Here is a 72,089-nt window from a genome sequence, read left to right as displayed (position 1 = left end):
AGACACCCGAGAGTTCGAATCTTAGGGTTGGCAAGGAATGTGTCAACTAAGTTCAAACTATTGGGATTTGGTACCATAGTTTGCATAATCATGATCCTATGCAATCGATTTAGGATCAAGATCGGATCGGTTGGAATCAGATCATAAAATAATATAATCCTACCTAAAACCCTAGAAATTTTATAGTACATGATTAATAATAAGAAAAGATATTTAAATAAGTCATTTGTACATAAAAAAATTAATAATTTTGTATATACATTGTGGCAAAAGGCGAAACGCTCGCCCAAAAACTAATAATTTTGTATATACATGCAATTGTTGACACTTGATACAAATATTATTCCCTGTATAAATTTAAATTAACTAATAATTGAATTACCTTTCTAGCACAATTGCACTCAATAATATTTATATTTTCATATCACAAAATGAAAGAGTATAAAATTTTACTAACACAATAACAATAATGACATTCAAACTCAAGAATGTTCTCTTAGTTCACAAGATGACACAGTTTAAAAGCCAACAAAGCAGCTAACGCAATGGAAGCTATTGAATCCGTTAATTCGAACACAAACGCTAGAAATAATCTTCTAAAGATCTATTGATTTTGTAGAATGCCAGATAATAGATATTTAAAAACTCATTGTTTTGGGAAAAAGAAATGATAAAATATTATTGATCAAAAAACTGACTCAGAAACAAACAAATGTTTAAATAGTCTCAAAACTCTAACCCTAATTTTACAAAAGACAAAAATAAGCTAAATTATAAAATAGTTTGGAAAGATAATTTAAAAAAAAGATTAAAACTCTTCTGAGCCTTTGAAAAAACTTTAACGATATTTTTTTATCTAAAAATTGAGTGATTACCATTAAATCTGGTAATCAAGTGTAGATCTCTAAACGAGTTTTGATTTGAAATATTATAGGTCTCATGGCTAAACCTAAGTCAAAAGTTATAACCTCTTAAAACTTTTATATTAGCAACCCCTAACAAAAAAAAATACGTAGAATCGTTTGTAATGTAGGATCGTACTGATCCTACGAATTCTATTCTGATTCTACCAATCTCTTTGATCATGCTCCTATTCCACTACAAAAAATGATCCTATACAATCTCGGAGTGATTTGGTGCTTCCGGATAATAGGATCGTGCGATCCTACGATCCATATTATGATTTTACAAACTATGATTGGGGTAGCTAAGCTTCTGGGTCGTCGGGTCGCTTGCACTTTTGGATTTACCCGATGGATGGACTAGGGAGAAGGTCAGCCACCTACAGGATTAATCGGGATGTTAAACGTGGATATCTGAATTACAAAAAAAAAAAGATTGTGAACTCATTGGTTATTTTTTATAGTTGACACTAGGTGTCCAGTTTACACTAACTAATCCTAGAGGTGTTTAACATAGTCTCATGAAAATTTTCAACTTGCCACCAAGGTAAATTGAGAAGTGCTCGCAGTGAATGATCAATCAGTTAAGCGTTCTTAAGTCAACGACCCATTGAAAAAAATCATCCATTAATTCATCAAAACTGGGACTCGATTCTTAGATGTTTGAGAAACTAAAAAAATATCTATCATTGCACAATTGTCCGAGGGGCATGTGAACTCATTGTTTATGAATAATATTCATGAAAAAATTATAAATTAATTTTATCAATAAACTTCTTATTAACTTTGTAAATAGAACTAGAAGCTCTAAAAGAACAAGTTTGTAATATTGAGTTCACTAACCAAGATTAAAAAATTAAAATCTAATTTTTAAATCATAGATCAACATTTTATTTTGTAGCTCAAAAATAAATCTAATTTGTTTCTCCTTAATTCGTTAACACGTAAATGGAACGAAGAGGATAATTAATAAATAAATAAATTTTGAAAAAACATGTTGAAAATCCTTCTCAAGAATTAGTTTGTGAGGCCAAGGTGAATGATTCTTAGATGATATTTTGATTGAGTATCCAAGTAAACTCACATATAAAAATAGAAATGATAAGGTAATAGGAGGGAAATTTGAAATATAAGAATGTAATTGAATAAAAAAAACAAAACATTGATTTAATTTTCATCAGAGACGAAAATTTAAGATGTATTTTTGATAAATTAAACGGCTAAAAGTTTGGTCTTGATATATTTTCTGTAATAATTTTAGTTAAAATAAAAAGTAAAATATTTTTATTTATTAAAATTACTATCCATTGAGTACTATTATATTAAATTATTATCCATTGAGTACTATTATATTAAATTATTATTATTATTATTAGTTAAGATAGTTGTAATTTGAATTCCATTTAATATTGTAACATTAGTTTTGAAAAAAGTGCATTTTTAGAATGAAAAATAAATAAATGAGACGTTTTGATAATTTTTTTAAAACGGTAGTATTCTTTGAATGGAAATAATAATAAGAGGATTTCGAATTTTTTTTGCTATTTAATAATTTTTTAAAAAAAAATGACATTTACTTTAATATATTTAAAAATCTACAACGATTAACAGACACTACCGTCGCTTTGGCCGAGTGGTTAAGGCGTGTGCCTGCTAAGTACATGGGGTTTCCCCGCGAGAGTTCGAATCTCTCAGGCGACGAAACTTTTTTGTATAATTTTCTTCCACACAATTTCACAGATGTTGATTGCATGGGCTTTCGGATCATTTGGGCTTGTAACACTCTGTGAATTAAATGTCCCTCACTTTTTGGAGGCCCAAAAGCATCTGTTCAAAACTGGAATATTCTCTAATATATGACCTTTCTTATACAAAAAATTTGATACATGTTCGCGGGACTGATAGGCTGCTACGACAATTTTCCGATTTATCTTAATAAAATTTAAAAATATTATATTTTCTGATGGTGTTAACTAAAAAAATAAAAACAAAAACAAGCCTGCATTTCCTATATTTTTCCTAAACCAGCAAGGAACTCAACTCATGACCCTTTTTTTTTTTGTTGAAAGAAAACTTTAGCATAATAGTAAAATTATTCCACCTTATAATCACAGATTCAAATCCCAAAAATAACCTCTTATAATTTAAAATAAACATACAATAAACCAGATACCCTACACTGACTTTCGTGGGTATAACATTTTTTTACATCTTTCCTTAGAATGTCTGAAAATGATTTTGAGAAACAATTTAAAACTTTATTTGCCAAACAAAAAATTAAAAAAAATTAAATAAACTCAAATCAAATCCTATCTTATTTTTCCTCTGACTCGTTTACTCAAAGAAACAAAAAAAAACGAACTTAATAGCAAAAATCGCCTTGGCCAAGTGACTAAGACTGGCAAAACGAATATCGGAAGTATATTCGATTAACAATTCAGAATGCATGTTCAATGACTAGCACATATTGTAGTCTAATATTTATGAACTCTATAGAGAACTTACGAAAATAAATACTGCATTCATAAGAATTATTTCATAAAAAGTCATGTTCTACCAAGCTTCTGGCGACCAGTTACCCAAAATCCTTCGAGTTGGTGGTAGCTTTTCTGCCTAGTTGTAGTTTCATGCCATCCTAATAGTCACTGGCATGAGCAGCATAAAGAGCACGAACACGATACGAGGAGGTGGAGAAATTTACACAGAAAAAGGTTCGATCCATTGCCTTATCATACTTATTGTTCAAATCGTGGAAACAAACGAGCTTTATAGTTTTCCTGAACCGAACAGCAGCACTTAACCTGAGAGGGGAAATTGTTCGCCAATTGACATTTTCAGGCAGCAACCAAAACTGCTGCCTCTTCAAAAGACTTGTGTTCTTGAACCTCATCCTGATCTGCCCCTCTTCGAGATCACACAGTAGGCTGCAAGAGAAGAGAAATGTTACCCAATTCTGTAATATATCTTAGAAAGATGTTGCAATTTGAACGATGACCGAACAAAGGGGAAAAGCGAATTGCACAGAAAAATACCAGATGCTTCATCAGAGTATAGTGTGACACGAGTGTCTCTTTTGGTCTCTTTAGTTTTTGTTAACGACGAAAAGTTGAAAATTATGAGACCGATAAGTGATCCTGATGTAAGAAAACAGAAACTAGGATCCAACTAAGCAAACAAAATTTTGAGATACCTTTACGATCAATGTGTGAATTTATTTAAGTGATTTGTAGGAACAATTCAGAACTTTAAAGCACATTATAGCTATAACACATCTGAATTCTATGCAGACTGGTAAGCAAAAACAGCATTTAGAAGTACCACCACCAGAAAGAATAATAAACACATGCTCGAATTAACTACAAAAACAACATATGACCCTAATAATGTATTGCATGACAATGGTCTCGTATGCAGGTGAATCGATATATGATCAGTTAAGTGGACAGAAGACAAAACAATGACGTTGTGAGGAATAAAGTCGTCAAACAGCTACCATATCAAAGTAAGAACTCAGCCAAAAAAAGATAAATAAATGATAGACCAAGTGCCTAAGATAAAACTTCATTTCCATATGATAATGCATATGCCACAAAACAGTATGCATATTAGTATTTCCATGGTCCTATTACATGGAAGAAGCTGAGTTTCTTTTCTCACTAAAATTCTCAAACAAGTGGCTAATTGACCGTTCGCAGCACTCCCTTCATAATACCTCCACCAAACACATACGTAAAATTTGGAAGAGATTAGTATCTACGTCAACGCAATGATTGACCATTGTGCCAGAATGTAAGTGACAGCAAATTTTGAAGCATATGCACAATTGTAAAAGAATAGAAAATATAACAAATGGTAATTTAATTATATTTTAATTTAAGAATTGGCATGACTTACACAATTAATTATCATATTTGAAAACTGTAAGAAGCATGATACACACTGCTACAAATGAAAAATAGTCACAAGAATATTAAACAAAGTTTAAAAGATTAAGATTAAGCAACAATTCAAATAACAAATTATATAATTCCTCATAACATTTGTTAAATTCTCGAACCTTGTCTAGCAGCATATTTATTTCAGGCATGAGGCGCCTAAAAGCGCTAAGTGCTATGGGGCTTGAGGCCCAATGCACAAGGTGAGGCGCACAACTTATCAAAGTAAGGCGCTCCGAATATAATTTTTTACAATTCAAACATATATAGAGAATTTCTACTAAAATATTTCATTAACAAAACTATAGTGGATAAAATATTAAAAAATAATATAAATATAAAATTCACTAGTAAATAAATATATTATACACATAATTCAAATTAAAAAAAAACCCAAATATCTAAATCATCAAAATCTTCATCATCTTTCTCAATCATATTATCATCATCATCACCAGATGTTTTAGATTTGTATAGTTGAATCTTCATCGATTTCGTAAGACCCAGCGCCTTAAGCGTGCCTGGTGCCTCTAACAAGGTGCATGCTTAAGGCGACGAGGCACAAGAGGCTCGTCGGGTTGCGCCTTGCGCCTAAGCGCAGTGAGACAAGCACTTTTAATAACTATGGTCTAGCAATAAGCATGCCTAGATGTATAACATTTGTTGAAAATCCCATCATAACATTCTTTGCAAACTTGTGGGACTAAAATAGTGGATAGATACAAATCCATCCTTAGATGAATACTACCTATTATCCATGAATAAAGTATTTTTTTTAAAACAAAAGTAATTGCCTGTATTCACACTATGCTTGGCCCAACCAATCAATAACGATCAGTATGTTTTTATCTGGCCACCAATTTAATTATGATCTGCGCAATGCAAATCAATTTCATCAACTTTAAATGCTCCAGATTATAGGTCAATCTAGTGTTCTTGATACTACTAGATCTACTAAACTAATGAGAATAATCAAATATCATTCGTTTTGTTCACAACTTCTATGGTTTGATTAGGGCATGATCCACTGAGAAGTGTAGATAATCATACTATTGGATTTCACAGTGACTCCTAGCTGTTGCAAAATGATTTACACTGAAAAAGAATTTCATCAAAGTCTATTACCATACGGTAGCCTTTTCAACAAGCTAATAACATTAACAGATTTGAAGCTGCTGGCCTTGCTTGGAGCCAAAAGCAATAACAAAGAAGAATGGGCATATTATAGTTACCTTTTTATGAGTACTAAAAGCTTGGGATATGTAAACAAATTTATCAGAATAGAGCTTTGGAAATGCCTTTATTATGAGTACTAAAACTTTGGACATGCAAACAATTAATCAGAACATAAATTGCAGTGGAGTGCTTATTCAGGAAAAAATGACTTTATCATGATACCCTCAGAAACAATGCAAACCTATTTAACATTATCACATATTTCAAGCAAGAGCAATCAAGTTCAAACCTTAAACACACACAAAAAAGGAGAGTAAGTCCCGATCCACACCTCTATCGCATTGGATCGATTCAGTTAGTCTTGGGATCTGGCATAGGGAACAGCCCCGCTCCAGCCGCCCCTCTCGGGGGTGCGAACCCGAGGAGCTTCTGCAGATTGGTCCGGATGCTGATGGAGCAGAGGAAGTACATGAAGACCATGGAGCAATCAGTAGGATCGGTTCCGGACAGACCACGATGACTCATCTTGAGGACCAGAGGGACGGGCCTGAACGGGAGTTTGGCCACCACGCGACCCTCGAAGAGGGAGTTGAGAAGACCGAACGCGATGAAAAGGACGGCAGCGACCACCGCGCCAGACTTGAACTTGGACAGCGAGAGGTCGCGGGTAGCGTCCTTGAGGCTGGTCTCCACACGGTCCATCTTCTTAGCTCGGGACGAGGACGAGGACGCAGAGGGCGCGGAGGAGGACGCCGGCTTCTTAGAGGAAGAAGAGGAAGAGGAGGACTTCATGGAGTCGAGCTTCTTCGAGGCCTTGTCGATCGAGGAGCGGAGAGCCTTGTAGTTGGAGGTGCGATAGATAAGGACCCAGGAGATTAGCTCGCAGATGAAGGCTGTGGCGATGGAGATGCCCACCACCGCGAGGCTGTCGCCGTATCTGAAGGCCGGAAAGAACGACATGATCCGGAGCCACCCACCGCCACCACCACGAAAAGGGTTGCGGCGGGGGAAGAGAGGTGGAGATCTGAACCGCCGTAGGCCGCAAGCAAAGAAGAACGAGTCACTTCAGGTTCGATTTACCTAAATACCCTCGCCCGTTTTATATATACAGAACAAAATATATAAAACTAGACATGAGTATTTAAAGCATCCGCAATTACTCATCGTCAATCAAAGATAGCGGTGATGGAAATCAGATCATCTCTTCCAGATTTTCGTATCCTCGTATTTCCATATCGATGGGACGGATTTAACATCCCATAATATGGGATTCATTCCCCAGTCTTATTTATAAAAAAAAATTTTCAAATGGAAAATATAATCAAAACAATATTGAGTGTCTCGATTGGCTATCGTATGTACTTCTCAATTTATCCTGGTGGTCGATGAAAAATTTCTATTAGACCGGATCGATCACCCCAAAAATAATCAACAAGGTTAACTAGGATTATCATTTCATTTTTTTTTATATCCTTAAAATGTAGACACTGTCCATTATTTTTATTTTATATATCCTTAAAATGTGATCTAATTTATCCAGAGAAAATATAAAGACACACATGAGAAAATATAAGAATATAAAAATCTTGAGACAAAATTTGATCATGATGATGAATCTGGACCAAAATAGTATATCACTGATGGCAAAAGGTGAATACGTTCACTCCAACACCTCCGTCAATCCGTCCTAAGGCTAACACGAGGAGGTAAATCATGGGCGGCTACTTGCCTTTGGAATAGTGACTAGCACATAAGGGAGACATTTACCTCGATTTTATCGAAATTCGAACCCCAGACCTTATTGATGGCAACACTTCATGTGCTAGCAACTATACTCATCCGAGGGGAGCCAAAATAGTATCTCACGATACTAGCATTTGTGGATATCTCATTGCGTATGTGGAACCCTCTTGGATCCGTCTCCACGACTCAGCTACAGGGATAGCCAAAGAAGATGGGTTCCTAAATCTCCTCTTGAGATCCATATAAAGTACCACTCTTGTTTGGCCCTCGTGGGCAATCTATGTTATGTGCCTCCGTCTAATATATCACCGTGTGATTTAGCTGTAGATAGCTCTTTTGTCTCCTCATGATGGCACAATAGTCAAGATATAGGGTATAATTATATAAGATCTTGGGATTAAAATTTTACGTATTCGAGCATGCCTTATCATTTATACTAATGATTAATAGTTATTTAAAATTAACCTCCTTAATTTAAAGATGAATTGACAAGACACTAAAAATAAACGAATCATCTTTTATTACATATAGATAGTTCTTTCTAAGTGTATTGACCCAAAACTTATTTGGACTCAACAATAAAAAAATCTCATAGGCCTTACCAACCCGGTCAATCTCTCCATCAAATCAAGCAGTCATCATCTAAGTAGCAGCCAACGATGTCCCAACAACAGCCAATAATTGAGTGTGTATTTACAGTAGCCTCTTTGATCAGAGGCGAATTTCTGTGTCTCGACTAACATATCCATAAGTCACCTCCGCGGAGGTACAAGTGATGAATCGACTTAATCCAAACTACTACTTCTCTTATGATATAGTCTGTAATAAACAGACTCAGAAAATAATTTGACAATTAAAATTAGGGTGACATGACAACTAAAATCAAAGTGACATGATAATCAAAGTTAAGATAGGAGTATACTTTCCAGCAAACTTTGTGGTTTAACCGGTAGTAAGGCTCTTGGGTCTAGCCCGATCGACTTACAAGTCATGCGGGAGAGGGATGATCAGCTAAAACAAAAATCGGTTGGGCCTAAAGCACTTAACTCCATTACTCTTTATGTGTGCTCAACCAAATGAAAGACTGGCTCACCCTAAAACACTTAATCCCATAACTCTCTATGTGAGCGCAACCAGATGAAAGACCAGCTTGTCCTAAAGTACTTAACCCCATAACTCTCAATGTGCGCTCGGACGGATGAAAGATTAGCAGGACTTAAAGCACTTAGCCCCATAACTATCTATGCATGCTCCGCCGGATGAAAGACTAGCCGAGCCTAAAGCACTTAGCCCCATAACTCTCTATGCGCGTCCAAGCAGATGAAAAACCAACGGGCCTAAAGCACTTAGCCCCATAGCTCTCTATGCACGTCCGGCCGGATGACAAACCGATCAGGCCTAAAGCACTCAACCTCATAAATCTCTATGTGCACCCAGCCAGATGACAGACCAGTCGAGCCAAAAGCACTTAACCTCATAAATCTTTATGTGCGCCCGGCCGGATGAATGACTAGCAGGGCTTGAGGCACTTGACCTTATAAATCTTTTTATATATGCCTGGCCAGATGAAAGGTCAGCTAGATCCGAGATAATTAGCTTCATAAAGCTCTTCATGCACAGTCGGTTATGAAGTCGAACAGAATTAAGAAACTTAGTTGCATACTTACTTCCAAATGGATATCTAGTACACACAATTTATTAGAGGGTTGCTTAAACGGATTTCTAGCATGCTCAATGTATCATATGAATCTCTGACAGAGTTTATAATAGCATTCAATACGTAACAAAGCAGCTTAATGCAAGAACAGGTATAAGGGTGATCGACCTTGTTAGCTAGCCGAAATATATTCAGTAGACAAGCAACATACAATATTTTAATAATCTGTCAGAATTATCGGGGAATATTCCTTTGGGACCTCCTTCGGAGGTTATCTTATTTTCTATTGGGTAACCATTTATGACAGCATATTCCTGTAATGGCTTCATCAAAAAGGCCTAAGTCATACATGACAAAAGAGGTACATCTGTAGGTATATAAAAGATTTCTCAGATACTCATTACACAGCAAACTAACAAACTCCAACACACGATGTCACCTCATGATCATGGAGATTATAAGAGATGGTATATAAAAGGAGGGTACTCTCTATTGGCAAGGTACGTAATTTATATCATTTAAGCATTATTCTCACGCGAAGACCTTTTTTCGTTATTCCCCATTCCTTCATCCAGGATCGTACTAACTTGAGCATTAGAGGGCCTTACCAGGGATCCCCTTCCCTAGTTTTCGGTCACTAGCCCTCTGTTGGATCATTGACGTGTGCGCAGGATCACAAGGAGGCCTTTCCAAGAAGGGAAAAGTCTTGCTCCAATCAACCATTTGTCCATCGTCACCAGCGCGCCATCTCTCCATCTTTCAGACATAATCAAATTTGGTGTCGTATGTGAGAATCTTCACCTGAATCTAAGACTTAGAGATGGAGGAGGTTGAAAAACTCACTACAATTACTTTAATGCAAGAGGAGCTAGAGATGATTGCCCATGCTCGAGTGAAAAAGGCACTGCAACAACAACAAATGGTTACTGCTAGTACGCTACCACCACCAAATCCTGTAACATCAACAACAACCCACCAGAGGGAGAGAAGAGCTCAGGAGGAAGTCCCTCATTTTCTCCGTGCACCTCCCTCACTAATCCGACGTCCGTGAACACTTTTTCATACACCGCTCGACCTACGCTAAGAATCCTTTAGAGAAGCACCTGTTCGAAAAGGGTGCAAAGGAAAAGCTCCACTAACTGATAGTTCTCCCGAGCGAATTAGTACCCCATTTTCTTAACGGGTGTTAGAGGATAAATTGTCAAAACATTATTAGACCCTAAACATAGGAGAATACTTGGGATCAACTGATCATGTTGGTCCCTTGGTGGCCGGCAAGAGGGGAGGGGTGAATTGCCCTGCAAAAATAAACTCAACCCTTTCTCGACTTATAGCTTAATTAAGAACATTTGTAATTAAGAATTAAGAGACTAATTAAAAAGACAGAAACACAAGAAGAATTACTTGGTTTGCAATCAGAAGATTGCTAATCCAAGGAAAATGAAGCGCACTTTATGAAGATCTCCTTTGGGCGGAGTAACCTCTTACAACGTTAACAACTCACAACTAATAATATAACAGAAAGAAAGGAATTACAAATTGTTATCTGATCTACTGAAATCATAGTTATATTTATAGCACTGTTCCGAGCACTTGGAAGGGTTCCAGGCGCCTAGAGTGGGATAAAATTCTATCCCCGACGTGTCAGTCAACATACACGTCAAACATGATAAAAGTTGAGTTTCAGGGGCCCGAAAGGGTTCCGAGCGCCTGAACCACCAAAGTCAACAATGTTGACTTTTTTTGTCCGGACCCTCTGCTCTGGTTTTTCTCGCCTCTGTCCGAGTCTTATGCTCCGGCTCTGCTCGCTTGGGTGATTTTGTTCATCTGAAATAGGGTTCACCTGAACCCAACTTCCGGCCTTCTCCTTAAGCAACCTTCCTTCTCGTCTTCTCGTCCCTCAAACGTTTCTTACGTTCTTCTCGTCCACTAGTATACTCTTCCGCAGCACCTCGTCCCTCGAATGCACTGTGCCCGTCGGCTCTCTCCCGTGCCGTCCTTCTCGCTAATCGCGTCTTCCGCTTGACTTTCTGTGCTCCTAAACCCCTACACACTTAGACACAGGGATTAAACCAAACAAGACCTAACCTAATTTAGTTGATCATATCAAAATAACCATGGGGTCCAACAATCTTCTCCTTTTTGATGTGAATCAACTCAAGTTAAGTTAGGGCAAAAAAAAAATGAAATTAGAGACATGAAATATTATGTAATAGATTGAAGATTGACAAATATACCTCCCCCTTAAACTTAACTTCTAATTCTTCCCCTTTGATCACATAAAAAAGAGGGGTACTAAATAAAATCTTTAAGGGAAAAAAAGATTTTAACAGAAATAATTTAAATGAAGCATGCAATTAAAAAAATTTCTAAGTGAGATTTGGAAAAAAATTCCAAGTGAAGTTTGCAAGTAAAGAAAATATTTTAACAAATGTTAAACAATTGACAAATATTGAAAGTATTTAATTTAATTAACTTTTTCATACTTATAAATTTGTCAATTAAATATTCAATTCAGAAATTGGTTTCCAGGTTATGGCGAGGCACTAGGCCTTCTTGGTTATTGGATCATCAACCACTTCTAAACAAAGCTTTTTAATAAATTCAAATATTTAATCTTCTATCTGAAAGCCCTAAGTCTAATTTCACTTTTAATTTAAACAAGTTTTTGGAATCCAATATAGGTTCCTTCCTACAGGGTTAATCAGGTATTTTCTAGGGATATAAGATTTTGTTACTTTTCTGATCTGCTTTTGTAAAATCTATAGTACCAGTTTAATCCTCTATAATTTCTAATCTTTAAATCAGAGACATTTGAACATGAAGAATTTTTTAAGTTTTCTATTTCTTCCTTTAATTTAGTATTTTCAAGTTTTACTTTTTCAAAATCTTCTATTAGGCATGATTTTTCTAAAATTCTTTCTATTTCTAAGTTTTCAATTTTTAATTTATCATTTTTACTTTCTAAGTTGCACATTAATTTTGCCATAGATTTAATTTCAAAATAAAGTTGATCAGGAGGTAAAAGGCATACCCCACTTACCATATCAGACTTGAAGCCTAACTCTCTCCCTGCTTCACTGCATTCATCTGAAGTTTCTCCCCCTTCATCGATGCTGGCTTCTGAGGTGCTTTGCTCTTTATGGCTCGCCATCAGTACTAGTCAAACATATTCTTCTATTTCTAACTCGGATGATGAGCTATCGTCCCAAGTAGCCTTTTGAGCCTTGTACTTGTTTTGCTTAGGGATCTTTCCTTTTTTTCTTTTTGAGTTCTGGGCAGTCATCTTTTATGTGTCCTTCCTTTTGACAATGGTAGCAACAAACCCTTCTTCTATTTCTTGGATTTTTCCTATTCTATATTTCTTTAAATTTGTTAGATCTAAAGAATTTTCTAAATTTCCTTACCATGTAAGCTTTTTGTTCTTCTTCTAAGTCTGACTCGGGTTCATCCTTCTTGGTTGCATTTAGTGTCATAATTTGGCTTGACTCTTTTGTTGTACCTGCACATCTAGTTTCATGTAATTCTAAAGTAGAAAAGAGTTCCTCTAGGGTACTTACCTCCAGGTCCTTTGAGATGTAGTAGGCGTCGACTATCGAGGTCCATTCTGGAGTCCTGGGAAAGGCATTGAGTGCGTAGCGTATTGAGTCCTGGTTAGTTACCATTTCACCGAGGTTTTTGAGTCTGGTGATTAGTTCTTTTACCTTTGTGTGTAGGTCAACTACCTTCTCACCTCTTTCCAGACGGATATTTATTAACTTGTTCCAAAGTATGTCTCATCTTGTGAGCTTGGCTTCGGATGTGCCTTTGTGGAGTTCCAGGAATTTTTCCCATAATGCTTTGGCTGACGAGTAGCTCCCAATACGGCTGACTTCTTGAGGCGGCAGCACACTCAGCAAGTGATATTCTGCTTTGTTATTTTCTATGGAATCATTTTGTTCTTTCTTCATCCAAAGACTCTCCTCCTTCTCCTCTCCGTTTTGATTCATAGGAACTACAATACCATACTTGATTATTAAATGAATCTCAAAGTCAGTTTTTAGAAATACCTCCATTCGACGTTTCTAGTGTGTGAATTCTCCCTCGAATTTTAGTGGAACGATGCTTAGTACGGCCATTGGTTTCTTCGCTTCAGTCGGCGGTTAGTCCTTCTGAAGTGTCCTCGCTCTGATACCACTTGTTAGTCCCTTGATGGGTGGCAAAAGGGGAGGGGTGAATTGCCCTGCAAAAATAAACTCAACCCTTTCTCGACTTATAGCTTAATTAAGAACACTTGTAATTAACAATTAAGAGACTAATTAAAAAGACAGAAACACAAGGAGAATTACTTGGTCTGCAATCAGAAGATTGATAATCTAAGGAAAATGAAGCGCACTTTATGAAGATCTCCTTCGGGCGGAGTAGCCTCTTACAACGTTAACAACTCACAACTAATAGTAGAACAGAAAGAAAGGAATTATAAGTTGTTATCTGATCTACTGAAATCAGAACTATATTTGTAGCACTGTTTTGGGTACCTGGAAGGGTTCCGAGCGCCTGGAGTGGAATAGAATTTTATCCCCGACGTGTCGGTCAACGTACACGTCGAACTTGATAAAAGTTGAGTTCCGAGCGCCCTGACCACCAAAGTCAACAATGTTGACTTTTTCGATCTGGGCCCTCTACTCCGGTTCTGCTTGCTTCGGTCTGGGTCTTCTGTTCTGGCTCCGTTTGCTTGGGTGATTTTGGCCATCCGGAATAGGGCTCACCCGAACCCAATTTTCGACCTTCTCCTCGAGAAGCCTTCCTCCCCTACTTCTCGCCCCTCGAACGTCGCGTATGTTCTTCTCGTCCACCGGTGTACTTTCCGCGGCACCTCGTCCCTCGGACGCAGTGAGTCTGTCGACTCTCTCCCGTGTCGTCCTTCTCGCTAGCCGCGTCTTCCGCTCGACTTTTTTTTCTCCTAAGCTTCTATACACTTAAACACAGAGATTAAACTAAACAGGGTCTAACCTAACTTAGTTGATCACATCAAAATAATCACGGGGTCCAACAGATCATCTCTTTAAATTTAAAAATGTTGCCCTCCTTCAACAATTTACAGACTATGTAAAGTGTCGAATGTTCCTCACTACATTTGACGGTTCACCCCAACGATGGTTCAAGCGACTGTCGGACAACTCCATTCACCATTTCAAGGATTTTAAGACCCCCTGGAGCCTCTTTTCTCTCAAGTAGGGGCCCAAGGAGACCCTTAGAGCTTATATTAAAAGATTCAATCAGGTGGCTATGGAAGTCCCCACAGCCACCATGAAAATTTTGGTGAGTGTCGTTTCTCAAGAGCTTGCTGATAACGACTTCTTTCACAATTTGGTTAGAAGACCTCCAAAGAACTTTGATCTACTGGTCGACTAAGCGTCTAAATTCATCAATGTGGAATAAGCACAAACTACTTGGAAAAATAAGGTCGCCACACCTGCCTCAACTCCAACCTCCAAGCGCCCGACACCGCTTGCTCCTCCACCTAAAGGACCTTGGGTGGGTCCTCAGTTTCGCCATCAAGAATCACGGTCTCAAGCCATGCAACATGTAGAGGCCCCTTGAGAAGTACCGCGCCTGTGGTGTAGATATCATTGGCCAACTTCTCATGACACGCAAGAGTATTAATCTCTGATAAATTGCTAGAACACCAATTAGAGATTTTGTAAGCGCACTCCATCACCTAACAGCCGCCCTTATCAACAACCAAATGGTTCACCTAAAAGAAATCAATGAGAGATCGAGTGGTGCCAAAGAACACGTCCACCGCCAACTGACTGGGCGTAAGTTCCAGCACAGGCTCAACCAAAGCTAACATCCCGGCAGGAGGAAAACTACAACAATGTCGCCCGAGGCAACATCAATATGATAGTTGGGGGTCCGACTGATAGAGATTCCAACCGAGAAAGAAAGTCACACGTTCAGCGTTTGAAGACTCATGCGGTCGGATGCAGCATATAGCAAGCGACCAAGCTTGAAATTAGCTTCAGACCCAAAGATTTGGAAGGGGTGGAAACACCCCATTACGATGCTTTAATAATTAAGGATATTATAGTCAATTATAATATTTCTCATACTTTTGTTGACATAGGGAGCTCAGTTAATATCATTTCAAGTAGGCATTTGAGCAGTTACAGATAGACTCGAGCGAGCTACTGTTGGTGCGGTTAACACTAACGGTCTAACTCAAATTTTGATGAATGACAAAATAGGTTAAGTTAGTTTCATTGTTATCTAACACTCTGACCGAGTGTCCAAAAAAAGCCTAGACAGGTCGACGGGCTGACCTGATGTCTAGCACGAAGCCCAGCTAGGTCGACGGGCCGACCGGATAGCTGGCACGAAGTCTAAACGGGTCGATGGGTTGACCGAACGTTTGGCACAAAGTCCAGCTAGGTTGGCGGGCTGACCGGATAGCTGGCACGAAGCCCAGACAGGTCGAAGAGCTAACCAGATGTCTGGCAGGTAAGTGAAAGTAAGTCACTGGAGGGGAGTGACTTTGAGGATGTGTTCCCGAGAAGGGAACATTAGGCGTCGATCCAACTTAGATTTATTTCGGATACCTAAGTCGAGATCATGACTAGATTCCGGTCTCGAGGAGACCGAATCTTAATTACTATTCTTTTTCATCATAAACTGTTCTAACACTTTATTTTGAAGGATATTTTGCATTTATGCTTCGGACTAACATTTTCTTGCAGGGAAATGAAGTTGTTGGAAAATGGAGTTCGGGCGCCCGGAAGGGATCCGGGCGCCCGGAAAGTAAGTTTTATCCACAACGTCACTTCGCCACGTGGAGCTCCTTGGTTGACTCAGCTACGTCATATTCAGGGCGCTCGAAGGGATCCAGACGCCCCAAACCTCCTATATAAGGAGGGTAAAAGCTGGAGTCAAAAACAAGAACTTACGATCTGCTCTCCTGTGCTCCTGCGACGCTGCGAAGGCTCTCCGACAAAGTGCTAATTTGTTTGTTCTTTTTCATATTGTCAGTTTTTTTTTGTAATTCATGTACTTCTTTTGTAATCAATATTTTGAATTATTAGTGATTGCACTACAAGAAAAACGTCATTCAACAACAGTTAAACGACAACAGTTTTATACCAAACCGTTGTCTTTTTGCCTTTTAACAACGGTTTTAACAAAAACTGTTGTCTTTTAGTAATTTTTTTGGCCTATGACAACGGTTTTTAAAAACCGTTGTCTATTTATGTTTTTTTGGGGATACGACAATATTTTTTAAAGGGTACGACAACAGTTTTTAAAAACTGTTGTCTATGTGCGCTTTTTTGGGATTACGACAATGGTTTTTAAAAACCGTTGTCTATTAAGTGTTGTTGAATGCGATTAATTTTTCTTTTACCACTTTTTCTCCTTCGTCATTTTTCTGTCTATTAAGTGTTGTTTACGCCTTGTTTTTTTCTGTCTCTTTCCCAAAACCCTACTCTTCGCCGCCTCCTCCTCACCGCCCTCTTCGTCGCCTCCATCCTCACCACTCTCTTCGCCGCCTCCCTCCTCACCACCCTCTTCACCGCCTTCTTCGCCGCCTCCCTCCTCACCACCCTCATCGCTGCCTCCTTTCTCGCCGCCCTCTTCGTCGCCTCAACTTTCAGCCTCGCCACCTCCTCCTCGCGACCTCTACTTTTAGCCATCTTCACCGCCTCCTCCTCGTCGCCTCGACTTTTAGCCATCTTTGTTGCCTCCTTCTCACCAGCGCCTCCTCCTCGCCACCTCGACTTTCATCCATCTTCGCTGCCTCCTCACTAGTGTCGCCTTGACTTTCTCTGCTAGTATTTCTTTAATGCCTCCTCCTCACCATTTACTAAAGAAGATGCCTTCATCAATTTTCACATTCTTGAATCTTGACTTTATATTACACGTTTATAAGTTTTATCAGTTGCCTAACTCTTATGAATAGTTCTCCTGATGTTTTCTGATTTGAACCACCAACTTTGTTATTCATCTCTTTGCATTTCTAGTGGATGCAGTAGTTGCAAAGTGGTATTGTCTAACTCATCCTTATTTCTAGGCTGATCTCCTTCTGTCATATCGTTATGAAGATGACCTGAAATCACTCATTTCTAACGTCCCATGACGTTGTCAGTGCCTTCTGATGTCTGCCACTTCAAGGTGTAATCTCTTCCTTATTTATCTTTTTTTTCCTCTAGTATTTTAAAATTTTGTACTACTGCCCTTGTGCTGACTAAATCCATTTCAGTGCTGATGTTGATAAATTGAAGAAACTAGTGCTGCACAATCCTGTAATCTTGACCCTATCAGATATTACCCACTCAAAGGATGAAACTATCCCAAAGAATGTCCAACATTTTTTGGTAAGGATTTTTTTTATATGATTGTTGTGTGAAGAGTGTTATGGTTTGGCCTTACCATTTAAGCTTGTTCCAGAGTGAAATCTATCTGTTCCTTGAGGGTACTTATTCCTCTTTATCTATTTTGGCTTCATTCTAATATTGGGTTCTGGCCCAACAAGGATGCTCTATTTTCTTTTATAATACTTGTTTAATATTTCATTACCACTTAACTAGATGCTAATTTACCTGGTTTCATAGTTGCAATTAACATTAGAATGCCTTTCTGACATTTTTCAGATTTCATGTAGTCCTCAAGAAGCACTCAATCTTCTGGCATTATTAAAACTGGCGCTTGTACAGAAAAAAAGTGCTAATTTTTGTCAACTCAATCGACATGGGCTTGAGAATTAGATTATTTCTTGAGTAGGTATATATTCATGAACATGTAGCTGCTTCTATGCCAGATTGTAATTCTAATGGCCGTCTATTGATAGTATTTCATGCTATTAATGTCAGATGCAATGTCAACGGTTTCAGTTAACAGTGGAAATAACATTCATCATTTCTCCTAATTGATAGTTCTGGTTTTGTTTTTCTTTTGTTTTAAGATTTTGCCACATGGTTTCGTTTTTCTTTTTATAAAAATACTTGATAGTTCTGGTTTTGTTTTCTTTTGTTTTTAAGATTTTGCCACATGGTTTCGTTTTTCTCCTAATTGATAGTTCTGGTTTTATAGTTGCAATTGACATTAACTATTCGATATTTGGTGGTATGATTTGGTTAAATGGATACCGTATTCACAGCTAAGCTATTCCAAATGCATACTTGTCATTTCAGTTATTTTCTCCAAGATTAGCATGTGTTACCACATATTCCAAATGCATACTCAAGAAATTAGTTGAACTCTCAAGTTGAGGCAAATTAAGAACTAATGAGACTGCACCATGTAAACCTGTTCCTTTGGCATTATGTTTTATATTACCTCTTCAAATGTGCTCTTCAAGCTAATGTTTTGGGACACTAGAGAAGATATTAATGTTTGAACCCTCTAATACATGCTTAGTGAAGCATACATGCAGTTCGAATTTTGCTTCTACATCTTTGTTTTAAACTGCATTTCCTACATCTTTGTTTTAAACTGCATTCCCTATATATCTTCTAGAGCCTTGAAACATCTTTATTTCTTACGTCTTTTTTGCATGCCTGCATGTCTATAATTATGATATAGGTCTTTCCTTAGTGTATGTGTATTTTCTACTGTTTATTGCTGCAGGATGGAGTAACTTCTCTAGGAGTCCTTTTGAGGATGTGTGCTCCACAAATATACAGAGGTTCAGATCTAGCAGAATCATAAACCAAAGCTCTCTTGCTCAACTTTTGTTGTCCTTTTTCGACAAGGTGCGATCTTTTAGATTCATGGCTAATTACCTAATTGTACAACATTTAGCGTTTTAGACTGAGTAAGTCTCGATTTTCATGAATAGGTTGGGTGGAGCTAATTAGAGTTTTCTAATTAGATTAAGATTAGGTTTTGTTAGGTCTCTAAATCATTTTATGCATTTTTTAACTTACTTTTGGACAGCGAGTTAGTTCTTTTGATGGAATTATACATCTATGATGCTTAATTTGGGATTGTAGCATACTTTTTGACCAAAGAAGTCTAGATCAATGATAGATTGTTCTTCAATCTACTGCTCTTTTTAGCATCTTTATCCTGCTATAATGTTATTCTTTAAGATTATGTTGCATTGATTTTTGTTACTCTTTCTGGATTCATTTTTATTTAAGGCATTATTTCCTTTAATGATCCCTTTTAGAATTTAATGTATGACTTACTCCTTAGCATCATATGGAGTGTGTGGGAACGTTTGCATTAGATTGTACCTTTTAGAATTAATGCTGCTTGATCACTGGGAAAAATAATGTTTGCATGATTTATAATAGAAGCTTTGTATGCAGTGACATAGAATGAAAATTCTGCTTAATAAGAAATTTAAGAGCTACCATATTGTTTCAAGAGGTTACCATTTATGTTACGTAGATAACGCTTTTTGCACTTCTATTAGATGACTATATCAAATGGTTTTTATGGTTATGTAACATTATGCAGTGCAATTAGAATCACACGTACAGTTTAGTTGCTAATTTGTAATATATATCTTTATTCAAATAGGTGTCCTCAAGAGTATTGGGAAGAATGCCGACAAGCTAAAAAAATGAAGAGACTTTAACAAATTAAGGAGTACTAGGAGTTGCAATCCCTCCTCTTCATCGACATCTAAGTAGAAAATCTTGTGTTATATTGTTCTACCTTTGTTTTAATAGTGTTATCATTTTGTTGATTGCTTATGAAATTTTGTTGGTTGCTTATGAAATTTCTTCAGAATGTTATAGATATTATTTTTGAATGTTAGAAAATTGTATATTAAATTTTATTTTGAAATTTAGTATTTTGAATGATTTATAATATTAGAAAATTGTGTATTATTTTTTTTTATATATTTTTTCTAAAAAAGACAACGGTTTTTCACCGTTGTCGTAGATAGTTTAAAACTGTTGTTAAAGACCCTGTTATTAAAGGTAGACGCTCAAAGACAACGGTGAAAAACTGTTGTCTTTGAAGGAAAAGACAACAGTTTTTCACTATTGTAAAAATGTTGTCTTTGCCTTCAAAGACAACGGTTAAAAACTGTTGTCTTTGGGCACCCCTTTTAACAACACGGCCTTTAACAACAGTTCAAAAGGGGCTACGACAACGGTGAAAAACCGTTGTTTTTAGGCTTTTTTCTTGTAGTGTTGCCCAACGAAAGCACTCAACGAGTGCGGGCCTTGGAGTAGGAGTCGACACAGGCTCCAAACCAAGTAAAAACTACTTGTGTCATTCTTTCTGCTTTCGATTTTTCCGCTGCGTACTTTTGTTATAATTTTTAATTGATATTCACCCCCCTCTTTCGAATTCATGATCCAACAAGTGGTATCAGAGCAGGTACCGCTCTGATTTAGTGCAACCACCAATCAGACAAGAGTGTGAAACCTTTTTCATTTTTTTTCGATTTTCAATTTTTTCGTATATTCCAAACTGGTATTGTTACCTTTTTGGAAATATTTTTCATTGCAAGTTATCTGAATTGGTGTAACACCAATTCAACTTTTATATTATTTTTATTTCTTCCCGCACTACTAATCCAAGACCAAGTCTTGGGATTTTCCTTGTCTATTTCTTTACTTGTGTGCAGGTTAAAAAATGTCTCAAATTGAAGGTTTCAGCATAGTACGTCCTCCCCTATTTAATGGGGATGATTTTTCATACTGGAAGAAGTGGATGGAAGTCTACCTGAAGACAGACTTCGACCAATGGTTTAGCATCACCAGAGGCTACAAGGTGTCGGTCGACAACTCCGGAATTCCACTGGACCTGGAACAGTGGACTCCGGACATGAAGAAAAAGTCGTCAATGGACTTCAAAGCCCTCAACTCCCTACAATGCGGACTGACAAAGGAAGAGTTGAATCGGGTAGGACCGCATCAAAACGCGAAAGAGCTATGGGACAAATTGATCAAGCTACGTGAAGGAACTAGCGACGCTAAGGTAACAAAATGTGACCTCCTCTTAAATAAGTTATTTAATATTAAAATGCAGGAAGGAGAAACGGCGAGTCAGCTTCACGTAAGGATTAAGGACATCCTCAACGGACTCCACGCGATAGACCATCAAATGGAGAACCGCGATCTAATAAGGTATGCATTAAATGTCTTTCCACGTAACACCTTGTGGGCATCCATCGTGGATGCCTACAAGATTTCAAAAAATTTATCTAAATTAAAATTAGATGAACTGTTTTGCGAATTAGAATTGCACGAGCAAACTAACATCGGGACCGAGAAAGGTGTAGTCTTGTTTGTAGGTTCATCCAAGGAAAGAACAAAGACCAAGCCTGAGGTTGAAGATGAGTCTGACCAAGATTCTGAAGACAAAGAGTACCTGGTGAACCTAGTAAGGAAGATGTTCACCAGGAGAAAGAAAAGCTTCAGCAAGAAGGACCTGCAAAAGATCAACTCCCCAAATGAACTGAGAAACGTGACCTATTTCGGATGCAACAAGAAGGGGCACTACAAGAACGAGTGTCCGAGGTTGAAGAGCGATAAGACGAAGACAACCAAAAAGAAGTCTCTCAAAGAAATGTGGGACGACTTGTCCTCAGAAGAATCGGAGGCCGAAGATCAGAAGCACCAGAGTCACCTCGCATTGATGGCCCTCGAAGCGGAGTCGGAGGACGAATTAGAAGACGAGTCCGAACCTGAATCAAGTCATGAGTCCGTACTCGTTTCCGAAGGTCCCGAAGAGGTACACTTTAATTTGAATAGAAAATTCTTTAAAATTATTGCATATTTAAATAGGAAATTAATTACAATAGAAAATAAAAACAAATTGCTCCTTGAGGAAAATCAAAATCTCAAGGAACAAATCACAAATTCAAATCCAACTCAAGACCTAACTTTTGAGGAGGAAAATCTATCACTAAAAATAGAAATTAATAAATTAAAAGACCTCTTAGAAAAATTTACAACAAGATCTAAGAATTTAGATCTAATTTTAAATAATCAAAAAGTAATTTACAACAAAACCGGACTTGGCTACAAGCCAAGTTCAAATAAAACATTTAAATCGTTAATAACCCAACATAAACAATCAAGTAAGGCTTGGGTTCCGAAAGTGTGCTTAACCACGCAAGTAGGACTCAACCAATACTACATACCCAAAGAAAAAATATATTATGTAAAATCAAATAAATCAAATCAAAAAGCAAAATACAAACCTAGACTAACAAATTCAAAATCTAAATATTTTGAAACCCACCAAAACTTAGAATATCATCAAGTCAATTACAATTATAAAATGAACAGACATAAACCAAGAACTAAAACTCAAAAATAAAGGCCAATAATTCAGGGGAAGGCCCCACAATAGCTGGCACCTTCAAAAATAATCTACCCTACAGGGTAACCAAAACTAACCTACCCGGCAGGGTAATTATGACTAGTTAGAAAGGGACCAAGTTTAACTTGACGTATGGTACTGGTGAAGTTTTGGATAATAGTACGTTAGGAAAGCTTAGTCTATGCATGTCTAGGAAGATATGACTTCTACCTGGTGCATTTGGCTAAGTGAAACTAACCGAAGCTACCCTTTATGGATCCTAACATTTAGACCAAGGTTTTGTATTAAGTTCAGTGGATAGGACTATTTGGAAAACCTCAAAGGCATGGTTACTCTAATGATATCCAAATGACTCACCATAGCCTAGAAGTTTATCCAGAAAATGTCTATTTGTTGAGCGCAAAGCTAAATCTGAATCTAACACATAGTTAAACCAAACCCTAAAACTGAACCTAACTCATCTCACAAAATTATAGGATTCCCTAATTGAAAATTTAGACCGGGTGAGATGACTAAGGACTAAACATAAAATTAAGTAAAAATTAAATTAAATTAAATTAAAATTAAATTTAATTAAATTTAATTAAAATTAAATTAAAATAAATTTAAATTAAATTTAAATTAAATAAATTAGATTAAATTAAATTAAATTAAATCAAAATTAAATTAAATTAAATTAAATTAAATTAAAATTAAATTAAATTAAATTAAATAAAAAATTCTTTTAAAAAATTTCTTTTAAAATTATTTTAAAAAAAAATATTTTAAAAACTTTAAAAATTATTTTTAAAACTTTAAAAAATTATTTTAAAAATTCTTTTAAAAACTTTAAAAATTCTTTTAAAAACTTTAAAAATTATTTTAAAAATTCTTTTAAAAACTTTAAAAATTCTTTTAAAAAATTCTTTTAAAAACTTTAAAAATTTATTTTAAAAATTCTTTTGAAAAAACTTTTAAAATTGTTTTAAAAATTCTTTTTAAAAAAAACTTTAAAAATTGTTTTTTTATAATAATAATATTAATAATAATGATGATTATTCTTACCTAAACAAAATTGGAATAAAAACATAGTCTAACCTTCAACCCCTACTTATTGTAGGAGACCAAATGGATCTTAGACAGTGGTTGCTCCAAATATATGACTGGGGATCAAACCAAATTCACCCAACTTACCTACAAAAATTTAGGAATAGTTGCCTTTGGTAATAATGACAAACTCAAGATAATTGGTATAGGTAATATTGAGCTTAAAATTGACTTTATTATTACAAATGTTTTACTTGTTGAAAATTTCAAGTATAATCTCCTTAGTAGAAGATCTAGTGAATGGTCGGTTGTTTATCGAATGCTCGATCATAGAAATGTCGAACACTATCACTGCTCAAAATCATGATGCATTTCATAATGACAAAGTGGAGAGACATTCAGTTGATTCACAACTTCAATACATATCCCAATTATTTGTAGATGTTAATATTACTTATGAGAAGATAGAGATGTCAAGTAGTGAGGATCTTATTGAACTAATAGAGTCTAGCAAAGATGACTTAGAAATTATTAATGTGTTGGATATATGTGAATGAAGAAGAGGTGGAAGAGGCATGAAGCTCCATTGTGAATAGAACTTTAGTCCCACATTGGAAGTTTCAAGATATGGTTGTTGATTTACATTGATTCACATGCATTGATGATGTGAACAAATATATGGGGAGAGACTCTCTCTCATGCGTGGGTGCGTAAGGCGAGGTGCAAATCTAGGGCCCGGATTGCACTATACCAAGTTGACTCGTGTGCGAGCACGACCTGCTTGTGCTGACGGGCCGGTTGGGGCAAAATTTGCCCAATTGGAACAACCAACATTTTACCATAAACTTTTTGCCCCTTATTTAAGGGTGTAATAGATGCATTAAATTAATGATTAATGTAGCTGAGCAAAATGTTGGTGTTTCACAGCTGACGAATAATGATCATCAACGTTGCCCATTAGTCTGAGCTCCTATATAAGGAGGTGGTGATCACAGGCAAAAAGTTACACACTCAAAAAGTTGAAGCTCTCTACATACGTTCCCCTTCTCGTCTATCATCATCTCTTGCTCGGTGGAGTGCAATGCCCGTGATAGCAATCGGGTATCTCTTAATTATTTCACCGTGACCATCAATGCTTGGTGGGAATAATGGTTCACTATTATATCTTGGGAAACAGACAACCCGAAGAAACCTCGAAGCACAGCCGGAGGTGGGGCAAATCTGTTTCAAGGAAATTACGACACTCGCAGGCCTCGGTCCATTTGCCGGCTCAAATTCTGCGTTCGCTCAACGGCTAACTCGGTCGACCTCTACGTCCGCTCGGCCACTAATTCGGTCGACCTTTTCGTCCGGTCAACTGCACACTCGTCCGGTCGCTCACTTAGCTCGCTTGGCCGCTCACTCAGCTGCTCGACCGCTCACTCAGCTCGCTCGGCCTCTCAATTTGCTCAGCTACTTGCTTAGTTTGCTCAGTCGGTCACCCAGTTCGCCTGGCCGCTCGGTCGCCCACCCAGTTCACCCGACCGCTCGCTCAGTCCGCTCGGCGACACTCATTTGATTGACCGTTCGCTCGGTCGGCCTCTTTGTCCACTCGGCCACAAACCTATCCGGTCGCACGCTTGCTCGACCGCTCATTTGCTCGGCTGCTCGCTCGGTTTGCTCGGTCGGTCACTCGCCTGATTGCTCACTCGATCTGCTCGGTCGGTCACTCACTCGGTCCACTCGACTGCTCAACCCTTTGCCTAGTTGAATATTTGGCCAATCTGGTTGCTCGGTCGCTCTGCCCGCTCGGCACTGTGCAGTCTAACTTCAGCACTTGGCAGAAAACCAGCCCCTACTGGCATCCTAAGATTATCTGCTCAGGTCATCTCGACAGATAAGTTGAATTTAATTTGGTGTATTTAAATTTGGCTAATTTTCCAATATCTCCAACAAGAGATTGTTTTGTCTAATATAATCTTCATGATTCAGATTGTAATGATGATGATTGTAATGATGATTAAATATTAACATTATTATTCATCGAGTAAGTTATAATTTCATCTTACTTTTTGCATATCATCATGATAGTAATACTATATTATGATATGTTGTAATGTTATTTTATAGATATTATCATGTCAGATAAGGCAGTCATACCTCGTAGTTAGATTGTGCTGAGGGTTGTTGGAGACTCGTAAGTATTTATGTCATTAGTAGTTCAAATTCATATATGACTTTATTTATAATTTATTTCTATCTAAACTTTTTCCACGTAGTTTTACTCTAGATGGTTATCGGGTAGTGACGCACATTATCATTAAATTTAAAGAACGAGTTTTTGTACTACATGGAGACATGTAGACTAGGTGATGAAGGATTTCTATTATTTGGAATTTTTGGTAAGTAAATTGAATATGTTTGATATTACATCATATATCTATATTTTTTTATACTAATTTGTTAACTTATTATTATAGAAAAATATACCTAAGAGTTAGGACAGGAGGCTTCATTTAACAACACTTGAAACACTTATTGTGCAAGACTATGCAAATACCTTCTATACAATTTGAGAAGAAAGGGCACGAGGCCAGCACATATATCAAAATAGATCTGGACTGCATGGATTGTCACCTGAGCTACAAATAGGTGGAAGTCAAATTATATAGCTGCTCGATCTAATAGAAATAAGAGCTCGCTAGCCATACTTTCAGACCCCGATTTATTATAGAGCATGTCATTGATTTGGTGAGTTTAATTTAAAGTTATATAAGTAAATTTTAATTTATTATCGAACTTGTATAAATTTGATGTTACTTTTTGCTATATGTAAGAATGTACTCTACAAAGACAACCCACTTATTGAAAGATATTTAACAAGACTCACAAGAAAAATAATTGTACATTTATCGATACTCAATCCTAGACTATAGACATAAGAATATTAAGTTTATTATATATAATTGTTAACATTAGTTTTAATAATTTTATACCAGATATTAATTATATACTTTTCTTCGTACAGGAGCAAATGACTAATAGATTAACCTAGAGATCTCAACCACTAGTAGAGGGAGAGGAGTCACAGACTATATCCACCGAGGCAATAAATGACATTTATTATGATGTTGTCAGTGGAAAAATAAAAAACTCCTCCTTCTACGACCTTGGCAACAAAGCCAAATTGTCATTTGATCGTTAGGGGTCGTCTTAGTTCTTCTTTTCTTGAGATGTAGTTGTTAAGACAAGAAAATTAAGAAATAAGGGATTGACTGATGATAGTAGAGTAGAGAATTGTCAACCGGGATGCAAGAGATAATGTTGCTTTGGTAGAGATTCGAGCAGTCATTGACGCCAAAAATTCTACTTGGGAAAATCCAACTACTCGAGTGGCGAGCCTTCTTTAATGGCACTGCATTCTCTTTTTGGGCAAACTCTATTCTTGAGTCTTAGAAAACATAACTCACTTAATGAAGTCTTAGGAACTCTAAAGGTCATTTAAAATAGTTTGACTCATCTTGGCAAGTGTTCCAAGTTTCCCCTATAAAATGTTATCATTTGTATTTTTGAGGGGAGTTTTTGGATGATAAAAATATTGTGAGCTTTTTGTTGGTTGGTACTCGAAATATTGTACCGGTTCCCCTGTACAAAAATTTTGTACAAGTCATGAACCATTCCTAACAACCTATTGTGTTCTTTAGAAATTAAATTAGGAATCCCAAGCGGAACTTAACATTATTAATTCCAAATTTAATTTATCTGTTCTTAGAGGTTTAGACTTGGATCGCAAACGATGCTTAACATTATTAATCCAAGTCCACCCATGTTACAAAGTTGATTAAATATTTATTTCTAAAATTGACTTTCAGGTTAAACATGGCGAGGCACTAGGCCTTCTTGGTTATGGGATCATCCACCACTTCCTTGACAAAACCTTTTAAAGAAATTCAATATTCAATCTCCTTATAGTAACCCTAGGTTTGACCAATAAAAATAATTGAATCACAAGATTGAAAAAGAAAAGAAAATAACACAAACTCGAATCACAAATTTGAAACCTAGAATCATATGCCTCTTATGTTTGGTATTTCAAAATCTATGCAAAGAAAACTAGTATGATGCGGAATAGAATTACTAGTTATACCTTTCTTTGTAAGCAACGACCTCTTGATCTTCTATCGTATTCCTCTTCTTATGTCGAACGTCGTGTGAGTGATGATCTACCGAGACAAGAACCACCCCAGCTTCCTTCTTCTCCAACAAGTTTCGGCCACCACAAGATCTCCAAGAAAAGATGAGGTTCGGCCACCACCACCAAGCTCCAAGGGATGCTAGAAACAAAGCCTCCTATCTCTCCTTCTTCCTCTAACAATATCCGGCCACCAATAAAAACTCCTTGAGATGAAGATGTCGCCGGCCAAGGAAGAAGAATAGGAGATGGAGAGGAAGAGAGGGATCGGCCAACAACCAAGGAAGAGAGGAACCAATAGAAGAGATATTGTTATAAGGTGAGGCACCTCTACCCTCTCTTTTATATTCCTTGGTCTTGGCAAATAAGGAAAGTTTTATTAAAACTTCCTTATTCTTTTTGCCAATGAAAGGAAAGTTTAATAAAATTTCCCTTTCAAACTTTATATGGTCGGCCACCTTAATCCCTCCAAATAAGGAAAGTTTTAAACACAAAATTAAAACTTCCTAATTTGTTTCCAGAAATTTTTAAATAAAAATTTCTCTTTAAAAAATTCCCTTCATGGTTGGTCATAAAAGGAAACTTTTATAAATTAAAATCTCTCTATTAAAACATATGGATGATTTACAAAAGGAAAGTTTTCTCTAAAATTAAAACCCTCCTTTCAATCTATAAATAAGGAAAGATATCAAATCTTTTCTTAATCTTTTGTAGAAACTATAAAAGGAAAGATTTAATTTTAAAACTCTCTTTTAAATCACGAGGATGGTTACAAAAAAGGAAAGTTTTATAAAAAATTAAAATCTTCCTTTTAACTATAAATAAGGAAAGATATCAAACCTTTCACTTAATCTTTTGTAGAAAGCTATAAAAGAAAAGTTTTAAATTTTAAACTCTCTTTTAAAACTATGGCTTCCACATAAGAAAGATTTTAAAAAATAAAATCCTTTTTAATTTAATGTGGCCGACCACACCAAGCTTGGGTTCAAGCGGCCACCTAATGAAACCAATTTACCTTGGTTTGGCCGGCCCTAGCTTGGGCTCCAAGCTTGGCTTGGCCGGCCACCTTAAGGTGGGTATGGGTGAGTATAATACTTTATAAATAAGATACTACGATAGGGACCGAGAGGAGGAATTGGTTTTGGTCTCCCGATGAAATTAATCTTCCCATGTTCGCCCCGAACACCCAACTTAATTTCATTAATAATAATTCATACCACTAAAGAATTATTATTGAACTACTGCATCAATCCCAAATTACATTTTGGGCTATTTCTTATCATGAGTGTGTTAATCTCCCTGTGTTTAAGATATCAAATGTCCACTAATTAAATGAGTTACTGACAATTCACTTAATTAATATCTAGCTCCAAGAGTAGTACCACTCAACCTTATTGTCATGTCGGACTGAGTCCACCTGCAGGGTTTACATGACAACCCTTATGAGCTCCTCTTGGGGACATTATCAACCTAGATTACTAGGACACAGTTTCCTTCTATAATCAACAACACACACTATAAATAATATCATTTCCCAACTTATCGGGCCTATTGATTTATCGAACTAAATCACACCCTTTGATAAGTCAAAGAAATAAATATTAGATATATGTGCTTGTTATTATATCAGGATTAAGAGCACACACTTCCATAATAACAAAGGTTTTGTTCTTTTATGCAGTCAGTATAAAAAAGAACTTACCTTAAATGGTCCAGCTCAATACACTCTAAGTGTATTAGTGTAATTTTATAGTTAAGATAAACTAATACCAAATTACACTACGACTATTCCAATGGTTTGTTCCTTTTCATCTTAGTCGTGAGCTACTATTTATAATTTATAAATAATTGATAACATGATCTTCTGTGTGTGACACCACACATCATGTTATCTACAATATAAATTAATTGAATAACTACACTTAGCATGTAGACATTTGACCAATGTGATTCTTTATTTCAAAAATAAATGTTTACAAAAAGCTAGGCTTTTAGTATACACTTTAATACTTTTAAGCTTTTGAAGAGTGATCTTTTGATTACCCTCTAAACTCTTTGGTGGATTCCGTCGAGTGTGAGTTGAGAGTTCGGCTTGTGTCCCCTCCTATTTCTCCAATACTTTTCGGTGTCAAGTGGTATCAGAGCGAGGTTCACCATAGCTAGTCGGAGAAGACAAAGGCCAAATGGTGATGATCCTGCAGCTCGTCAAAGAGACCTTCATGACATCAAGTTGGATGACCTACGAAGACAAGTATAACAACTCGAGCAGCACCTTGCCCAAGGCGAACCTGTGGATCATGATGTTGAGGGGGCATGGTTCGGAGGCTAATTCTACAACGCATGAGATGAGTTATAATCCATTTCATGGTAATTGAGGCGGTGATTCCAGTGATGATGCAGCACGAGGTCAAAGATATCGAAGGAACAATGATCGTAAGAAATCTTTTAACTTTAAAGTTGGCATTCTATATTTTGATGGACGAAATGATCCGAATGAGTTCATAGATTGGCTTAACTCTGTTGAAAGGATCTTTGAATTTCAAGAAATTTCAGAAGATCGTAAGGTGAAATTTGTTGCTATCAAGTTGAAGAAATATGCATCTATTTGGTGGGAGCATTTAAAGAAGTAGTGAGCTTGTAATGGCAAACAAAAGATTACAACATGGGACAAGATGAAAAAGGTATTGCGCAGAAAATTCTTACCAGATAATTATCGTCAAGATATGTTTCTCAAATACCATAATTTCAAACAAAAAGATTTGTCCGTAGAAGAGTACATCGCCGAATTTGAGAATCTCTTGATGAGATGTGATATTCTAGAACCGGATGAACCAACTATCGCTCGATTTCTTGGAGGGCTTCGATATGAGATCAGGAATATTGTGCAACTACAATCTTACTAGAGTTATAATGATGTATGCAAACTGGCTCTTAAGGTGGAAAAACAACAAAAGGATACTCGTCGATTTGGTGGGCGTTTCTCTTCAAGTAGTGGTGCTTCTAATCGAGGGAGTGCCTCTCCGTCTAAAAATACATCAACATCAAAAGATATAAAACAAAAAGCTACTGCAAGCTAAGTAAGGAAACCCATACTGATTTTGTAAAACCAAGTGGTCCTAACAACCAAAAGATATGTTTCAAATGCAAGGGTTTTGGGCATTTCGCTATCGATTGTCCAAATCGAAGGGTTGTTACTTTTGTTGAGGAAAAAGAAGAGGAGGAATCTTATGGCACATCCCCTATCTACGATGATTCTGGTGATAACGGAGAAATCACTTATGCAAATCATGGAGAATCCTTGGTGATACGTCGCAGCCTCAATACTACCTATGGAGAAGATCAATCATGGCTTCGCAATAATATCTTCCACACTAGATGCACTTCTCATGGTAAAGTGTGTAATGTCATTATTGATGGAGAAAGTTGCGAAAATGTTGTGGCTACTACAATGGTCGACAAGCTGAAGTTAAAGACCGAAGACCATCCTCAGCCTTATAAGTTATCATGGCTTCGTAAAGGTAACGAGTTGAAGGTAACTCAAAGATGTCTTATTCAATTTTCTATTTGCAATAAGTATCAAGATGAAGTTTGGTGTGATGTTATTCCAATAGATGCTTGTCATTTGCTTCTTGGTCGACCGTGGCAATTTGATAGGAAAACTCATCATGATGGCTTCAAAAATACTTATAGTTTTGTCAAAGATGGCGAGAAGATTATTCTGGGACCGGCCAAAACAAACACTAGTCCTAACCCTTTAAAAAGGGATGGAAATAATTTAGTCTCCAAGTCCCAAGTGAAAAATGATATGTGTGAATCCGATGGGGCCTTTGCATTGGTAGTCTTGGAAGAGAATGAAAATGGGCATGTTGTCCCTTCCCAAGTGCAATCTCTTCTCCAAGAATTTCAAGAGGTAGTATCACCTGAAATTCCATCAGGACTTCCTCCCATACGAAATATTCAACATTACATTGATTTAGTCCCCGACGCTTTAATTCCAAACAAGGCAACTTATAGAATGAGCCCTAACGAGTATAAAGAGTTACAAAGACAAGTTGAGGACCTTTTGGTTAAAGGTCTTATCCGAGAAAGCAAGAGCCCCTGCGTTGTCCCAAGTGAAAAATGCTATGTGTGAATCCGATGGGGCCTTTGCATTGGTAGTCTTGGAAGAGAATGAAAATGGGCATGCTGTCCCTTCCCAAGTGCAATCTCTTCTCCAAGAATTTCAAGAGGTAGTATCACCTGAAATTCCATCAGGACTTCCTCCCATACGAAATATTCAACATTACATTGATTTAGTCCCCGACGCTTTAATTCCAAACAAGGCAACTTATAGAATGAGCCCTAACGAGTATAAAGAGTTACAAAGACAAGTTGAGGACCTTTTGGTTAAAGGTCTTATCCGAGAAAGCAAGAGCCCCTGCGTTGTCCCAGCCCTTCTTGTACCAAAGAAAGATGGTTCATGGAAAATGTGCATTGATAGTAGAGCGGTCAATAAGATCACTATCAAATATCGTTTTCCTATTCCTCGCCTTGATGATCTTCTCAACCAGCTTCATAGGTTTATGGTCGGCTCTAAAATTGATCTTCAAAGTGGTTATCATCAAATTTGTATGAGACGAGGTGATGAATGGAAATCGACATTCAAAACATGGGGCGGTCTTTATGAATGGTTGGTATTGTCATTCGGTCTTTCTAATGCTCCCTCTACTTTTATGCGGCTTATGAATCATATCTTTAAACCATTCATTGGGAAGTTTGTTGTTGCCTACTTTGATGATATTCTTGTATACAGCTCTAGCCCGAAAGAACATTTGGAACATCTTCGACAGGTTTTTGAATTACTACGGGAGCAAAAGTTATATGCCAACTTGAAGAAATGTCATTTTTTTACTAATAGCCTGGTTTTCTTAGGCCATATTATTTCCTCTGATGGCATCAAAATGGACAAGAATAAGATTGAAGCTATTATGAGTTGGCCAACGCCTAAATCCCTGCATGATATTCGAAGTTTCCATGGTTTGACATTTTTTTATCGTAGGTTTATTAAGAATTTTAGCACCATCATTGCGCCTATAACTGAATGTTTGAAGGGTGGCAATTTCAAGTGGACGAACAAGGTGTTGTAAATCAGAGAGCACTAACATAGTAATAAATTGCACCAAAACAGCAAACATATATATAGTAAACAGGTATATAAAAGAGAGGTCGAGAAAATGTATCTCCGGTTGAAGCGTCAGCGTGCCGACTGTCTTTAGAGAATTTATTGCCGCCCACGGTGCAAGGCTCTCCGGCAAAATCCTCCCAAGATCCGACAACCACTCGCGTCGTCTGTAGGTGCACTCCAAGACGAACGACACACTCGAACTCAACCTCAAATCGCTAAAAACCAAGCCTCAGGACAAACTCTCGGTAAGGAAGAAGATAGAGAGAGAGAATGAGAGAAAGCAGATTGCTTCGGTGTGTTGAACCAGGAACAAAGGCAGTGTATTTATACACTCTGAAGTAGTGCACGCACCCCAGAAAGCAAAGCGTGCGTCGGTTCGAAGTGCATCGCTTCCACTTCCTCACGCGCGGGATACTGCTTCGCCAGCGAAGAAGTGCGTCGCTTCCTCACGCGCCTCGCCAGGTGCGTCGGTGGTTCACAAGGGACAGAACCAAACCAAACCAAGAACTACCAAGGACTGGCAAAAACAAACTAGGCCGCCTGCAAGCGGGAGGCCCACGAGCTGGGGATTTGCCCCCCCCCCCCCCCCCCTTGCGTGAGATGATCGCGTGCGTCACGCCCGGATTATGGATTTCCGGCTTGAACCCCCCAAAATCACCTGATTTGGGCTCGGCCCGCGCATGCGTGTAGGTCCCCTTAACATTGCTAAGCAAGGATGGAAGGGCTCCATATATAAGGCCTTCCAACCTTTCTTTGCTTAGCAATGCGGGACTAAATGCATACATCTATGCATTACAATAAGCAAAGAAATAGTTTGAATTAAACTCAAAACTCAACAATCCCCTACTAATTCAAATTATTTTGGTCAAAAAACAGAGACTTGTCCTGAGGCTTTGGTTGCAATGAGCTTTTAGTGAAAATACCTTCTGGTTTGAATTTTCACCTAAGTACACCAATCTTATTCACATAGGTTTGATGTGAACTCAGTCTTGAACTTAAACCTTTTATATGTGAAAATCAATTGGTAACAACTCATCACGGGCGACGGTTGAATCCTTCTGGGTTGGTGCATTACGACCATGCCACCGAATCTTGTTTCATAAGTGCTAAGGAGAGTTGCCTAAACCCCCCACACTGCGGCCACATAGTTACACTTACATAGGTGAGTTCTCCAAGGATGTACTGCGAGCATCCTGTCATTAAGACCTTGAACTCATTAAGAGCTCCTAAGCTCATCCTTACTAGCAGTCAAACATCTATCCAGAGAAGAGACTATAAGATTACATCTCAATCAATTTGATGCTTACGATTCACCCTTATAACTTGTTTATACCACATTGAACCTACTTCTTGGGATCTCCAATCAAATAGGTTGGGTTGCCGCTATAGGTGAATCCAGGATAGACCTCAGTCCTATTCTCTTATTGGATCTCTTGATTTTCTCAGAATCAAGTCCTTTCGTGAGTGGATCAGCAATATTATCTTTTGAACTTACAAAATGACACCACTCCAAGAGACACTAACTCACGAATAGACTTTAATCTTATTCGTACATGTCTCTTCTATTTCTGGTTATACTTAGAGCTTCTAATCTGAGTTACTGTTGTTTGATTATCACAGTGTACTGAAATAGAAGGTATTGGCTTTATCATCAAGGGAATTTCAGAAAGAAGACCCTTAAGCCAATCAGCTTCAGTTATTGTGGTATCCAAAGCACACAATTCTGCCTCAGATGTAGAACGGGTTATAATCGTCTGTTTAACAGACCTCCAAGCAACTGCACCGCCTCCAAGTGTAAAGACATAACCAGTAACGCCTTTACACTCAGCAGTCTCAGCTATCCAACTAGCATCACTATATCCCTCCAAGACTATAGGGAATCTCCCATACCACAAGCCCAAGGATATAGTGCCTTTTAGGTATCTGAGTACTTTGTCTAATGCATCCCAATGCGTTCTGTCCGGACAGCTGGTAAACCTGCTCAATTTCGTTATAGCAAAAGAAATATCAAGTCTAGAACAATTTGTTAAATACATTAGACTACCTATGATTTGTGAGTATCTTAATTGAGACACTGTCACACCACTCTTATTCTTGTGGAGAGTTTTTGAAGGATCATAGGGTGTGATGACAGATTTAACTTGGCTATAGCCATATTTCTCTAATACTCTCTCAACATAGAGTGACTGAGAAATTACTATTCCATTAGTTGAACGAGTCAACTTCAGCCCTAAAATCATGTCAGCACAACCTATATCCTTCATATCAAACTTACCACTTAAGAGGGTCTTAGTCTCATTAATAATAGAAAGGTTAGAACAAAAAAGTAAAATATCATCTACATATAAACATAAGATAATACAATTATCACCTTTTATTTTAGCATACACACATTTATCAGAGTCATTCATTTCAAAGCCAAACGATAGCATAGCACTATCAAATTTTTCGTACCACTGGTTTGGGGCTTGCTTCAAACCATAAAGATATTTGACTAACCTACAGACTTAAATTACATGTCCCTCAGGCTGATCCATATATATCTCTTCTTCAAGATCTCCATTTAGGAATGCTGTTTTGACATCCATTTGATGGACCTCAAGATGATATATGGATGTCAATGCTATTAACACTCGGATTGTAGTAATTCTGGTAACAGGAGAATAAGTGTCAAAATAGTCAATCCCTTCTTTCTGTTTGAATCCCTTAGCAACTAGGCCGACTTTGAATTTATCTACTGACCCATCATGTTTTAGTTTTTTCTTAAACACCCATTTACATCCTATAGTGGTACACCCAGGAGGTAAATCTACCAACTCCCAAGTGGCATTAGAGATAATAAAGTCCATTTCACTTTTAATAGCCTCTTTCCAGTGCTTAGCTTCAGGAGAAGTCATAGCATCTCTATATGTCACAAGGTCACCTTCTATATTATAGGTGATAAAGTCTTGGCCTAAATCCGTAGACACACGTTGTCTCTTGCTCCTTCTCAGTTCTGTATGCTCACTAGATTCATCTAGTCTAGAGTGACTTGAGGAAGGTGTACCTTCTACGAATAATGGAGCCTCTACGGAAGCATGCTTATCTCTCGTAGGAATACTAGATATAGACTGAGGTGTTCTCGTCTTCATAGGAAATATATTCTCAAAAAATGTAGCACCGCGAAGTTCTACAATAGTATTTGCATCTATTCCAGAAATTTCTGATTTAATAATCAGAAACCTATATGCAATGCTATTTTGAGCATAACCAAAGAAGATACTATCAACGGTCTTTGGACCAAGTTTTTTCCTTCTGTGTTCAAGTACTAGTACCTTTGCAAGGCACCCCCACACTTTAAGGTATTTCAAACTTGTCCTCCAGCCTTTCCAAAGCTCATATGGGCTTTTATCCCTTGACCTCATGGGGACTCTATTTAACACATGGAATGCAGTGTATAGAGCCTCCCCCCACATGAAGTTGGATAACCCAGAACTGTCTAATATGGAATTAATCATATCTTCACGGGTTCGATTTTTCTGTTCTGCTATACCGTTGGATTGAGGACTATATGGAGCAGTTACCTCGTGAATTATACCTGCATCTTGACAAAATTTTTGAAATAGGTTCGAGGTAAACTCTCCACCCCTATCAGACCTTAACCTCTTAACAGATTTATTTGTTTGATTCTCAGCTTCAAATTTAAAAATCATAAATTTATCTAAAGCTTCATCCTTAGTTTTCAGCAAATAAATATAACAATAACGAGAGTGATCATCAATGAAGGTAATGAAATACCGTTTATGGTCTCTCGTTATTACACCGTTAAACTCACAAAAGTCAGTATGAATCAATTCTAAAATATCAGAATTTCTAACAACTGATTTGAAAGGTTTACGGGATTGTTTATATTGCACACAAACTTCACATTTTTTCTTATCATTTATAGCATGCTTAGGAATCATGTCTAAATTCATCATTCTTTTTACGGTATTAAAATTGACATGTCCTAATATGTCATGCCATATATCATAAGACTCAATGTTATATGAACAACCAATATATGTAGATTTATTTAAGGTAGCATTTTCTACATTGAGTTTAAATAAACCTTCATTAAGGTAACCTTTTCCAATAAAGGTTCCTAAATGTAATATTACAACTTTATTACATTTAAAGTTCAACTCATAACCAGCGCGGACTAACTTTGATCCGCTAATCAAATTCTGACGGACCGCTGGAACATGATGCACCTCATGCAGTGATAGGACTTTTCCAGAGGTGAACCTCGGGTCAACTTGCCCTATCTCAAACACCCTGGTTGCAGAATGGTTCCCCATAGTCACAGAAGTGCCTTCAATTACCTGATAAGTAAGGAAGGCAGAGTGATCAACATAACAATACACATTAGCACCTGTATCAACTGGTGCCGTCACTAGCAGTCACAACATTTGCTTGTGCCTTGGTGTTGGATATATTGCTCTTGTTCTTCTTCTTGGGGCAGAATTTGGCATAATGTACAACTTGCTCACATGCCCAGCACGGCTTAGTTCCATTTTTCTTTTGAATCTTTAGTTTGAGTTTCATCTTGTTCTTCATTTTCTGATTTTTGAATTTTTTCTTGTCAGATGAGACTACTACGTTTGCCTTTGGAATGAAATCCATAGGCATTTTTATATCATCATTTTTATGTTAGTTCCGATGTTCTTCTTCGATATTTAAGGCAATCATCAAATCTTCTAGAGAGATTTTACCTCTCCTATGTTTAAGAGTCATGCCAAAATCTTCCCAACTCGGAGGCAATTTTTCAATGATAGACAAGATCTGAAATTTTTCGGATAATGACATATCTTCTTCAGCAAGACCATGAATTTGAACTTGGAATTCATGTGTTTGCTTAACCACAGATTTCCCTTCAACCATTTTGAAGTTTAGGAATTTTATGACAGTGTACTTTTCTAAACCAGAATCTTCGGAATTATATTTTTTATCCAAAGATTTCCATAGCTCTTTAGCCGAAGCCGTTGAGCAGTACACATCAAATAGTGCGTCTGAGAGGGCAGACATGATCCTCCCATTGCAGAGATAATCCCTTTGCTTAAACCTCTGTAAGGCAACACTATAGGCAGGTTCCTCTTCATTAGGTGAAGGAGGATCTGTTTCTATAACGGAGAATAGCCCTAGTGTAGTAAGCCAAAATTTCATCCGTTGTTGCCAACGTCTGAAGTTTTGTCCGAAAAATTTCTCGGGTCTAGTACTAGCCTCATCAGACCCCATTACCCTATCATTCATCATGTCTACTGATGCTTACAATAAATTCTCTAAAATTAAATTCTCTAAAATTGTTGTAAATCAGAGAGCACTAACATAGTAATAAATTGCACCAAAACAGCAAGCATGTAGTAAACAGGTAAATAAAAGAGAGGTCGAGAAAATGTATCTCCTGTTGAAGCGTCGGCGTGCCGACTGTCTTTAGAGAATTTATTGCCGCCCACAGTGCAAGGCTCTTCGGCAAAATCCTCCCAAGATCCAACAACCACTCTCGTCATCCGTAGGTGCACTCCAAGACGAACGACGCACTTGGACTCAACCTCATATCGCTAAAAACCAAGCCTCAGGACAAACTCTCGGTAAGGAAGAAGACAGAGAGAGAGAAGGAGAGAAAGCAGACTGCTTCGGTGTGTTGAACCAGGAACAAAGGCAATGTGTTTATACACTCTGAAGCAGTGCACGCACCCCAGGAAGCAAAGCGTGTGTCGCTTCCGCTTCCTCGCGGGATACTGGTTCACAAGGGACAGAACCAAACCAAACCAAGGACTAGCAAAAATAAACCAGGCCTCCTGCAAGTATGAGGCCCATGAGCTAGGGATTTGCACCCCCCTACGCGCGATGATCGCGTGCGTCACACCCGGTTTATGAATTTCCGGCTCGAACCCCCCGAAACCACCTGATTTGGGCTCGCCCCGCGCATGCGTGTAGGTCCCCTTAACATTGCTAAATAAGGATGGAAAGGCTCCATATATAAGGCCTTCCAACCTTTCTTTGCTTAGCAATGTTGGACTAAATGCATATATCTATGCATTACAATAAGCAAAGAAATAGTTTGAATTAAACTCAAAACTCAACACGAGGCGCAACAAAGCTTTGAGCTTCTTAAAAGAAAGGTTACAGAAGCTCCAATATTGCAACCACCAGATTTTGACCAAGTTTTTGAAATAGACTATGATGCTTCAAATGTGGGAATCGGCGGTGTCCTTAGTCAAAATGGGAGACCCATTGCTTTCTTTAGTGAAATGTTGAATCATTCTCGTCGCAATTATTCTACCTATGAAAAGGAATTCTTTGCCATTGTCCAAACCTTGGATCATTGGCAACATTATCTCCTCCATAAAGAATTTGTCCTTTTCTCGAATCACAAAGCCTTGAAGTATTTGAATACTCAACACAAATTGAAACCTCGTCTAAATGGGTTGAGTTTCTACAAGCCTTCAACTTCCTTATCAAACACAAATCTGGTGCTCTTAATCGAGTGGTGGATTCTCTTAGCCGACGACATACTCTCTTGTCTACTTTACAACTAAAGGTAATTGGATTTGAGGTAGTCAAAGATCTCTACAAAAATGATCCCTATTTTGGTCATATTTGGGAAGAATGCATAAAAGCTCCATTCAAACTCTTCTTGATTCACAATGGATTTCTCTTCAAAGAAAAATATCTATGTATTTTTGATTGTTTGCTACGACTTATCATCATTTGTGAAGCTCATAATGGAGGGTTGGCAGGATATTTTGGTAGAGACAAAACTCTTACACTCATTCAAGAGAATTTTTATTGGTCACGCATGGATCGGGATATCAAAACATATATTGACATGTGTCGAATTTGTCATGTTGCCAAGAGTCATGGTCAGAATACGGGCTTGTACACTCCACTACCAGTACCAACAAGTCCTTGGGAAGATTTAAGCATGGATTTTGTGATTGAATTACCACGCACTCAAAGGAACAAAGATTCAGTTATGGTGGTAGTTGATAGGTTCTCTAAAATGACCCATTTCATTCCTTGCACCAAAAAGTTGGATGCTACACATGTAGCCGATCTTTATTTCAAATAAATTGTGAGACTTCATGGAATTCCCAAAACCATTACTTCTAACCAAGATCCTAAATTTATGAGTCATTTTTGGCACACCTTATGGCGAAAATTGGGAACACAACTCCAATTCAGTTCCTCTCACCATCCCCAAACGGACGGACAAACGGAAGTAGTGAACCAGAGCTTGGGAAATCTTCTTAGAAGTTTGGTTGGTAAAAATCCTCGCCAATGGGATGTAATTTTAGCTCAAGCCAAGTTTGCTTATAATCGATCTCTCATCCAAACAACAGGGCGAAGTCCCTTCGAAGTTGTATATGGAATTAATCCCCTCACTCCATTGGATTTGGCCCCCATTCCAGCCTCTCGTCATCTAAGTGAAGATGGAGAAGAGTATGCACAATCCATCAAAAAGTTGCATGAGCAAGTTCGGCAAGAAATTATTAAACAAAATGAGAAGTATCAGAAAAATGAGAACAAACACAGAAAGCAAGTAAGTTTCAAGGGAGGAGAATTGGTATGGATTCACTTAAGAAAGGAGTGTTTCCCCCGTGGTCAACATGGAAAGTTATAATCTAGAGTTGATGGTCCTTTTAGGATCTTAAAGAAGATTGGCAATAATGCTTATGAAATTGTTTTGCCGAGCAACTATGGTGTTTCTACAACCTTCAATGTCGCTGACCTCTCTCCTTATCTTGGTGATGAACCTCCTTTTGATTCGAGGATGAATCTTTTCCAACCGAGGGAGACTGACGCCAAAAATTCTACTTGGAAAAATCCAACTACTCGAGTGACGAGCCTTCTTTAATGCCACTGCATGCTCTTTTTGGGCAAACTCTATTCTTGAGTCTTAGAAAATATAACTCACTTAATGAAGTCTTAGGAACTCTAAGGGTCATTTAAAATAGTTTGACTCATCTTGGCAAGTGCTCCAAGTTTCCCCTATAAAATGTTATCATTTGTATTGTTGAGGGGAGTTTTTGGATGATAAAAATATTGTGTGCTTTTAAGCTTTTGAAGAGTGATCTTCTGATTATCCTCTAAACTCTTCGATGGATTCCGTCGAGTGTGAGTTGAGAGTTCGCCTTGTGTTCCCTCCTATTTCTCCGATACTTTCCGGTGTCAATCATTGTTTAATTTATTGCATCACAACATTGTTTTAAGTCATAAGAGACTCAAGACCCACACGACCCTATTAAGTAGCTCATTATGAGGTCTATTTAACTACAAATTTTTATTTATATTATAATCGATTTTGATATTATAATCTACTAATTTCTAATTATATTACCTTTTCTTAGGAATAATTGGTCGCTATTGATATATTCTATATATCAACACCATCATATATCTAAAATATTATCCAGTACCAAAATTAGTTATATATTTATGTTTTTAGTGTATTGTTTTTATTATTAATTTTTGAATCAGTTTGCCTCGAATGATTTTGGATAGTTTATTTCGATACTTGTGATATTTTATATAGATTTGAATAGTTGTAAAATATTATCCAGTACCAAAATTAGTTATATATTTATGTTTTTAGTGTATTGTTTTTATTATTAATTTTTGAATCAATTTGCCTTGAATGTTTTTGGATAGTTTATTTCGATACTTGTGATATTTTATATAGATTTGAATAGTTGATTGGGAAGGTTTATGATATTTTTGTATAGCTATTTATTTATGATAGTTATAATTTTGTGAATGTATCATTGATTGTATTATTTATGTTATACCCTAAGAATATTCACATATCTCTATAATAACATGATATTATTTACTTGGGTCTAAGCCCTCATGATTTTGCTCTTGGACTCTATTCAAAAGGTCTCATCCCAGTAAAGATATCATACATCCTTTTAAACCTATGATTTTTTCTATTTTTTTCAATGTGAGACTTTGATTGAATTCTAACAATGTGTATCGATTGTAATGAGTTTGTGAATGTATAATCGATTAGATTAGTTGTTTGTGTATGTATTGTGAATATTTATCTATAGTGTAATGACATATATACAGAGTTTGTATGGATGATTAGTGATATGAAAAATGTAAACAGATTAATTGCAAATATCATAGAAGAATCTATAATTTTAAATATTAGCAACGGAATTAAAGATTCCATCAGTAATTATCGTAAATTGAATAGTATTCCATTTACAATAATTATCAAAAGAATCATAAATTCTGTCGATAAAAATCATAATAGAAACATATTTTTTTATTTACTATCTAGTGACGTAAACAACATTTCTGTCGCTAATTACCAATAGAATTTATGATTCTGTTGTCATGATTAATGACGGAAATACTAATTTTGACTTTATAAGTAGTGACGGAAATATGAATTCATCATTACATTTAGCCATAGAGTTATATTCCATTGTTAATCATGATGATGAAATCGTATGATGATGAAATCGTAAATTACGTCGCCAAAATCCTCTATGACCCAATATATTCCAACAATCGTATGTTCGTCGTAATTTCATCACTAAACTCAAATAACGACAGAAATATCTATCATATCTATCATTAATATAGAGTGTTTTAGATTAAGAAATATACCTATCGCAACACTCAAAACATCATTATACTAATCCACTATAGCAAATGATTCACGATATTTATAGTCTGCCTTGATCATCGACTGAAAGCTAGCCCACGGTAATATATCATTTACCAACTCAGTTAAGTCCGTGAGATAAACCCAAGAGGTCCCCTCGGATGTGCCTAATGGTTAGCGCATTAGGTGTTGTCATCATGAAATCTAGGGTTCGAATCTCGGTAAAATCGAGGTAAATGCCTCTCTTATGTGCTAGTCACTATTCCAAAGGCTAGTAGCCACTTGTGATTTACTTCTTCCGTGTTAACCCTGGACGGATTGACAAAAATACTGGGGACAAACATATTCATCTTTTGTCACCGTGAGAAAAACACAAGAGGCCAAGATGCTCTCTTGATAAATGGTAGATAAATAAGTCAAATCATCTACCGATTAACCAATGGCAGTCCCGTAATTTTCTTGGATACGCCATCAAAATATCATATCATGAGTTGGTGTCGGTGTGAGATCGGAAACGAGCAGAGACAGCGGAAAGAGGGATGGGCGTGGCGATTCTAGACGGATCGACGGTGCGAGCCTTCGTCGGCGACGAGGCAGCCTTCAACCGGAGCATCGACGAACGATTCGCGGCGCTGGATCTCAACGGCGACGGCGTCCTCTCCCGCGCCGAGCTCCGCCGCGCCCTCGAGACCTTCCGCCTCCTCGAGACCCACTTCGGCGTCGACGTCGTCACTCCGCCGGCCGAGCTCGCGGCCCTCTACAACTCCATCTTTGACCAGTTCGACCTCGACCGCAGCGGCACGGTCGACCGAGATGAGTTCCGCGCCGAGATGCGCAACATCCTCCTCGCCATCGCCGACGGCCTCGGCGACTCCCCGATCCAGGTCGTCCTGGAGGAGGACGAGGCGGGGTCTAACCTCCTGCAGCAGGCGGTCGACCTCGAGGCCTCGAAGATTGCCGCTGCTTCCGCCGCCGCGCCGCCTCTTTCTTGACGGTGCGCTGTAACGCTTACCGAATACCGCAGCGCAGCGGACCCCTTCTTCTAGTAAGTAGTTCACCCACCACGGAATAAACTTCGCTCGACTGTCTGCGTGCCACGTGTCGGTTGTAATATCTTTGGGTCGTGTTTGTTGCTGTTCAACTGTGGTTGTTGTGACGTCGTGATGACCTGCGCACTCTCGTTGCAATAAAATGGCTTGAATTTATTATCGTTGAAAATGATTTTAGTTGAATATCTTCGATCCCCTTTTAATGAATAAAAAAAGAAAAACAAATAAAATTAGAAAAAGGAAACTGTTTAATTAATTTATTTAATAGGCCAGAGAATTCAGTTAATTAAAAGGGGGAAAAAAACGAGAGAGAGAGAGATAACCAGAACCGAAAATAGGAATAATCACAGCCGTAAATCCAAACTGAGGCTTTCCTTGGCGTTTGGCATGAACTGGAACCCCAATTGGCTTTTCGAAGGAGACGCAGATGGAGAAGAAGAAGCGGCGATCAAGCCGTTATTGTTCACAACAAAGTGACCGCCTCCTCTTCCTCGAGGATCCATTGCTTGATCTCCCCCTCCTCCTCCTCCTCCTCCTCTTGTCATCAATGGGATCGCCGGGATCGGTGAGTCCAGGCCGGGCACCGCGCCGTGGTGGCGCCAGATTGGCCGCCAGGTGCCTCCGCCGATGGGATGGCCCACGGGGGACAGCCCGTCGTGGAAACCGGTAGCGGCGTGGAACGGAGGGGATGGCACGGCGACGGTTTGGTGGTGGTGGTGGTGGTAGTTGAAGAGGCCGTAGAAGTGGTGGCGGCCGTCGACGGCCCATGCGGCGTGGTGGGCCTGGAGGTGGGCCCGCTTGGCGTGCTGGCGCTCCCGCTTGTGGGCGTTTTGGTGCCCGCCTAGAGCTTGCGAGGTCGGGAATTGGCGGCAGCAGTAGTGGCACTCGAACTTGCGCGCGCTCTCCCCTCCTCCTCCGTTATTAACGGCGGAGGATGCGGCAGCGGCTATGGCGGTGGCGGTGTTGGTTGTCGATATGTTGGTGATGGTCGAGTGGTCTTTGGCGGTGGTGGCGGTGTCGTCTTCGGTGCTGCGGCAATGAGGGACTTCGATCCCGAAGAGGCGGATGGCCGAGGCGTTGCCGCTGGAAGTGGGTTTCGGGCCGGTTGGTCGGATGAAGGGCAGCTGGGCGAAGGAGTCTACGGCGCCCATGAAATCGCGCGCCTCAAGCTCGCTCATTTTTCAGACTGCTGTCGCTTCCTGTTCGATCAATTGCCTCAGTAGAATTCAGCAGTAAGTTTAGGTATGAAGAAGGAAAGGAGAGGGAGATGGTACTAGAAGAGCTATTTCTTTTGCCCTTTATTCGGCTTGATCCTAATTCCTTTGAATGATCACAGCTCACTGAGATGCTGGCGTTTGATATCTCACTCTCACCTGTAGTTCGGAGGATGATGGCGCTGTAAGGTGTTCTGTCTATTAAGAAGACTGGGAGTGAGGTAGAGAGAGAGAAATATCGACAAATGAAGCTGATCCCATCTTTTGATAGCAGTACTGTCTATAGATGCAGTAGCTGTTTTCTTCTGCTGGTGGTTGAGTTGAGTCACTGAATCGGTCTGGTGGTGGAGCTGGCTTTTGGCTTGTTAAACACCAACCAAGTACCACAACGAGGCTACAGCATCACCTCTCCATGGCCAATCTGCTCTTCTTTTTTATTCTGTTACTTCAATTTTCTACTTTACAACTTTGGCTTTCATGCATGTGTAAGAAACCAGCAGACATCAGTGGAGGAGTAGACAAGTACGTGACCACCTCTGCTTCTTTCTCTCTCTCTGAGGTTGTGTTTACCCTCGCTTCAGTATGTGATACAACTCCATTAGGTACTCTCTTTAATCGATACCTGTTGCCTCTTTATATCTGGTGGCTGGATGCTGCAGAGCAAGGAAAGTGGTCCTGGAGAAAGAAAGGTATGCAGTGGTGTTTGATGATTACTTTGGCTTTGTACATGTTCTTTCATGTTTTATGCTATTAAGTGTTTACTTGAGCTAGTTTTAAAGGACATGTTCATCCATGCTACAGTCTACTTTTCTTCTCTGATTGTGCAGCTTGTATAATGCTTCTTCAAAGTTCCTCTTCATTTGAATCAGAGTTTATGTAACCATACCATAAATTACCTTTGCAACCTTTATCAAGGAAAAAAACATTATCAAAAGTGCTAGAAACTTATGGTTAAAGTTGATAGGTGGTTCTAACATGGAGATATGACCACAATGTTATGCATTGGAAATTAATGTCGAGTCTAACTTAAGGACATCCTTGTTAACAAAAATCTCTTTTTATCGCTTCTTGCATTGGTATGGGCTATAGAAGCCAAATTACGTTCATATGACCAGGTAAGGTTGATGTAAGTTTCATACCTTCATTCCTTCTCCATAGTATGCAGAATATTTTTGGGCATCTAGCTGTCTAGATATCTAGGGATCTGTATTTCTGGCTCAAATTATTAGTTCATTAATCCCGAGTTTGATATTTGTCATTGTCATTTGGAAGCCTGATGTAGAAACAATGAATACCACAGGACCATATTAAAACAATTTTAGCCAAAACTTATGTGTGTGTATATCTTTATGCAACCCGAACAATTTAATTAGACAAGAGTTAACTTCGTTTCAAAAACTTTTCCACTGAGATAGAAACTCTGCTCATGAAAATCAACTTCAAAAGTGAAGGTTGATGTTGAGTTCAATTTGTTTGTCAATAATGAACATGCAAAAGCCAACCAGAATTTTAGCAGGAATTTTTTTTGTCATCCTGTGATTACAATCTATATATGAATATTGGTCTTTGAACAAGAGACAGACAAAGGGTGGATCACTTAACAAGGTTATTTCTATTTTTGACTAAATCTCGATAGCTCGAGTACGAGTAATAATATAGCAAACCTTATCTTTATGCTGAAGTTCCCTGCCACTCCCCCTTTGTCTCTATGACTAAATATCTTGTTGGTAAAAAAGAGGATGCCTTGTTCATGCATGCCAGACATACTCTGTAATTGTTCCCTCTTATTACTGCTGATGGTTCATCTTTTTCTGCTTTTTTCTCCCTCATTTGTACTCTGCACTGGTCCAGTGAAATGGACACAACACAAATCATAAATCTACTGTAGTCCTCTGAACTATTTATCCACCTCATAAAAATAACCCTAGCAATAGCCAAATTCAAATTAAGTAATGCCCCCACTAACTTATTACTGACATGTACCACTCTGGGATTCATGCTTGCTTGTTTTCTCCATAACTCTGTCACTGAGCATACCCAATTTCATCCATTGGCTTTCATGGTTAACAAGAGGCATTCTTGTCTCATCCCCTAGCTCATCAGCTTGCTTATGAAACAATAGGAAGTCCTTAGTAAAACCAAGGTTGTTTGATTAGCATGTCTTTGTCTTTATAATACAAAAGCCAGCTCAATGAGCCAAGCTACACTCAGTGCTGATGTTCATTACTACACTGGGCATATTTTATATCTTAAATTCGATCAATTTGGGGTCTGTCACAGATCTTTCATAATGTTTTTGCTTCACGAGGTTATACACACATGCGCACACTAAATCTGTAACTGCTGAGAGAGGAGCCATTTAATAAGGAAATGTTTCAGACATTCCTAAATTGTAGCTGGATGTAAACAGATGAAGAATTCATTTCTTAGCTACACAAACTTGATTATTAAGGCCAATCAGAGCACACCACATACATCTTATGGACTCTGACATTGAATCAATTATTGAACTCAAACTTTGAAGAAGAGGATGTTTTGGTGCGCGATAAACCCCCAATCAATGCCACCAGGGCTGGGTCTGCTCATTAATACTTTGGTGGTCTTCTCAAGGCATGAGATGATCGTGCTGTCGGAATAATGATTTAATCTTAGGACCACTACGGATGGAATGGGATCTCAAAGCCCTAGTCCTCTTTGATCAAATAAATTGCAGTTGTTTTCTTAATGTAGCCAAAAAAGAAAGGAAAGTGAAGTGGAGGTGCCTCTTTTGTCATCAGCAATGAATGTCCATGAGGGCTTGTGGGGACTGTTCTTGCTTCAAAATGATTACGCCTACTTTATAAACCTCAATTCAAGTTGATTGAATAGCCCCTGTCATTTCTTCTCGTCTCCTCTGTTATTATCTTCAATCTTTCACGTGTAAAACATCTCCTAACTTTTAAGCATCAAGATTATGATGGAAGTGGTAATCATATTTAAAGTAACACTTGGTGAAAACAATGCACCTCTTTAAAATGTGTTTCGAACTCTCAAAATTAGCTGGATTAAATGGGTGGTTTCGATTATACATATATCGTGGCAAAAGGTGATTTTCTCGCCCTCGGCGCCTCCTCCATCCCATCACAGGCCACCACGGAAGAGGTAAATCCGCTACTAGCCTTGGACAGTTAAATAGGATTATACATATATCATAATAGTATAGAAAGAGTAGAAGATCCAATGTTACCTCCTTTTAAAGATTTTTCCGCACTCGTTCTTTACATCATAGAATATATATTTGTTCTAAAATATGTTATTTCTTTTTTAAGATTTTCTGAGGACTAGTTCTCTGTAGAATATTTTTCAGGCTTGCATAATTATATTTGACATACATGGTAGCTCCTCAGGTTCTTGCATCCTTGTGTCGGCATTTGGATACCTACACTTCACTTTTACAAAGTCACGATGCTGCAGAAATTTGGTAGGACAATATAAAAAGATTGATGATAGGGAGGTTTAACAAATGCTAACACGAAACATGCCGGTAGTACATGAAGAGCTATCTAAGCAAGTCATCTATTTTCCTTGTTTATTGATAGGGAGGTTTATAAGTGGCCATGCTTGTTTAAAAGAATCATATCTATCAAACATCTAAGGCATTAATGATAGGTGGCCCTCAATGGTACTTTTCCTATTTTACTACACGTTTATGTTTTAGAGTTCAGTGAATCAAACTAATAAGACCACATTCCTAGTAGATTAAGTCCTATGGAGAATCGCCATTTGCATTAATTTTCAAAGTGTTGGCTTTGTGTGTGATCATTATCATCATCTATCAGTCTGCATCGACCTCAACAATCTGTCTTTGTTACCCTTAATTGCTTTTATTTGATTGTGTGTTCTGGATGACAGTTTATGGAGATTTCATGGAGATGGTGCATTCGATGGTCAAGTTGAGCTGAATTATTTATGTCATCGACAAGGTCCCAATTTGTGCAGCACAAGGACATGAGTAGGACACGGAGACGCTGAAACACCCACATTTCTTTCTATTCATGTTGCTGTGTGAATTTTTACAAAAAAATGTGACCCGATGTTCATCGCCATTTGCTCCAAGGCAACTTACACAAAATGCCTGACACCCAAAGAAATTACTTGATGGATGAAACAAAGATAAAGGTGCTGGTGGATCAGTTGAATATACCTTCTGACATAATCAACTCTTCAGTTTGCCCCATATCATGCTCGATCGTAAAGGAGGTGAATGAAGGTTTAACGCACGACCCCGACACTGATTCTTGGATAGTTTTTCTTAACCTTCCAAATCCATGTGCCAAATTTAGTCTTGCATCGTTCCATGTCGATCCTAGGTAGCACTACAAATATCTATGCCTAACCTGGTCAAAATGGATCTGGGAATAGTGTAACAAGTAAGATCACATGATTGATATGAAGTCCTTCCTCGATCACTTTCATCCTAGGCAAATTTCTGAGATGTGTCAAGGAACATGAATTGAATTCAATCTGGTGTCAAGGACCACACAGAGAGGACCACAGAACATGATCCCTGACGACATTGCTCGAATCCAGTTTCGATGGCTCAGCATTTTGGTCAGGATGGCAGTCTCCCCATCCTTCATGTTCCCATCCATCAAGCCTCTCCTTTATGCAGCTCCCAATGCCAGTGCCTTATAGGGACCAACACTGCTTCAAACATTCATCCTTTCTATGAAAAAAAAAACAGTGTTTTAATAGATGGAACTGCCGGTCGATTTAACCAGATAAGCTTGGTCTCAATCTAACCCTGTCTATTGGTCGGCCATTTTAGTGAGTTAAACCTGACATCAAATGTGACCATGTTGAACTTGAAGTAGTAGAAATACTTCAATCAAACCAGACTTGAACTATTAACTTTAGTTACTCTTAAGTTAGTAAGAAGAGTGCCCCCGCCTCCAACGGCAGGGGCTTAGCCAAGTGACGATGGGAGGTCTCCGTGTTTTTTTTTTAAAAAAATTAATACTATATCTCATCGTCATTTTGATCGGTCATAATCGTTCATGTCAGAAAATTAAAATTGATCACATATTTAAAAAGCTCTCGACGAAAATTATCAATTTGTACCATTTTTACGAGAAAATATCATGACTTGGAAGGTTAAATATTAAAATTTAAAAATATAATATAATAATAAACGGATTATGAAGCGAGAGCACTAAATTAAAATTGATTCGAGTTTGAACTAAATCTAACGGGTAGGTGCGGAGATAAGGATTATGTTTGTTCTAAATCGAGATTGATTTGAAGTTGATTTGATTAAGTTATAATCGAATTAAATTTATAGTTTAAACAGATTCGATCAGTTTAAAATGAATTAAGATATTTTTGGAGAAACCTTCTCTTTCCCTTTTTTTCCCTGCAGCCCTCATTGTGCTATATGCCACTATCGTGTCTTCGACCATTCCTCTCTTTTATTTCTCCCTTCCTCTTCTTCCCTTTTTCCTTCTCCTTCTCTTCTCCCACGATAATAAATCTGTGGTTTTTTCCTCGCCTCTCTTCTCAAGCACCATCAAGCAAGAAAAGTATCATTAGATTCTATAAGTATCCCGTGTTAGTTTTGATGTGATCAACTAAATTAAAGTTAGGTCTTGTTGTCTTTTGATGTCTTGTGTCTAAGTGTGCAGGAACTTAAGAGCACAGGAAGTCGAGCGAAAGATGCAACTAACGAGAAGGATGACATGGGAGAGTCAATGAGCTCGGTGTGTCCGAGACACGAGACGCTACGGAAGAGTACGCTGGCGGACGAGAAGGAGGCGCGCGACGTTTCCGAGGGATGAGAAGCTAAAGCGGAAGGTTGCTCGAGAAGGCCGGAACATGGGTTCGGGTGAGCTCTATTCCGGATAGCCGAAATCACCCAATCCAACGGAGCAGGAATGGAAGACCTGGACGAAAAGTCAACCTAAAGTTGGCTGTGGTCCGGGAGCCTGAGATATTTCGGGTGCCTGGACTAGTCTAGTCCAGCGGGGCGCCTTAGCAAGGCGACCTTGTGCGAAGGCGGTCTGAGCGTTCGGAGTTGTTCCAAGCGCCCGAACCAGATAAATTTATCCAGATCGAGCTGTTACAATCCATTGCGTCGTGAAGAAAGTTTTATCCACACCCAGGTGCTCGGAACCCTTCCAGGTGCCCGGAGCAAGGTTATCAATACAGCTAGTCAAAACAATACTAGAAAACAATGTTCTCTTCTATTCTACTTTGTGATCTAGTGTTTTAACTATTGTAAGAGGCTTCTCCATCAGAAGGAGATTTGATAGTGAGCTTTCAACGTTGATCCGGTGGTAAGGTAGGGTCTGGTCGGCAGGAGGTCAAAGTGGTCAATGTTAGGCGGGCGTCCGATCGGGCAAATTACCTCCGTGGTTAGCAGGAAGAGTAGACGATCTGACACTTCGACAGCTCGATCAGACACCGAGCTTCCGATGCTCATGAAGCTCAACCAGGGAGGCACGAAGGCCGAGCAACCATCCCGCTCGTCCAAACAGTGGATGCAACCTCGACCTGGTAGACAGGGCTCCCTCACCTGATGGGGGGAGCCAACCAGCAGAACATTGGTTGAGCGGACTCTCGGCCCGGCTGTTGCCTCACCCGGACGGCAGATTGGCCGAGCGGCTCTCTTGCTCGAGATGCTCGGCCTGGCTGTTGCATCACCCGAACGACAAACTGGTCGAGCGACTCTCCCGCTCGTCCCAATAACAGACAAAGGAGCAGTTGGCAATATCTTCCTAGGAATCAGTGTCGTCAATAGGCGACATGGTCGGCGACGTGGTCAGACAGAGGATCATACGGTGGAAGCTTCCACTATCATGTTAGGGATATGCTTGGGCTATTAAGGTATGATGTCAGACACGATTTCTAACACGACCATTCCAGGTATGCTTTGGGAAGCATGCACGCTTCGGGAAACGTGTACGCGCCTCCTGGGAGCTCTATATAAGAAGCCCCAAAGCTTTATCGAAGGTATGTTTTTCATCATTGTAGCTACAGTCACGCTACTGCTCCTTTCTTGTCTACTTCATTTGCTTGCCATCGGTAGCTGACTTGAGCATCGGAGGGTCATAACCCCTCCTCGGCTCAGCACTAACGACTCTGTGGTTGCAGGCTTAGCTTGTTAGAGGGTCTGCATCACCTTCAGTCAACATCCAGTCAACGTAAGCACCATCTTCCCAGCGTCTTTCTACTCACACTCGGACAGGATTAATTTTGGCACCGTCTGTGGGAACGCACCTAAATCCGAGCTGAGGAGATGGAAGAAGCTGGACGTCTCCACACCGTGACGCTCACTCCAGAGGAGCTCGATGCGCTCATTCAAGTGCGGGCGACAAAAATTGCCGAACAACAACAGCAAAAGGCATTCGCCGATCATCTGGCGCAGCAAGTGACATCGGCCTCAAGGGGCCAAGCGGCGCACGAGGATCGACCGGAGCAACTTTCCATCTGGGGACAAAACAAGATGTCGACCGACACTCCAGGAAAAGTTCCACGAGCGCCCATTCCGTTTCACCTGGCGTTATTTCAGACACACTCAGAAATCACTCAGGCCAACCAGGACCGGGGTTCTTGCTCGGACGAGGCTCTCGTGCGGGATGTAAGAAAAGGCAAAGCGCCCCGAGCTGATTCGTCGCCCGAGCGGGTCAACCGAAAATTCTCCGAGACCATTCTACAGGATCCGTTGCCGAGGCACTACGTTCCCTTGGCGATCGGCGAATATAACGGGTCGATAGACCCGGACAACCATCTCGGTAAGTTTAATAATGCCGCCACTCTGCATCAGTACACAAATGGAGTCAAGTGTCGAGTCTTCCTCACTACGCTCTCCGGCTCGGCACAGCGGTGGTTTCGGAGGTTGCCGGATGGGTCAAACAGAAGCTTTAAGGACTTCTGAACGGTTTTCCTTCACCACTTCGCAAGCAGCAGACATTATCAGAAAACAAGCGTAAGCCTGTTCTCCATGAAGCAAGGCCAGAGGGAGACTCTCCGAGCCTACATCCAACGCTTTGACCAGATGACAATAGATATCCCCTCAGTCTCGCCCGAGACCATGATGAATGCGTTCACGCAAGGGCTCGTGGTCGGGGACTTCTTCCAATCGCTCGTCCGGAAGTTGCCCCGCGACTATGACCACATGTTGAAGAAGGCCAATGAGTACATAAACGTGGAGGAAGCTCAGACGGCTAGAAGGAAGGAGGCTCCATCCAAACCATCGGCGCCAACTGAGCGAAGGCCGCCGTCTAGCCATCAGCCGCCGAGACGGCCACGGGCCGAAGGAGTGCGGTCACACCAGGAAGCAAGGCCGCACGCTGTCCAGCATGTTGCTGCAGAGCGGCAGAGACCCAAGGGGAAGGTATGGACCCCTTTGTTCTACTCATTCAATCAGTCTGCAACTCATAACACCCGCGACTGTCGCAGGTTCAACCCGGTCACCAAACCGGCGCTTAGGAGTTATCGTCGCTGATCCCCCTCTCCTGACCGGCGACATGAGTATCATCGTTCCGAGCAGAGAGAAGAAGCAAGGCGATCCCCGAGGCCGCCTCATCGGAGGAGCGCAGAGCCAGCCAGAGCCGGGCGAGAGCAAAACAGGTCGTCCGCTCAGGAGGAGGAGAACATGAACAATACTGCTCGAGGGGAGATCAACATCATAGCTGGCGGGTCGACCGACGGAGATTTCAACTGAGCTAGGAAGTCACACTCTCGGCGGTTAGAAATCCATGCGGTGGGTTGCAGTCTAGAGCAGGCCAGCGGATCCGAGATCAGCTTTGGTCCCCATGATCTCGAGGGAGTTGAAGTGTCGCACGACGACACACTCATTATTTAAGCGGTAATAGCCAATTACACTATTCACCGTATATTCGTTGACATGGGCAGCTCGGTTAATATCATTTTCAAGAAGGCATTCGACTAGCTCCAAATTGACCAAGGCGAGCTGTTGCCAATAACGGCCCCTCTATACGGGTTCACCGACAATGAAATCTTGCCGATTGGCCAGATCAAGATGGCTATCTTGCTCGGAGAGGAACCACTTCGGAGGACGAGGGCCACCAACTTCATCGTAGTAGATGCCCCCTCAAACTACAATGACATCTTGGGTCGACTGACCCTTAATGAATTCCGGACGGTTGTCTCAACCTTCTGCCAGAAGATCAAGTTCCCGGTGGAGGATCGGGTCGGAGAAGTAAGAGGAGATCAGTTGGCTGCTTGGCGCTGCTACGTCGAGATGGTCAAAATGAAAGCAAAGTCCACTAGGAAAACGCCCCGGATGGATGTAAGTGTCATAACCGAGAAGCCTCCCACTTTAATTTATGAAGAAAAGGAAGTACAGATACATCCGGGTCGAGCAAAGGTGACGACTTTCATAGCGTCTGACTTGGAGGCCGAGCAGAAGGCTGAGCTGATCGGATGCCTTCAGCAAAACCATGATGTCTTCGCATGGTCAACACATGAGTTGCCCGGCATTTCCCCGAGTGTCGCGCAGCATGAGCTCCACGTCCGATCGGACGCTCGGCCGGTGAAGTAGAGAAAGAGAGACTTCAGTGCTTAACAGAACCTGATTATTCGGACGGAGATTGAGAAGCTACTGGAGGTCGGCCACCTACGCGAAGTTCAATTTCCGAGCTAGCTCACCAATGTGGTGTTGGTCTCCAAGCTGGGCAATAAATGGAGGGTCTGCATCAACTTCCGGGATCTTAACAAGGCGTGCCCGAAGGACTTCTATCCCTTGCCCAGGATCGATCAGATGGTAGACTCCACGGCGGGGTGTGAGCTGATATGCATGCTGGATGCATATCAGGGGTATCATCAAGTGTCACTCGCTCGCGAAGACCAAGAGAAAGTCAGCTTCATCATCGCAGATGGTACCTACTGCTACAACGTAATGTCGTTCAGCTTGAAGAATGCAGGAGCCACCTACCAGAGGTTGATGAACAAAGTCTTCCGGCGGCAGATCGACCGCAACATGGAGGTATATGTCGAGGACATATTAATTAAATCCCTCCGAGCTGCCGATCTCTGTGCAGATATAAAGGAGACCTGCCAGACCGTCCGAACATACGGAATAAAGTTAAATCCTCAGAAGTGTCTGTTCGGCGCTAAAAGTGGGCGCTTCCTGGGGTATATCGTCAACGAGCGGGGCATTGAGGCAAACCCCAGCAAGGTAAAAGCACTCCAAGATATGCCACCACCAAGAAACTTGAGGGAAGCTCAGCGCCTCACCGGCCGGATAACAACATTATCATGATTCATCTCCAAGTTATCCGATCGGAGTAAAGGATGCTGAATCTCACTACACCGGTCTTGAAAAGCTCGCATTTGCATTAGTACTCGCTGCTCGGAGGCTTTATCATTATTTCCTCGCTCACACTATCGTGGTAATGACCAACAATCCTTTGGGAATAGTCCTGCTTAACCCAGAGGCATCCGATCGACTGATCAAATGGACAACGGAGCTTGGCGAATTCAATATCCAATATCAACCCCGAACGACCATCAAAGCGCAGTCCTTAGCCGACTTTGTCACGGAGGTACAAAACCCTAAATCCGACTCGGTCTGGAAAATATATATGGATGAGTCGTCCACCCGGCAGGGTAGTGGGATTGGCATACTGCTTATCTCCCCACAAGAAGAGCGGGTGCAGTTGTCTGTTCGACTAGAGTATCGGGCAACTAACAACGAAGCCAAGTACGAGGCTCTTATCGTCGGCCTACAAGCCGCTCGGCATGTCGGCGCTGGTAGGGTGCTTATCCATTCTGATTCTCAATTAGCCGCGTAGCAGCTAGTGGGAGCATTCGAGATCAGTAATACGCGGCTCAAGTTGTACGCCGAAGCCTTCGAAAAGCTAAAGGCAACCTTTCAGGAGGTAATCATCCACAAGATCCCCCGAGCAAAGAACCAAGTGGCGGACGAGCTAGCCAAATTAGCGAGCTCACTCTCGCCAATCGTCATTACTCAGTCGATTGAGCAAGTATCCTTGGTGCCGCACATCGATCGGATGGAGGGGCTCACTTTCCCTGGCGATTGGAGAACGACCATAACAGAGTTTCTAAGATCTGGAGCTACACCGTCCGATCGGGAGGAAGCCCGCTTATTGAGAAGAAGAGTCGGTCGTTTCACCCTCGTTGGGGACCGGCTCTATAAGAAGGCCTTCTCCAGGCCATTGCTTAAATACGTCGGATTAGAGGTTGCCGACTATATACTACGGGAGGTACACCAAGGCTCCTATGGGGGGCATCCGGGCGGTCGGTCACTAGCAAGGAAGATTCTGTTGGTAGGGTACTTCTGGCCGACTCTACAGGAGGATGTCGCTCGGACAGTAGCTAACTGCTTGTCCTGCCAGAAGTACCACCATGTCTCCCACCGACCGACCGAAGAGATGAATGCTTCCACTGTGTCGTGCCCGTTCGACCAATGGGGCATGGATATTGTAGGACCCTTCCCCATGGTGATCGGGCAGCGAAAATTTTTGCTCGTCGTGGTAGACTACTTCTCCAAGTATATTGAAGCCGAGCCGCTGGTGAAAATAACCGAGCAGATGGTCCAAAAGTTCATTTGGCAGCATATCATCTGTCGGTTCGGCATTCCACGTCAACTCGTCTCAAATAATGGAAGACAGTTCGCCGGACGGAAACTCAAGGAGGGGTGAGAGGAGTATGGCATCCAACAGGCCTTCACCTCCATGGCGTACCCTCAGAGCAACGGACAGGCTGAAGTCGCCAATCAGGAGATCTTGCAGATTTTGCGAGTTCGGCTTGACCATATCGGAGGGAGCTGGGTGGACGAGCTCCTGGCGTGTTATGGTCAATCCGTACACCCCCTAAGGAAGGCACGGGTGTAACCCCGTTCCACCTTGTATACGGCGGTGAAGCGGTCGTCCCGATCGAAGTCGGGGTCGAATCTAATCGGGTACAACACTACAGTGAAGATAACGCTGAGCGAAGGCTTCTGGAGCTGGACTTCATGGACGAGACGCGCGACAAAGCAGCCGTTCGTCTGATGGCTTATAAGCAAAGGATGAGGCAGAACTACAATCGACGAGTGATCCCGAGGTCGTTCCAGGTCGACGACCTCGTGTGGAAGAAGGTGAAGCCGGTCGGCGGCGTCACTAAACTAGAAGCTCCGTGGGTCGGACCATTCAAAGTCGTGGAGAAGCTCCACTCTGGCGCCTACTACCTAGAGGATGAAGACGGGCGGCAACTAGAACGTCCTTGGAGCGCAAACCATCTCCAGCCGTACCGAGCTGGATGAAAGGTGCACCAATGTAATTGATGTGTACTCTCTATTTTGCCTGTTTTCTTTGAGCACAGGATTGGAATGAAAAAAGGAAAGGTTATCAAAATTCTCGTCGAGCGACGACGTTGAACCCATGTCTCCATCAACGGTCGAGCGACGACCTTAGACCCCGGTCTTCACCAAATCGTCGAGTGGCGATGTTAAACTCATGTCTCCATCGACGGTCGAGCGGCGACCTTAAACCCCGATCTTCACCAAATCGTCAAGCAGCGACGTTAAACCCATGTCTCCATCGACGGTCGAGCGGCGACCTTAAACCCCGGTCTTTACCAAATCGTCGAACGACAACGTTAAACTCATGTCTCCATTGATGGTCAAGCAGCGACCGTAAACCCCGGTCTTCACCAAATCGTCGAGCGGTGACATTAAACCTATGTCTCCATCGACGGTCGAGCAGCAACCTTAAACCCCAGTCTTCACCAAATCGTCGAGCGGCGATGTTAAACCCATGTCTCCATCAACAGTCGAGCGGCGACCTTAAACCCCTGTCTTCACCAAATCGTTGAGCGACGACGTTAAACCCATGTCTCCATCGACGGTCAAGCGGCGACCTTAAACCCTGGTCTTCACCAAATCGTCGAGCGACGACGTTAAACCCATGTCTCTATCGACGGCCGAGTGGCACCTTAAACCCCAGTCTTCACCAAATCATCGAGCGGCAACGTTAAACTCATGTCTCCATCAACAGTCGAGCGGCGACCTTAAACCCCTGTCTTCACCAAATCATCAAGCGGTGACATTAAACCCATGTCTCCATCGATGGTCGAGCGACGACCTTAAACTCCTGCCTTGGAAGATCGTCTAGCGGAGATGTTAAAATCCAGAGTCGAGCGGTGACTATAAACCCTGAAGGTATGATCCTAGCGAATCTTTCAATACTGAAAATACGGTCGTAATAGCCGATCGGAACTACATAGTAGAATACCAGCAAAAAGATCGAAGAAAGGGCACAAATAGATTTCATTGATAATAGATTAAACACTGCCGAACAACAGGAGTACATTCAAAGCTTACAAAAATATGCTCTCTACAAGTCTCTCGCTCACTCAATATAATCAAAGGCTTCATCGGGAATGGACTCGAGAAGCTGGACGCGGTCGACATCCTTGTCATACAGAGCTTCAGAAATATGGCCGTTTATCTTCAGCTGGATGAGTGTAGCGTTGATGGCCAGCTCGAACGAGAAGACAATCTGGTTGGTCGCCTTCTCCAGAAATTGGTCCGAGAGAAGGTACTACTACCTTAGGACCGTGAAGCAGCTCGGTTTGGCCTCCTGGTAGGCTGTCAACGCCGCCCGGGAGGCCCCCAGATCCTCTTCAAGGCGCTTCACTTGATCCTTAAGCTCCCCCTCCTTAGCTGAGCGGCTCTCTCGCTCGGAAACCAGGGAGTCCTCTGCCTTCTTCAGCTTCTCGGCCAACTGCCGAGCATCCTGGTTTTTTTGCTCCAGATCAGCGATGCCTCGTTGTTTCCTTTTGGAAGCTAGCTCGAGTTTATGATCGTAGGTCTTCAATTGTGTCTCGATCTGGCCCAGCCTGCTGGCCTGCTCGGTCGACTTCTGCTGCTCCTCCGCAAGAAGTTGTTGGGCCTTTTTTAGGTCGGCCTGCAGGCGTGCGGTCAGTGGCCCCTGGGAGGAGGAAGCTCCGGAAATCTTGAGCTTCTTCAGCTCGTCCTCCACCTGAGCCAACCGTTGGCACATGACGATGTTCTCCACCCAGAGCTACAAGCAAGCATTAGTGTCGATCGGAGGTAAATCATGAGTTGATAGTTGAGAATACTAACCATGGTGGACATCTCCAGGTGACTATTGGCAAGCGCGCCGGGGTGTTTCACCGTCGCTCGTGCCCTTGCTTCCTCCTAGAATGTAGACTTGATGCTGAGGAGAGCTGGGATGGTCACCCGACACCAGAAGGTCCTCCGTCAGAAGGCAAAGCGTGGCAGTGATGGATCGTCTCCCGCTCAGCGCCAATTGAGCGGAGGCTGACAGGCCGGAAGCTTGAGCAGGAGGGACTGGCAGGATAGCGGACTGTGTCACCTTCCGCCTAGCTGGCGGCAAAGAAGTGATCGACTGAACGGCCAGTGGCTCTGATATCTCAGCCAAAGATGGAGTTCGCTCGGAGGAAGTGTCCTCCACTATTACGGGAGTGGTTGGAGATGGGGTGCCTCCCCATGCAGAGGCTTGGACGACCGAGGTGGCGGAATGGGAAGGCACGTCCATTCGGCGTCTCTTGCAGGAGAGCGGTACTTCATCGCCCGAGAACCCCGAACCCTCAGCAGGGATGGCAGGCGGCGCTTCTTGGACCGATCCTGGGCCGATCACCCCTCTAGCGCTGGGCGTCCGCTCGGCGGTCCCGTCACCCACAGTTGTGGTCTCCCCAACCGTGCCCTCTCGTGAGCCGACAAGGGTCAAGCCGAGCCGCTCCATCTCCTTGGCAACAACTGCTTCAATCTCGGCTTGCTTAGTCTTCATTATGCCGGCCGCCCGGGCGCGCATCATGATGTCGGCTGCAAAAGAAGAACAGAATCAGTTAGATTCAAAGGAAGAAGGTTGAGAAATTTCATACCTAGGCTGCTCGGGAGCTTCGTTCGGATCAGACTTAGCCGAACGCGTACATCACACCCTCTGGCAGCAACTTATGAATGTCGAACTTCAAGTCGACCAGCATATTAGCAGCATGGAGGTAGTCTGACCGGATCTTGTACCTCTTTAAATCAAGTTGAATAGGAAGCCCGACCTGCCATCTAGTCTGGAAGCTTGGCCGCTCGGGGAGTCTCAGAAAGAAAAAAAATACTCCTTCCAGTGTTTGTTGGAGGACATTTTATCAAAGAAGATCAGACCGATGCGAGATTGGAACAGGTAAGTGCCCAACTCGAACTGTTTGGGGTAGTAAAAGTAGTGGAAGACCTGAGGGGTCAGTGGAATGTTGTGCACTCGGAACAACGCTACCACGCCGCACAACAGGCGGAAAGAGTTAGGGACGAGCTGGGTGAGCGGGACACGGAAGTAGTTGCAGACCTCAGTTATGAAGGGGTGGATGGGAAACCGAAGACCGACCATGAATTGGTCTCGGAAAAAGCAAACTGTGTCGATCGGTGGGTCGTTGGGCCGGTTGGACGGGGAGGCTAAAACTATTTCATGGTTGGACGAGTGGTCATAGGCGTTTATCAGACTCGCGGCATCGCTCGCGTCGAACCGAGTCTCCATGGTAGCGTACCAGAGACTGGGAGCGGGGTTAGACGACTACGTCGAACTCGCCATGGCCAGGAAACGAAAAGGTAGAAGGTTTAAAGGGAAAGATGGTCGAAAAACACAGAAAGCTGGAAAATACGGTGGTGGAAAAGAAGCAACAGGAAAGAAACAATGGAGAGGGAAAGCTTACGAGAGGGAGAAGACCACCGCAGGGAGCAAGGAATCGCCGCAGCAAAGAGCCGGGGATCGCCGGAGCACTGGACACAGAAGAACCGCCGAGCCAAATCGTTGGAGAGCACAAAGAAAACACAGAGGAAGAAATGGCGACGCAGAGGCTTTATAAAGATGGGCGCGGTCGATTGGAGCCGTCCGATCTAGGGCACGGGACTCGGAGCGCACATCTGGACGTTAAATTTGAACCACCAAACATCACATCAGCAGCTGTCACCTCGGACATGCGGCGACTGCGCCGACGACACGTGGCATCCTCCCACAAGGCAGCATTTAATGGGCATGGGCGGATGCTCGACCTTAATGAGGTGATTTACGCGTATTCCAAGGAGATTTGGGCGGCGTCAACATTGACCGACCGGCTCGCGCCCCTCTTGGGGCGATGAGGAAAAAAATCTAAGTACGAAGGCTCAAAGTGTCGATTGGCCGAGAAAGATCAGTCCTACACGGGCCGATCGGGATCCAACCAGCTCATTGGGTGATCGGCTAATTGGTCACCAAACCACTTGTCCAATTAGTTGGACTTACAGCCTCCTTCGACTTGACTTGAGGAGGAGGCACGTGATCCGGTGGTAAGGTAGGGCCCGGTCGGCAGGAGGTCAAAGTGGTCAACGTTAGGCAGGAGTCCGATCGAGCGAATTACCTCCATGGTCAGCAGGAAGAGTAGGCGATCCGACACTTCGACAGCTCGGTCAGACATCGAGCTTCCAACGCTCATGAAGCTCAACCAGGGAGGCACGAAGGCCGAGCGACCATCCCGCTCGGCCAAACAGTGGATGCAACCTCGACCTGGTAGACAGAGATCCCTCACCTGATGGGGGGAGCCAACCAGTAGAACATTGGCCGAGCGGACTCTCGGTCCGGCTGTTGCCTCACTCGGACGACAGACTGGCCGAGCGTCTCTCCCGCTCGGGACGCTCGGCCCGGTTGTTGCATCACCCGGATGGCAGACTGGCCGAGCGGCTCTCCTGCTCGTCCCAATAACAGACAAAGGAGTAGTTGGCAATATCTTCCTAGAGATCAGTGTCATCGACAGACGATATGGTCAGCGACGTGGTCAGATAGAGGATCGTACGGTGGAAGCTTCCACTATCACGTCAGGGATATGCTCGAGCTGTTAAGGTATGATGTCAAACACACTTTTCTGACATGACCGTTCCATGTATGCTTTGCGAAGCGTGCACGCTTTAGGAAGCGTGTGCGCACCTCCTGGGAGCTCTATATAAGAAGCCCCAAAGCTTCATCGGAGGTATGTTTTTCATCACTGTAGCTACAGTCACACTGCTGCTCCTTTCTTCTCTACTTCATTTTGTAGGACCGTTAGGCCGGCTAGAAGGGGGGTTGAATAGCCCTGTAAAATCAAAAACAAAAGCAACCCTTTTTCAAACTCTTAAACTAACACTTGTATAAAATTAGCTAAGCAGAAATACAAGAAAGAAACGAGGCACCATGTTTGACTTGGTTACAACCGGGGAGATTGTTAATCCAAGGAAAGTGATCGCACTAAAAACTCTTTCGGGCGGAGAAGCCTCTTACACCGGTGAAAGCACAAAAACAGAAGCTAAACTAGAACAGTGAGCGCACAAGTGTTTGGAATGCTAATTACTGAGTTGATTCAAAGCTTCTGGACCAAGGCTATATTTATAGCCTTGGTCGGGACGCTTGGAAGGGTTCCGGGCGCCTGGGGATCCTCCAACGTTCGGATCGAGTTTGACTCGATCTGGTCAAATTGTCCTCGGAGCCCAAAGTCAACCAACGTTGACTTTTCATCCGGGGACCTGCTCCGGTTTGGTTCGACTCGGTCGGGTCTTCTACTCCGGATCCGCTTGCTTGGGTGATCTGCTATCGGAATAGGGCTCACCCCAAGTTCGGTCTTCTCGAGCGGGCTTTCCTCCGGCTCGTCCCTTGAATGCTGTGTGTTTCCTTCTGTCGTAAGCGTACTCATCCGCAGCTTAGTCCCTCGGGCACCGCGTCTTGTCCTTCTCGCATTGCGTCTCTTGCTCCACGAGCAATCTTCCGCTCGGCTTCGTCCCTCGGAACCACCGCCCGCTTCCTTCTCGTCTGCCTACTCTTCAGCACCTCGTCTCTCGGACTGCCGTCCTTCACGCTAGCTGCGTCTTCCACTCAACTACCTGTGCTCATAAGCTCCTGCACACTTAGACACAAGGTTAAATACACACAGGACCTAACTTAACTTGTTGATCACACCAAAACAACCTTGGGGTTCCAACAATCTCCTCCTTTTTGGTGTGATCAACCTAAGTTAAGCTAGGGTTAAAATAGACATAAAATAAAGTTAAGTAAATTAACTTAATTTGTAATTTAAGTACAAAAAGATAGAAAAAATTAAATCTATCTGCCTCCCCCTAGACTTATATTTTCCCTTCTCCCCTTTGATAAAAAAAAAATGGGGTTCCAAAAAAAACAATCTAAGGGTTAAAGATTTAGTAAATTTGAAAAAATATTTAAAATAAATTCATAAAAATAATTTTAAGTTTTTGCAAGAATTATTTTGAGAAATATTTCTAACTTAAAAAAAAATTTCTAAGTTTAAAAAAAATCTGACTTAGGAAAAAAAATTTCTAAGTAATTTGAGCATAAATTTCTAATTTCAGAAAATCTTTTAACTTAAGAAAGAATGATTTTTGAGAATTTTTAAGCACATTTTTAAAAAAAAAAACAAATGACTAAGTCAATTAAAAATTTCTAAGTAAGTAAATTTCTAAATTGAAATAAAATGTTTTGAATAACCCTTTTTAAAGCACTAATTAATTCTTGTATTAATGCTTCATTAGTAAGTTAATTAACATTTATTTCAATATTTTGGCTTCCAAGTCGTGGCGAGGCACTAGGCCTTCTTGGTTATTGGAGCAACAACCACTTCCTTGACAAAGCCTCATAAAGAAATTCTTTGTTTAATTTTCTCACTTAAAGCGCTAATTTTAATTTTAAAATTTAGTTTAAGCATGATTTAGGAACCCAATATAGGTTCCAACTTACTGGATTAACTAAAAAGTTTTTAAGAACATATTTTCTTGAAATGTTCCTAATTTGTCCAGGGTGATATTTAAAGTGCCAATTTAAATTATTAAATCTTCTAACATTGGTTTTAGATGAACATGCATGGTTTCTCAAGTTATCTACTTGAATTTTCAAATCATCGTTTTCAAGTTTCAATTTTTCATTTGCTAGTTTTAATTTATCTAATTATTCTAAGGGACAAGACTTAGCTAGAATTACTTTTAAATTTTTATTTTCACTTTCTAATTTGCAGCAATCTTTTGTTAAAAGTTTAACGAACTTAAACATTTTATCGGGAGGAAGAGATCGTACCTGACTTACCTTGTCGATCTCGTTGTCCGTTTCTCCCCCTGAGCTGCTGCTTTCTTCCGACGTGTCTCCCCCTTCATCGATGCTCATTTCGGAAGAGCTTGAATCGCAGTCGTCGTCTTGATGACTCGCCATCAGTGCGAGTCCGGAGAAAGCTTCGACTTCCGATTCGGACAATGTATCGTCCCACGTCGCCTTTAGGGCCTTTCGCTTTTGGATAGGCTTCTTACCCTTCTCCTTGTCCTTGTTCTTCAGCTTGGGGCAGTTGTCCTTGGCGTGCCCTTCTTCGTCGCAGTGGTAGTAGCGGATCGTTCTTTTCCTCTTTCCCTGCGGATGGTTAGTAGATCTGGATTTACAAAGTTTCTTGAATCTTCTTACCATCATCACCATTTCCTCGTCGTCGAGAGAGGATTTCGATTCTGGTTCGTCTCTCGAGGCTTTGAGGGCGACGTTGTTTTTAGGCTCCTTCATTCCTGCACATCTTGACTCATGCACTTCAAATGTTGAAAAGAATTCTTCTAATGAAATCTTATCTAAATCTTTAGAAATGTAAAATGCATCTACTAATGATGCTCATTTGGTATTTCTAGGAAAGGAATTTAAAGTGTACCTGAGCGAATCTCGGTTACTTACCTTTTCTCCGAGATTCGAAAGTCCGATGATAATTTCTTTTATTCTCGAGTGCAGATGCGCGACTGACTCATTTTCCCCAAGTTGCAGGCTGGTGAGCTGATTGCGAAGCAGATCTCTTCTGGCGAGCTTGGCTTCGGACATTCCTTCGTGCAGCTCGAGGAACTTCTCCCAAAGTTCCTTTGCAGAGTTGTATTTACCAATCCTGTTGACTTCTTGAGGCGGAAGAACGCTTAGCAGATGGTACTCTGCTTTGCCGTTCGCCACGAAGTCGGCCTACTCCTTTTTTGTCCATTTATCTATTTCCTTGTCCTCTGGAGCTTGAAAGCCAAGTTTCATTGTTAAAAATAATTCAATATCTGTTGTAAGAAATACCTGCATATGTTTTAGAACGAATTGACTGTAGCTATCTGACAAGGATTGCAAGATCAGGTCAATGGCCAGCTCTTGGCCAAGTGGGAACCCCAACCTTTGTAGGTTCTCTATGTACCCAATCATTTTGAGTACATATGGGCCTACAGGAGCCCCGTCTGACATCTTACACTGAAACAGTGCCCTTGAGATCTCAAATCTCTCATGCCTCGCTTGACTTTGATACAGTTGACGAAGATATTCAACCATATCGTAAGCGCCCATTAACTCGTGTTGCTTCTGAAGCTCAGAGTTCATGGTCGCGACCATTAGACAAGACACATCTAATGCGTCATCTTGATGTTTCTTGAAAGCATCTCGGTCAGCTCGCGGGGCAGTGGCAGGAGGAGCCTCCAGAATGGGCTGCTCCAGAACATACAGTTTACGTTCTTGGGTGAGAACTATTCTTAAGTTCCTGTACCAGTCCAGGAAATTTACTCCGTTGAGCTTGTCCTTCTCAAGAACAAATCGCAGGGAGAAAGTGTTCGTATTTGACGTCATGGTTATCTACAACAGAAAAATGCAGAAAATAAATATCATATTCTTAATCATTTAATTAGGCCTTTAACTAAATGATGCTCCCACTGAATTCTATAATTCATGTGGGACAAGATCCACATCATACTAACCCTTGAGTTAGTTTTGGCTAATACGCCCAAGACTTAGTATGATCGGTAGGTAACTAATTACCAATTACATCTCTATGTAACTCTTGTTTATAGGATAAAATTCGCATTTATATTAAAACTCGAGTTAGCTTTGGCTAATATGCCCAAGAGTTAATATAAACGTGATTTTGACCTATCTACCAACCATTGGATAATGCCTATAGTTAAACTTGATCCAATTGAGTTAACTAGTTACTCAATCTAATTGAGTTGTACTCACCCATGCGTTGATAGGCGGGACCAAGATTGTCCCTCCGTACCCTACCAAGATAGTATGTGTAAAATACCGAAAAATAGGCGAATATTAATAAGGGAATTTTTCAGAATTTTTGGAAATTTTTCGAGAATTTTTCGGAGCTCGTACGGACGAGTTGACGGGGACAAAAACGGGGTCAGGAAAAGCCTGATTAGGCTACCCATTTAAGCGAGGAAATGTTAATTTAAATATTTCCTTTTTATTTCTTTTATTTTCTTTTTCTCCGTTTCTTTCTCTCCCGCGTGGCCGCGAGCCCTACCCGACGGTGGTTCCACCATTTCCCCTCACGATTTAACCTTCGGCCAAGTCTCTCCCAACCTTCTTCTTCTCTTCTCTTGCATGCCGCCGCTGCCTTTCTTCTTCGTCCCCGAAGCCTGCCCAAGCACCGGCGAGTGCGAGCCACGGCTGGTCAAGCCGTCAGTTGTGCCCTAGTTTCCTTGTCGACGGCGCCGACGCCAACAGAAGTTTCCTCCCTTCTGCCGACACCGCCGAGCCCTAGATTGGATTCGCCGGCCTCTCCGATCTCCTTTGTGCCAGCAACTGAGATTCCTCGCACTTCTCCCTCACGCTGCGCCACCGCTACTGGATTGCCGCCGTCGATCTCGCCGCCACGGATCTGTGCCCTAACCACCGCCATCTTCTCTACTCTTCTTTCGATTTGGATGCTCGACGCCGAGAACCGTTGCCTGGGCAGTGCACATCTATAACACCCCAAATTTCATGATTTGGAGTCCTAAAAGACCTTATTAAAATCTAGAAATGTTTTAGAAAAATTCTAGGGATTTTTAGAAATTTTTAGAGTATTTTTATGTAATTTTTGGAGTTAGTTTGGTATTTTTACCAAGAGGAAGAAGTTAAAAAAAAAAGAATATGTTGAAGTCGGGTTTTGAACCCAAGATCTCGGACCCGGATCCGAGTCTTAACCGAACTCAGACAACCAGCTGATCCACGGTTGTTTTGTTATAATTTAAGGGAATTAAATATAGTTAAGCGATCTTAAGAAACGAAATAAAATTACCGTTTAAAAAGGAGCTGAGGGCGGCTCGAACCCGAGACCTTCGGGAATCCGACTTTCCAGCAGACCAAGCGAGCACGCTGATGTTTCGTGAACAAATTAATCACGAATTGGTCTTAAGCCATAACCCTAGGTTATAAAAGGATAGGTAAGAGAGGGGTTAAGTTATTTTCTTTTCTCTCTTTTCCTCTTCTCCTCTCTCGCGTCGGCGACTCCTCTCGGGCGAAAAACGCAGCCGAGCTTTAGTGCGTCTCCGGTGGCCGGCCAAAGGCTCATGCAAAGGCTTCTTCATCTCCTTGCGTTCCTCTCGTCGAGGAGGAGCCGTGAGCACAAGGAGGGACCGAAAGCTCGAGTTCTCCGAAGCCCTAGAATTGTTCTCGCCGGCTGTAAGTCCAAGGAATGTAAGTCGCTTACTCACCTGCGGTAGGATAGCTTCGAATTTTAATTCTTGTTCCTTTTCTTGTTCCCGAAGCCTTGGATGAAACCTAGGGTTGTGTTATTGCCGAATGATGGAACGAGAAATTATTTGAGTTCTTTCCTGTGAAGTTCTCATTTTGATTTATGCCTTCCTCGATATTATTGATTCAGTTGGGGATTCTTAATAGATTTCTATAAGAATTTGGATGTTGCAAGTTTTCTCTTTGCTTTGTTTCAGATTCGAGAGAGGTTGTGTAGAATTGGTGATTGTTTTGCTTTCCTGTGTGGTTCTGATTCACGGATTTATTTGGTACTTCCTTGTATTTTTGAAGCATGCTGTGAAGAGTTGGGGGGTAAAGTGTAGAGGTTGTATACTGATCAGTATATTAGATTTGTCTAGTAGTATGTTTAAAGAAATGTTGCTAGAGGTTTAAGAGATTTGCTTTTCTCCTTTTTAATTCGGCAGTAGCATGTTTAATGAATTAGGTTTTGGACAGATTTGTGTGCTTTCACTTGATTCCAATGTTGTATCGGTTTCCTCATGATGGCTAATTCTCTAAATAGATTTAGAGGGTTATAGGATGAATGCAGTATTGGCTTTATTAGTTTCTATTGAAGAATTTATGGCAATGAACATGGAACGGTTTAGATCTCTCTTTGAGCATGTAGTTTCATGTTGTGGTCATTGCAATGAATAGAAATGCTTATATACATGTAGTATCTCAGTTTTGGTTGTTCTCTTCTTTGCTGCCATGTGTAGGAATAGGCTTCTAAATAAGCATGTAGTAGAGTTGTTTTATGCTGTTAGCATTTCAGTTGTTTAGTTTTCGATATAGATCCTTCCTTATTAGTTTTTAACGAAGGCAGATTTCAAATTTATGTAGCTTCGATGAGTAGGAACAACTATATAAGTCCACATTGCAGTTTCGATTTTCCTTTGCATTCTAACCAGGCTGAATAGCTTTTGTTCTAGCATGCTTAAAGATTTCAGAATTGTTTTTCTTTGTTTTAAATATGTTGTAGCATGTTTGAAGAAGTTAGATTTGCTTTCTTTTGATTTGTTTTTGATATAGCATGCTTATAGAAGTCAGATTTTCTTTCCTTTGATTTAATCCTGTTGTAGCATGCCTATATTCTTTTAAGAGTTTAAGAAAAATATAAGAAAGATAAAGAAAAGAAAGAAAAAGGCCAAGGCCTTAAGTAGATCCAAAAGTCAAGACTTTAGGGATTTTGGCACACAAGGTGCTAAAGAAAATGCCGAGGCATTATATAGAAGTATTAAAAGATAACAAGTATTTTACTTTTATCAGTGGCACTGTGTTGGACTCTCTGTCCTTGGGTTGGGCTCCCATAGTCGTCCCTAGGTTTAGATAACCTAGTAGTAATGGCTCGGCCGACGGTCGACGGTCGACGACCATAGGGTCGCCAAATGGACCGCCAAATGGGCCGCCGAATGGGTCGGGTCGTTACAAAAGTAAAATCACAGTTGCCGGGCCCAAGAAGAAGATGATTATTATTTTGAAGTATTATAAGTATAAGTTTTTGAATGTTTTACATAAGTATAAAGTATTTAAAGAATAAGTCTTTAAACAAGTGAAATAAGATTCAGAAGGTGTTTAGAATTCAGTAAGCTTAGTTCTTTATGCTAGCATGATTGTATAGATTTACTTTACATGTTTAGCCTTTCAGTATGTTTCTTTCACTAGTAGATGAGCATGATTAGCTATACATGTTTAGTATTTCAGTTAGTATGATTCCTTTGCTATGTATGAGCATGAGTAGCTTTACATGTTAGCATTCAGTTTTAGCATGTTTTTATTTATATACATGCATATCGAGATTTTGTGAGTTAGATAGCGCTTACTAAGCAAATTTTGCTTATAGACTACACTTCCTCTTCTTGCAGATACAGGAAAGGAAAAGATATAGAAAGGAAGGCGACAAGGAGGTGTTCGAAGGATGTGTGATGCCAGGACTATGGAAGCCTTGGGACTAGGAAAGAAGTTTTAGTTTAGTTTTTATTGTCTTTTGCTATGTTAGGAGTATTTGAGATAGTATTTGTTATTTTGATATGATTAGGACGTAGTAGAAGAATTGTAATCTTGTGTGATGATTTCTTGTGTTGTTTTCTTTATTTTGGATTTATTATACTGCGTGGTTGATTGATATGTGTTCCAGCCGCTTGTGGCTGAGTATATATTGCATGTATTGTTGAATAAGGTCACCGGAACAGGGGAGACTCTGTCGAAATTTTTTGGTAGGGTTTCCATGTGATTTTTAATCATACCGGTTAAGTAGAGTTAGTAGTTAAGCAACGGTCATCCTTAGAGAGTAGTAGTAGTAAGAAGGGTGGTCGTTACAGTTGGTATCAGAGCAGTTCCCATTCTCCAGCATCACACATCAGCACCATCCTTGTCGTCTTCAAGTAAGAAAGTATTTAATTTTATTTTATGCTTTCTTTATTATTTGCAGTATAGAGTATCTGCTATGTGCTTAGGAAAGAAGAAAATTCATGTTTTAATTTTCTATGTTTTGATACATATGCTTAGGAAGAATAGAGACAATTTTAGTTTTGTTTCTCTTATATTCATATACATAAGTATGTTTAGAAAGGATAGGGAAGATATCAAGTCTTCCAAAGACCACTAATGGGTACGATGTGAGATAAATGATAGAGGACCGAGAAGTTAAGAGACTAAGGAACAAAGAGTATCATTAGTGGAAGTCATTTAGAACCAGAAGCATGAGGAAGTTACTTAGGAGCGTGAGGATAGTATGAGATAGAAATATTCGGAATTATTCTAAGTTCGAGGACGAACTTTTTATAAGGTAGGGAGGATTGTAACACCCCAAATTTCATGATTTGGAGTCCTAAAAGACCTTATTAAAATCTAGAAATGTTTTAGAAAAATTCTAGGGATTTTTAGAAATTTTTAGAGTATTTTTATGTAATTTTTGGAGTTAGTTTGGTATTTTTACCAAGAGGAAGAAGTTAAAAAAAAAAGAATATGTTGAAGTCGGGTTTTGAACCCAAGATCTCGGACCCGGATCCGAGTCTTAACCGAACTCAGACAACCAGCTGATCCACGATTGTTTTGTTATAATTTAAGGGAATTAAATATAGTTAAGCGATCTTAAGAAACGAAATAAAATTACCGTTTAAAAAGGAGCCGAGGGCGGCTCGAACCCGAGACCTTCGGGAATCCGACTTTCCAGCGGACCAAGCGAGCACGCTGATGTTTCGTGAACAAATCAATCACGAATTGGTCTTAAGCCATAACCCTAGGTTATAAAAGGATAGGTAAGAGAGGGGTTAAGTTATTTTCTTTTCTCTCTTTTCCTCTTCTCCTCTCTCGCGTCGGCGACTCCTCTCGGGCGAAAAACGCAGCCGAGCTTTAGGGCGTCTCCGGTGGCCGGCAAAAGGCTCATGCAAAGGCTTCTTCATCTCCTTGCGTTCCTCTCGTCGAGGAGGAGCCGTGAGCACAAGGAGGGACTGAAAGCTCGAGTTCTCCGAAGCCCTAGAATTGTTCTCGCCGGCTGTAAGTCCAAGGAACCAATGTAAGTCGCTTACTCACCTGCGGTAGGATAGCTTCGAATTTTAATTCTTGTTCCTTTTCTTGTTCCCGAAGCCTTGGATGAAACCTAGGGCTGTGTTATTGCCGAATGATGGAACGAGAAATGATTTGAGTTCTTTCCTGTGAAGTTCTCATTTTGATTTATGCCTTCCTCGATATTATTGATTCAGTTGGGGATTCTTAATAGATTTCTATAAGAATTTGGATGTTGCAAGTTTTCTCTTTGCTTTGTTTCAGATTCGAGAGAGGTTGTGTAGAATTGGTGATTGTTTTGCTTTCCTATGTGGTTCTGATTCACGGATTTATTTGGTACTTCCTTGTATTTTTGAAGCATGCTGTGAAGAGTTGGGGGGTAAAGTGTAGAGGTTGTATACTGATCAGTATATTAGATTTGTCTAGTAGTATGTTTAAAGAAATGTTGCTAGAGGTTTAAGAGATTTGCTTTTCTCCTTTTTAATTCGGCAGTAGCATGTTTAATGAATTAGGTTTTGGACAGATTTGTGTGCTTTCACTTGATTCCAATGTTGTATCGGTTTCCTCATGATGGCTAATTCTCTAAATAGATTTAGAGGGTTATAGGATGAATGCAGTATTGGCTTTATTAGTTTCTGTTGAAGAATTTATGGCAATGAACATGGAACGGTTTAGATCTCTTTTTGAGCATGTAGTTTCATGTTGTGGTCATTGCAATGAATAGAAATGCTTATATACATGTAGTATCTCAGTTTTGGTTGTTCTCTTCTTTGCTGCCATGTGTAGGAATAGGCTTCTAAATAAGCATGTAGTAGAGTTGTTTTATGCTGTTAGCATTTCAGTTGTTTAGTTTTCGATATAAATCCTTCCTTATTAGTTTTTAACGAAGGCAGATTTCAAATTTATGTAGCTTCGATGAGTAGGAACAACTATATAAGTCCACATTGCAGTTTCGATTTTCCTTTGCATTCTAACCAGGCTGAATAGCTTTTGTTCTATCATGCTTAAAGATTTCAGAATTGTTTTTCTTTGTTTTAAATATGTTGTAGCATGTTTGAAGAAGTTAGATTTGCTTTCTTTTGATTTGTTTTTGATATAGCATGCTTATAGAAGTCAGATTTTCTTTCCTTTGATTTAATCCTG

General features: G+C 40.5%; 3 protein-coding genes, 1 long non-coding RNA gene and 1 other non-coding gene across 5 annotated transcripts; 3 read left to right on the top strand and 2 right to left on the bottom strand.

Annotated features, from left to right (window-relative positions):
- The first annotated feature begins 2,521 nt into the window (after positions 1 to 2,521).
- TRNAS-GCU lies at positions 2,522 to 2,603 on the top strand. The gene has a single exon. It is a non-coding gene; the product is annotated as a tRNA-Ser (tRNA).
- An 800-nt stretch (positions 2,604 to 3,403) lies between these two features.
- LOC122041312 (calcium load-activated calcium channel-like) lies at positions 3,404 to 7,057 on the bottom strand. Its single transcript, XM_042600947.1, has 2 exons — positions 6,345 to 7,057; positions 3,404 to 3,826 (listed from the first exon to the last, which is right to left on the bottom strand). The coding sequence occupies exon 1, from the start codon at positions 6,971 to 6,973 to the stop codon at positions 6,365 to 6,367; it is 609 nt and encodes a 202-aa protein (XP_042456881.1). The 5' UTR covers positions 6,974 to 7,057; the 3' UTR covers positions 3,404 to 3,826; positions 6,345 to 6,364.
- Positions 7,058 to 43,164: 36,107 nt separating this feature from the next.
- Positions 43,165 to 43,898, top strand: LOC122041309. Its single transcript, XM_042600946.1, has one exon. It carries the CDS (start codon positions 43,220 to 43,222, stop codon positions 43,670 to 43,672), a length of 453 nt encoding a protein of 150 aa, XP_042456880.1. The 5' UTR covers positions 43,165 to 43,219; the 3' UTR covers positions 43,673 to 43,898.
- On the bottom strand, positions 43,799 to 44,907 carry LOC122041308 (zinc finger protein 8-like). The gene is made up of 2 exons (XM_042600945.1): positions 44,053 to 44,907; positions 43,799 to 43,925 (listed from the first exon to the last, which is right to left on the bottom strand). The coding sequence occupies exon 1, from the start codon at positions 44,905 to 44,907 to the stop codon at positions 44,074 to 44,076; it is 834 nt and encodes a 277-aa protein (XP_042456879.1). The 3' UTR covers positions 43,799 to 43,925; positions 44,053 to 44,073.
- Positions 44,830 to 49,159, top strand: LOC122041311. The gene is made up of 3 exons (XR_006128952.1): positions 44,830 to 44,971; positions 45,066 to 45,632; positions 48,835 to 49,159. It is a non-coding gene; the product is annotated as an uncharacterized LOC122041311 (long non-coding RNA).
- Positions 49,160 to 72,089: the final 22,930 nt, after the last annotated feature.

This window comes from Zingiber officinale, chromosome 2A (assembly GCF_018446385.1).
Source record: "Zingiber officinale cultivar Zhangliang chromosome 2A, Zo_v1.1, whole genome shotgun sequence".
NCBI classification, from domain to species: Eukaryota; Viridiplantae; Streptophyta; class Magnoliopsida; order Zingiberales; family Zingiberaceae; genus Zingiber; species Zingiber officinale.
The sequence above is the reverse complement of the archived record's forward strand: the minus strand, read 5'-3'. Positions and strand labels throughout refer to the sequence as shown.

Coding starts and splice junctions, on each gene's coding strand:
- LOC122041312 (XM_042600947.1), bottom strand. CDS start 6,973: ATGTCGTTCTTTCCGGCCTTCAGATACGGCGACAGCCTCGCGGTGGTG.
- LOC122041309 (XM_042600946.1), top strand. CDS start 43,220: ATGGGCGTGGCGATTCTAGACGGATCGACGGTGCGAGCCTTCGTCGGC.
- LOC122041308 (XM_042600945.1), bottom strand. CDS start 44,907: ATGAGCGAGCTTGAGGCGCGCGATTTCATGGGCGCCGTAGACTCCTTC.